Here is a 72,089-nt window from a genome sequence, read left to right as displayed (position 1 = left end):
AATTGAACATCACTGGTTCAGAGATTACTAGAGTTGGACCCGAGTTTTCTCGTTCGGATGAACTGGAGAAAAATATCATAATTGAACATCACGGGTTCAAGATTACTAGAGTTGGACCCGAGTTTCTCGTTCGGATGAACTGGAGACGAAATATGTATCAGAATTGAACATCATGTGTTCAAAGATTACTAGAGTTGGACCCGAGTTTCTCGTTCGGATGAACTGGAGACGAAATATATATAGAATTGAACATCACGGGTTCAAAGATTACTAGAGTTGGACCGATTTCTCGTTCGGATGAACTGGAGACGAAATATATATAAGAATTGAACATCACTGGTTCAGAGATTACTAGAGTTGGACCCGAGTTTCTCGTTCGGATGAACTGGAGACGAAATATATATTAGAATTGAACATAACGGGTTCACAGATTACTAGAGTTGGACCCGAGTTTCTTATTCGGATGAACTGGAGACGAAATATATATTAGAATTGAACATCACGGGTTCACAGATTACTAGAGTTGGACCCGAGTTTCTCGTTCGGATGAACTGGAGAGAAATATATCATAATTGAACATCACGGGTTCAAGATTACTAGAGTTGGACCCGAGTTTCTCGTTCGGATGAACTGGAGACGAAATATATATAAGAATTGAACATCACGGGTTCAAAGATTACTAGAGTTGGACCGAGTTTCTCGTTCGGATGAACTGGAGACGAAATATATATAAGAATTGAACTTCACTGGTTCAGAGATTACTGAGTGGACCCGAGTTTCTCGTTCGGATGAACTGGGACGAAATATATATTATAATTGAACATCACGGTTCATAGATTACTAGAGTGGACCCGAGTTTCTCGTTCGGATGACTGGAGACGAAATATATATATAGAATTGAACATCACGGGTTTAGAGATTACTAGAGTTGGACCCGAGTTTCTCGTTCGGATGAACTGGAGACGATATATATAAGAATTGAACATCACTGGTTCAGCGATTACTAGAGCTGGACCCGAGTTTCTTGTTCGGATGAACTGGAGAAGAATATTTCATAATTGAACATCAGGGTTCAAATATTACTAGAGTTGGACCCGATTTCTCGTTCGGATGAACTGGAGACGAAATATATATAGAATTGAATATCACGGGTTCAAAGATTACTAGAGTTGGACCCGAGTTTCTCGTTCGGATGAACTGAGACGATATATAAGAATTGAACATCACGGGTTCAGAGATTACTAGAGTTGGACCCGAGTTTTTCGTTTGGATGAACTGGAGACGAAATATATAAGAATTGAACATCACGGGTTCAGAGATTACTAGAGTTGGACCCGACATTTCTCGTTCGGATGAACTTGAGACGAAATATATCATAATTGAACATCACGAGTTCAAGATTACTAGAGTTGGACCCGATTTCTCGTTCGGATGAATTGGAGACGAAATATATAGTAGAATTGAACATTATGGGTTCAGAGATTACTAGAATTGAACCCGAGTTTCTCGTTCGGATGAACTGAAGACGGTATATATAAGAATTGAACATCACTGGTTTTCGAGATTACTAGAGTTGCACCCGAGTTTCTCGTTCGGATGAACTGGAGAAGAAATATATCAGAATTGAACATCATGTATTCAAAGATTACTAGAGTTTGACCCGAGTTTCTCGTTCGGATGAACTGGAGACGAAATATATATTAGAATTGAACATCACGGGTTCAAAGATTACTAGAGTTGGACCTGATTTCTCGTTTGGATGATTGGATACGAAATATATATAAGAATTGAACATCACGGTTTTAGAGATTACTAGAGTTAGACCCGAGTTTCTCGTTAGGATGAACTGGAGACGATATATATAAGAATTGAACATCACTAGTTCAGAGATTACTAGAGTTGGATCCGAGTTTCTCTTTCGGATGTACTGGAGACGATATTATAAGAATTGAACATCACTGGTTCAGAGATTACTAGAGTGGGACCCGAGTTTCTCGTTCGGATGAACTGGAGAAGAAATATATCATAATTGAACATCACGGGTTCAAAGATTACTAGAGTTGGACCAGTTTCTCGTTCGGATGAATTGGAGACGAAATATATATCAGAATTGAACATCATGGGTTCAAAGATTACTAGAGTTGGACCCGAGTTTCTCGTTCAAATGAACCGGAGACGAAATATATATTAGAATTGAACATCACGGGTTCAAAGATTACTAGAGTTGGACCCGATTTCTCGTTCGGATGAACTGGATACGAAATATATATAAGAATTGAACATCACGGGTTAGAGATTACTAGAGTTAGACCCGAGTTTCTCGTTCGGATGAACTGGAGACGATATATATGATAATTGAACATCACTAGTTCAGAGATTACTAGAGTTGGACCCGAGTTTCTCGTTCGGATGAACTGGAGACGATATATATAAGAATTGAACATCACTGGGTCAGAGATTACTAGAGTTGGACCCGAGTTTCTCGTTCGGATGAACTGGAGAAGAAATATATCATAATTGAACATCACGGGTTCAAAAATTACTAGAATTGGACCCGAGTTTCTCGTTCGGATGAATTGGAGACGAAATATATATCAGAATTGAACATCATGTGTTCAAAGATTACTAGAGTTGGACCCGAGTTTCTCGTTCGGATGAATTGGAGACGAAATATATAGTAGAATTAAACAACACGGGTTCAAAGATTACTAGAGTTGGACCCGAGTTTCTTGTTCGGATGAACTGGAGACGAAATATATATTAGAATTGAACATCACGGGTTCACAGATTACTAGAGTTGGACCCGAGTTTCTCGTTCGGATGAACTGGAGAAGAAATATATCATAATTGAACATCACGGGTTCAAAGATTACTAGATTGGACCCGAGTTTCTCGTTCGGATGAACTGGAGACGAAATATATATAAGAAGTGAACATCACGGGTTCAAAGATTACTAGAGTTGGACTCGAGTTTCTCGTTCGGATGAACTGGAGACGAAATATATATAAGAATTGAACTTCACTGGTTCAGAGATTACTTGAGTTGGACCCGAGTTTCTCGTTCGGATGAACTGGAGACGAAATATATATTATAATTGAACCTCACGGTTTCATAGATTACTAGAGTCGGACCCGAGTTTCTCGTTCGGATTGACTGGAGACGAAATATATATATAAGAATTGAACATCACGGGTTTAGAGATTACTAGAGTTGGACCCGAGTTTCTCGTTCGGATGAACTGGAGACGATATAATAAGAATTGAACATCACTGGTTCAGCGATTACTAGAGCTGGACCCGAGTTTCTTGTTCGGATGAACTGAAGAAGAAAATTTCATAATTGAACATCAAGGGTTCAAATATTACTAGAGTTGGACCCGAATTTCTCGTTCGGATGAACTGGAGACGAATATATATAAGAATTGAATATCACGGGTTCAAAGATTACTAGAGTTGGACCCGAGTTTCTCGTTCGGATGAACTGGAGACGATATATATAAGAATTGAACATCACGGGTTCAGAGATTACTAGAGTTGGACCCGAGTTTTTCGTTTGGATGAACTGGAGACGAAATATATAAGAATTGAACATCACGGGTTCAGAGATTACTAGTGTTGGACCCGACATTTCTCGTTCGGATGAACTTGAGACGAAATATATCATAATTGAACATCACGAGTTCAAGATTACTAGAGTTGGACCCGATTTCTCGTTCGGATGAATTGGAGACGAAATATATAGTAGAATTGAACATTATGGGTTCAGAGATTACTAGAATTGAACCCGAGTTTCTCGTTCGGATGAACTGAAGACGGTATATATAAGAATTGAACATCACTGGTTTTCGAGATTACTAGAGTTGCACCCGAGTTTCTCGTTCGGATGAACTGGAGAAGAAATATCAGAATTGAACATCATGTATTCAAAGATTACTAGAGTTTGACCCGAGTTTTCTCGTTCGGATGACTGGAGACGAAATATATAGAATTGAACATCACGGTGTTCAAAGATTACTAGAGTTGGACCTGATTTCTCTCGTTTGGATGATTGGATCGAAATATATATAGAAATTGAAACCTCACGGTTTTAGAGATTACTAGAGTTAACCCGAGTTTCTCGTTAGGATGAACTGGAGACGATATATATAAGAATTGAACATCACTAGTTCAGAGATTACTAAGAGTTGGATCCGAGTTTCTCGTTCGGATGTACTGGAACGATATATATAGAATGAACATCACTGGTTCAGAGATTACTAGAGTGGACCCGAGTTTCTCGTTCGGATGAACTGGAGAAGAAATATATCATAATTGAACATCACGGGTTCAAAGTTACTAGAGTTGGACCAGTTTCTCGTTCGGATGAATTGGAGACGAAATATATCAGAATTGAACATCATGGGTTCAAAGATTACTAGAGTTGGACCCGAGTTTCTCGTTCAAATGAAACCGGAACGAAATATTATTAGAATTGAACATCACGGGTTCAAAGATTACTAGAGTTGGACCCGATTTCTCGTTCGGATGAACTGGATACGAAATATATTAAGAATTGAACATCACGGGTTTAGAGATTACTAGAGTTAGACCCGAGTTTCTCGTTCGGATGAACTGGAGACTATATATGATAATTGAACATCACTAGTTCAGAGATTACTAGAGTTGGACCCGAGTTTCTCGTTCGGATGAACTGGAGACGATATATATAAGAATTGAACTCACTGGGTCAAGATTACTAGAGTTGGACCCGAGTTTCTCGTTCGGATGAACTGGAGAAGAAATATATCATAATTGAACATCACGGGTTCAAAAATTACTAGAATTGGACCCGAGTTTCTCGTTCGGATGAATTGGAGACGAAATATATATCAGAATTGAACATCATGTGTTCAAAGATTACTAGAGTTGGACCCGAGTTTCTCGTTCGGATGAATTGGAGACGAAATATATAGTAGAATTAAACAACACGGGTTCAAAGATTACTAGAGTTGGACCCGATTTCTCGTTCGGATGAACTGGAGACGAAATATATATAAGAATTGAACATCACTGGTTTAGAGATTACTAGAGTTGGACCCGAGTTTCTCGTTCGGATAAACTGACTACGATATATATCAAAATTGAACATGACCATACTACCCTTATTGGAATAAGTGCAATAAAAATTCCGGAGACTGTGAAATGACCAGACTACCCTTATCGGAAATAAGTAAAGTAAATATTACTGATTGTAAAAATGACCATATTACCCTTAATGGAGTTTAGGGCAATAAATGTTACGGAGACTATGAAAATGAACAGATTACCCTTATCGGAATAAGTAAGGTAAATATGATAGACTGTTAAAATGACCATATTACCCTTATTGGAAATAAATGCAATAAATACCCTTATCAAGGCGAAACAGATTATGCCTCGAGTCGATTCCAATTTACCAGAATATCTATATCGATTCATTGTATAAAAGGTAACTTCTTTAAAATAATTTTCGGTGATATAATTATCTCTCCTTCGACAGCAGCAGTCATCTCCAATAATGTTTGTCATTTCCCCTTTAGGAATATCCATGGCTGCTCTGATGGAGTCCATGGAAGAGGTTACGTCAAGGGGTCTTTCATAAAGCACCTGCACGACAAACACATGTTTTCAGAAGCTAGCAAACACACTGTTAGAGACCTGATTGCTAGGGACTTGAATGTATATCGTGATCTGGTGGTGGAGCTCTGCAACTTGCGTATGTGGTTGTGTAGCAGATGCTTGTATTTACACGCTTGGACAAAGTCATGCAAGGGACGAGTTGGTACTATACACGACTGTATTCCAGGGCCTTTCAATGGGGAGGGAGCTGACTTCTTAATATATGGTTTGGACAAGCCGGGTGAAGTGCAAACTATGTCTTTGGTGGATGTATCGCCTGCTGATAGTGCTTCTTCAGTAGAGGATGATAGTGGAGTTGTAGAGCTCTCTACTGACTTGTCGAATGCCGTCTTTCAGCGTCAAGTACCTACTGTTTCCTGCATCCCCCACAAGTGCAGGCTCGCTTTTTCGAGGGCTCTCAAAGCCTACCTTGAATGGATTATAGCGAATCCCTCCATGTTGTAAGGGTGGCTTCGCCTGCTACTCCTTCATATTTGTACGTTGTCATTATATCGTCCTAAATGTTCAGCTGAGAGGAAGTCAAGTAACCGTAAGCGTCTACAGGTGACTGCAATCCTTCAGGCACTTAATGAGTGGAAGGAACCCAACGGTTGCTTCATTATGGTTAACAAACTTCTCCAGCTGCCAGTTCGGTGGGGATCTAATGACGAGAAGAAGTTTGCTGAGAAGCAGAAGGCAGCAAACATTACATCTTGTCAACGGAAGATTAATGCATGGCACTTTGCAGCTGCAATAAGAGTTTTGTCTTCGTCAGGTGTCGGGCCGTATGAAGAAAAGACTTATGATGACTTGCTAGATAAACATCCCTTAGCCTTCGCCCCTGAGGTTCCCTTGGATGATATCACCGCTGACCCAATTTTTGTTGATCCCAAGGCTGTTTTGGGAGCTATAAAAAGCTTTCCTAAAGGCACGTCGTGTGGTCGTGATGGTCTACGAGCGCAGCACTTAGTCGATATCCTTAGTGGAGCGGCGGCAGCAGTGGCAGATGACTTGCTTTTGTCTATTTCCTGGGTTGTCAACCTTTGGTTGTCTGGTAAATTCCCTAGTGAATTAGGCGAATATATTGCTAGTGCACCTTTGACACCTTTGATTAAGCCGAGAGGAGGTCTCAGGACCATTGATGTTGGTACGGTTTGGCGTAGATTGGTTTCCAAGGTGGCTGCTTTCGCCGTTGGAAAGGACATGACCTCTTATTTAGGCGACTACCAATTCGGGGTTGGTGTTCCTGTAGGAGGGGAAGGTATTTTACATGATTTAAATCTCCTTTTAGAGATGAAGAGTCATTCAGACAATATGTCAATGTTGTTAATTGACTTTTCTAATTCCTTCAATATGGTGAGCAGATCTCAGCTCATCAAGGAAGTTCGTCTTCATTGCCCAGGTATTTCTCGGTGGGTAGAATTTTGCTACCTTCGCCCGGCTAAGCTTTATTATGCCCAATATATTTTGTCTTTTGCACTTGGGGTGCAACAAGGTGACCCCCTCGGTACCTTGCTTTTTGCATTGACTCTTCACCCCTTAGTGAAGTCTATTGTATCTCGTTGCACTCTCGATTTACATGCATGGTACCTGGATGATGGTACAATTATTGGTGATACTTTATAGGTAGCTAAGGCTTTGCGTATAATTGAAACTGAAGGACCAAGCAGGGGGTTACACCTTAATATAAAGAAAACGGAAGTATTTTGGCCTTCCGTCGATCCCAGAAGAACAACAGATGGTGTTTTCCCCTCAGATATTGGTAGACCTTCTAAGGGTGTTAAAATTTTGGGTGGTCCGGTGAGTTTGGATATGAATTTCATTAGCGATATGTTGTTGAAAAAGGTGCACAAAACTGTTCAATTAATGGAGGCGATCAAAAAACTCAAAGACCCACAAAGTGAGATGTTCTTACTTCGCAACTGTACTAGTGTGTCTAGACTTTATTTTGCAACGCGTACTACCAATCCTGCTGCTCTGCAACCTGCCACCGATCTTTATGATGACAAGTTATATCAGTATTTGAGGCTTTTAATTACTGGAGACGGTGCGGGATTTGGTCCTCTACAGAAGATATTAGCTACCTTGCCTATTAAAGATGGTGGACTTGGCATCTACACCATGGCTGACACTCGTGCTTACTGTTTTCTTGCTTCTCAGAGCCAGAATACTTCAGTGCAGAAAGTGATCCTTAATGATTTATTCTCAACAAACAGAGGTTCAGCTTATCAGTTGGCTCTTCAGACCTTTACCCAGGTATGTGGATTACCGTATACTTACTGTATCGATGATTCTGCCACCCTTCCATGCATTCCCTGGCAGTAGTTTATTTTGATGCAGTCAAGAAGCAAATCCCAGACCAATTTCATTTGTCTGCAAGAGATTCCGCACTATGACAATGCAACCGTGTCAAGCATGCCCAATATTACCTCTTGGCGGTTCCCATTAGTGGGATTAATCAATGGCTTGGACCTCGACAATTTAGAGTTGTGCTTTGTTATCGTCTTGGTATTCCTCTGTTTGTTGCCAATAGTTTATGCCCAAGTTGCAACAAATCTATGGACATTTTTGGAGATCATGCGCTTCATTGTGCTAAAGATATTGGATATAAGTTTCGTCATGACGTTGTTCGTGATGTTGTCTTTGATATTTGCTACAAATCCAATGTACCTGCGCGCAAGGAGGTTTCTCTCGGTCTTCGGTCAGATGATGTCAAAGATCTAAAGCCCGCTGATATTCTTGTTCTCAACTGGCATAATAGGAAAGATGTTTGTATGGATGTTACAGATGTCTCTCCTTTCACTGGTGATGGTGTCCGCTCCTTTGTCCCCGGTAAGGCTATTTCTGGTGTTGTTTCACGTAAACATACCAAATACTCGGACAAGCGTGCTGCACATGGATATGGATTGTGTGTTCTTGCCTTTACTACCTTAGGAGAACTGGGTGAGGATACTTTAATTTTTTTCAAGCGTCTGAAGAATTGTTTATTTAGCATTGACGCTAGTAGTGGCGTAGGTAGGTTCATTTTTTATAGATTAGGCGTTGCTATTCAAAGAGGAGTTGGAGCCCAGCTTGTCGCTAGGTTTCCAACCAAAAGCTTTGTATGATTTTTCTTGTAAACTTTTTAATGTAATCCCTAATTATCTCTTTAGTATAATAACATCAATTATCCGGTATTCTTGGCTTACATGATCGCTAGATATAAATGTTCCCAACAACTGCATTGACATTATTTTTGTTTTAGCTTGTTAGTTTTCCTTTGATGAAAGTTTGGAATTTCTTGTATGAAAATAAGGGGGGGGGGGGGACTTTATTTATCAGTCGGTTTTATTTTCATGCCTTTATGGCTTGATAGTTACCTAGCTCATTTCTTCAGCGACATTATTTCGACAAGTCAAATCTGCACCCTTTTACTAGGAGGTAAAAAGCATTTTCGCCTAGATACATGTGAAATGTGGTTTGTAAATAGCAGTTAGATATGCTTCAGCCAAAAACAAAAAACAAAAGGTATATATAGTACATGGTGATACGGAAAGACCATAATAGCCTTATAGTTGTAGATATTCCCTGGTTTCTAGCTGCGGATATTCCCTGCACAGGTTTGAGTGGATATTTCCTTTACAACCCCTTTTGAGAAAAGAAAAAACTTTATTTTCTAATTTCTGTTTCTCAGAAAAATAAATAAAAGACAAATCACATCACATGCAGGGTCAGCAAACGAAGTTGCTTGTGAAAAGGATTGATGATTAGGGTTTATATCCATTCCAGTGGGCAAAGAAGTGAGCTAGTTTTTGGACCCATTGAAGACCCCAATAAACAGATCATCAGAGGCTTGACTGTTTGATCAAATCTTTAAATATTGATGATGGTTGATTTTGTACTCTTCAATTACTGACTAAACACAGATTTATATGATTCAAACAGAAATGATAGTATTAATTTGACAAAGCACAATCCCTTCAAAAATAAAATAAAAATAGCATTTACAAAGATTAGTGCAAGTTCAAAGAAATAGAGAGTGTTGAATTTAAATCAACTGATTAAATGACATAGGAAAAAAGATTGGTTTCTTTAATTACCTAGACTAGAAGAGGATAGTCCTAATTCTTGTCCTTCAAAAGGCATATTACTTTGCTTCCTTATAACTTAACTATATAGGTGTTGACTGATGTAAAGGGTTTGAAGAAGCTTACAGGGGAAAGAAGCTTTAATTTGAAAATTGGTCACGGGACTGATAGGAATCATAGGATAGCTTTGTTCGAAATTTGTGCACTGCACTATTAGTTGTTTGATGGAGCAGCAGCAGGTGAGAGGGACGATGGAGACCTAGCTCTTTGATAGCTTTGTTCCAAAACAGATAAAACAAAACAGAGAGAAAAGTTTTCACTTTTCACACCGCGGGACCCAAAGACAGACACCTGTTAATTCACGTTCACTAATAATGCGGAAACTATCCTTGTAAACAGGATTGTTCAGGTGAAGAGAAATGGCTGCATCGAAATATGTTGTTGGGGCCAAGACTTCTGAACAACCCTTGTTTACAATTATTCTTAGAGTGCAGCTATTATCCACGGTGATACGGAAAGACCATAATAGCCTTATAGTTGTAGATATTCCCTGGTTTCTAGCTGCGGATATATCCTGCACAGGTTTGAGTGGATATTTCCTGTACGACCCCTTCCGACAAAAGATAAAAATTCATCTTCTTGTAATCTTTGAACATGTGAAGTTTAATTCTGATATATTTCGTCTCAAGGTCATCCGAACGAGAAACTCAGGTCTAACTCTAGTAATATTTGAAGCTGTGATATTCAATTCTGATATATTTTGTCTCAAATTCATCCGAACGAGAAACTCAGGTCCAACTCTAGTAATCTTTGAACCTGTGATGTTTAATTCTGATATATTTCGTTTCAAATTCATCCGAACGAGAAACTCAGGTCTAACTCTAGTAATCTTTGAAGCTGCGATGTTCAATCCTGATATATTTCGTCTCAAATTCATCCTAACGAGAAACTCAGGCCTCGTTTTGCATATGATTATGTGTTTGACCAACTTGACTACATATTTGACCAACTTGACCACAAATTTGACCAACTTTACCTCGATCCGGACGCCTTGGACTTAGATATTTTGAGAGAAAAAGCAAATCTCTCCTTAATTATTATGCTCTTTTATCTTGTCCGAAATTTTTGGCTCTCAAATTTCGTTTCCCTCTCACTTTCCCAATCTAATAACTGTTTTTGATATCCATTCCCTCACAAATTTGAAACCCCATCTGATTTCCCTCTCAAATTTCATTTCCCTCCTCTGACTCAATAATTGCAGCTCTCCTCCTGTTTTATTAAAAGAGAGATACGAAGAAGTCGGACCTTTTTCCCATCTTTCAATGTATCTCATTTAATCTCAAGGAGTTTTCTTTGTGCCTTTTAGATACGAATCTCAACCCTCTTGTTGTTGTTGTTGTTGTTGTTGTTGTTGTTTACTGCTTAACATCCATACTGGTTACTGCTTAGCATCCATTTGTAACGTCTTTCAATAGATTTCTGCTTCACATTTAAGGTTTACTGATTTTTAGTGGTTTGCATTATCTTTCAATAGTTTTATCTAATCTGTATTCTTTTTATGCTGATGTTTACTGCTTTATATTCTTTTTTCCTTGGATGTTGTAATCTCTTTCAGTAGATTACAACCCAAATAAGGTTTATTCAACTGTAATCTCGTTCATCAGATTGCTGCTCTAGATTTGTGGTTGTTTGGTTGTATTCTATTTCCCTCTTGTTCTGTATGCGGTTTGTTGTCACGTTTCATATATGGACAATATTGATCCTGTAAATCTGTTTAAGCGTTTGAATAAATTCATTAACTTTGTCAAAATGAGTTTATTCCAGCCGTTGGAGAGCCTTGCAGGATTAGTATACCCCTACATTTATATGAGTTGTATCCTTCATGTAGGATTCTAGCCATTCCCATGAACACGATGCTGCTGCAGGTTTACAACAACAAAAGAATAAGATATGCATTTTTATGCCAGAATAAACAACTCACCACAAAGAGTTCTCGTAGAGAAAACATATTAATATATATCTTAATTTTCCGTGAACTTTGTGTAGGTGCGTTGTTTATTTTGGCACAAATCAAGCTCACCTTATTGAGATCCATACTGCAAACCTGACAAGTAACCTCTTTAAATCAAGTTGGTGAGTAAAGTCTTAACACATTAGAGTTTCTTGCATTACTCATCATTATTATGGTCTCTTTTCATTGATGAAAATTGGTTGATTCTTACTACCCTGCACTTTGTTTTGCCAGGATCCATTGATGCGACTTAAAGCTGTGTAAGTGTGGAAAAAATTCATAGTTAACAAGGGAAAACTCTAGAACTAGGACATATCTTGTAATGTATTTTTTCCACCACTTACATAGCCTTGCAGTACCAGTGTACACCAAGATAAGAGATGTGGTAGTTTTGAGGTACCTAGAGATGTGCTCGCCTAGCCGTTATATGAGACACTGTTGATGTGAAGGTGCATGTTTCCTTTTCTATCTCAGGTTTGTTTACTTACCTATTTTGATCTCTTAAAATATATGTTTTATATGACTCCTTCCAACAGGTGCAACTTACCACCATAGATTTTTCAGAATGGATACGTATTAGTCGTTAGGTTTGCTGTAAATGAAGGAGATCGATGCAACTAGCCTAATTGACCACTGGGCCAATATTGGGTACCTGCAATCCAACTTCTTCGGATAACAGTACGGATGCAGGTCTGGTAATATGTGGACAATAAAGATCCAAGATTGTAAAGACAAGACCACTTTCAGGAGCTCTGGGTCTCAATGCAAGCATACAGATAAGTGATCTTATATCGGAAGTAAACTGTTGTCTCAAATTCCACCTGCACTCCACCGGAGACCAAAAATAGATCATCCATAAGAGCAACACCTTCAAGCACGGGAATAGTTCCAAATCGGGGGTGGGTCACATTTATAATCCATCCATTACCACAACCCCCATCTATCTCCAATCCTGTTGCAAGCATACATATGTGTGATCTTGTCTCGGAGGACAACACTATCGTCTGAAAACCCATCTGCCTTCCACCAGCGACCAAAAAACGATCACCCACAAGTGCAACACCTTCAAGCGCAGTAAGAGTTCCAAATCGGGGGTTGGTTGCAGTTATAATCCATCCATTACCAGAACCCCCATCTGTCTCACTTGGTTTGGGAGTTTCCTATGGGGATTTACCTTTATCACCATCATCACCACCAACACAAATTTCATTTCCACTAACACCACCAGAACTGCTACTCCCAACTTCGTAACTGCTATTCATAAATAGAGAATGAGATTGAAATTGAGGTGCGGAGAGTTGAGATTGAAATTGAGATTGGTTCTCCAAGGCTGGTGAATTTGATATTGAAATTGAGGATGGTGGAATCCCGTTGAAACCTTCCTCAACAATATATCTTTCATTTACCATGGCTGTTTTGAGATGAGAATGAAATTGAGTCTCTGAGTTAATATTCTTGTTTCACTCTAAGATTGCAGAGGCGAGATGAAAAAAACATCTAGTTTCCCTTCCTTTTAAAGAAAACTCTATGGTTGAAGAGATGTCTAACTAACACCCTTTTCTATTATGGTCTTTCCGTATCACCGTGGATAACAGCTGCACGCTAAGAATATTTGTAAACAAGGGTTGTTCAGATGGTTTGGTACCAACAACCTATTTCGATGTAGCCATTTTTATTCACCTAAACAACCTTGTTTATAAGCACAGGTTTTCGCGTGTGCCATTCACATGCGTGACAGATGCTTTGTCTACTTATAAATTTCATAAATTTGACCTTCAGTTTATACTTGTTGTACATCATGCCTGTCTTTTCTTACCCGCAGTTTGCATGTTACTTTGCTTATAAGATAGTGCTGTAAATGGTTGCAGTTGCATTTGAAGCTGAATGAAAGTCGTGGTCCTTGAAGACGTCAATGTAAATGGTTAATCTGTTTTGCACCATCATGCTGCAAGCCTGCAATTTTCTCTCTAGGGTCCTTTGTTTTCTTTTAGTATAGTTTCTTACTCATATGTAAGAAATAATTTAACTTTTGCTTTTGAATTTGCTCATTATATTCAAACCTAACAGTGTACCATTCTTGTTAAAGAAACCCACCGAAAAAAATTCAACTTCACATGGGAGCCTGGGTTTTTTTCATTTCTTGTTATTGTGTACTTGTGTTCAAGAAATTGGTTTTTGATCTCTAATGCTAGCATTTTTTATTTCCAATCAAAAACTGCTTACCCGCAGATTATGATTTTCATACAGTTCAGTTAGCATTTAACCAATCCGGTTTTTTATTTCCAATGCCAACTTCAAATAACATGTGATTGTCAGTTGTGAATCTTAGGCTGGCCATATATCTGGATGGGCCTGAAAGTGATATCAAGGATATGGGTGCCTGCACTTTAAATGGATATTGTAGTGATCTCTATTTATAGATGGATGATGGTTGTTGATTTTCAAATGTTTGTTTCTGATGAATTAGATTATTGAGTTAGGATCAATAAATAATTGTTTCTGGTACGATTTTTTGTGTGGATATTTCCTGCACAGGTTTTAGGGACCATAATAAGTTGTAGATATTTCCTGCACAACATATTATTCTTGTTGCGGATAATAGTTGCACACTAGAAGAACACCGTGGATATTGTAGTGATCTCTCTTTATAGATGGTTCATGGTTGTTGATTTTCAAATGTTTGTTTCTGATGAATTAGATTATTGAGTTAGGATCAATAGATAATTGTTTCGAAGAGAGATTTGGTAAGATTTTTTTTGTGGATATTTCCTGCACAGGTTTTAGGGACCATAATAAGTTGTAGATATTTCCTGCATAACATATTATTCTTGTTGCGGATAATAACTGCACACTAGAAGAACATCGTGGATAATAGCTGCACACAAATGGAACCTATTATTATGTCAGTTTACAAATGACTTATCTTGTTGATAAGCCTTGGGAAAGCAAGACGACCTTTAGTTTGCTTGTTCTTCTAATATAACGATATAGATAAATTTTCCAAGACGCTGAATTTTAAAACATAGTTAACATTGATAAAGTTCATTGCCTTATAAGGCTTAACAACATAACCAGAAGAGTTTTACTTTGCAAGGGTACTTGAAGGTTAAAGCGCATGACAATGTTTTGGTTCAAAATAAAAATGTACATTCTAAACAAGAGAGTCGGAAATCATCCAGAAAGTTCTGATCTATGCTTTGGCTGGGGCTGGGGCTGGCGCTGTTGCAGTTGGATGATTGACCACCGCGCCAACATTGGGTACCTGCAATCCAACTTCTCCAGATAACACTACGGCTGCAAGCCTGCAATCCAACCCTCCCATAAGCTCTGTTCGAATGAAATCCACTAAATGGGTTATAGGGAGATCTCTAGCCTTCAAAAGTAGGTTATTCCAACTCTCACAGATGTTTGTTGTCATGAGAGTATAACGGGCTCTCTTGGCTTTCACCCTAGCCCAATGCCTTGGATAAAGTTCCTGCACATAGGAAAAAACTGCCTTATCCTTTTTGACTTGTAACATAGCCCTCTGATAACCATCTATAGTGTACGCTTGTGCATCTCTCATAAATGCCTTAGCAGCGGCGAAATTGTGGTACCTCCTGATGATATTCTCTGCATTGTGAAAAATGACAATTGAATATGCCCTCAATATTATATGTAAACTACATCGGCAAAGATAACTAGGAGTTGTCCCGCTCTACATAGATCAAGGGTTAAACTTTAAAAGAGATGGGTTTCTAACAAATGTAACACGACTATAAAGTGTTGTTGTTAGATACCTTTAATATGGTATGTGCAGTACACATAGCATGCTTCAGGAAACACTTCCGCAATCGCTGATTCGAAGCCTGCCGATCTGTCTGAACACACAACTAGATCCTTTCTCACCAAATACTCGTGACCAAGCGCATTGAATAACTTTTGCATGAACCATAAAAAGGAATCACCGTTCTCAAAATCAACGATGGCAAACGCAATAGGGTACATTTTTCCATTGGCATCATGCCCAATTGCCGAAAGTAGAGTTCCTCTGCGTTCCCCACTTAGATGCATACCATACACAGCAAATGCGGGTCTACACCAAGACTTGAATCCTTGTAATGATACGCCCAGCGCAAAAAAAATAATACAAAAAACCACCATTTGTATCGGGTTCAATTGTTGTTTGCGTTCCTGGGTTGTGTTCTACAAGCATGTTACTGTGACTGACCAGGTGTTGGTATGACTATTCAGGAGAACCTCTAACCGCTTCAATTCCCCGTTTACAACCAGTGAGACCCTGCTTGTCAGTGATGGCGATGCCTAGTCCTCTCTTCATGTCTTCACACAATTATTGCTTATCACCCTAGAATGAACAAACAAGAGTCACCATGTCAGTTTGTTGCCAAGACCAGAGAGTTCTATATACAAAAAGAAATTGATAAGTGTGATGTATCCTAGAGTATTCTAGGGCTGTGGTGCTAGTCAAATACGGTTGTAATGAGTGACCGACAAAGGAAAACTCTAGACAAAACTAGAGAGTCCATTGTATCCTATAAATAGGCATTTCTATCATCAGTTGTAACCTGAGCAAGAAAATTAATAACAGTGATTTTATAGTTTAAGAGAGTCTTGCTTCACCAACACTACTAGAGAGACAGGAACTCTGTATGAGCAACACTAAACCAGCTCATACATCTCCAGAAATTGTTCTATCAAAAATGAGTGTTCATCGAACACCAAAAATTCAATATAGTAACAACAAAATATTAAAAATTCAACACAGTTACACAGTATGAGAAGTACCCTAGTATATATAAACATGCTAGTTTGTTATTGATATGTACAATCATATCAGATGTTTGCTTTAATTCCTCTTTAAAATCCGAACAACCAAAATCAAACAGTGGCATAATTTCGTAACCAAAATTCGAATCTAACACTAAGAAATTGCCTATTAAACCCATGAAATCAAAATCAAAATTTATATCCAGTTTAACATTATCATCAAAGATGAAATTGAACCCAAAAAGAAAACATCAAAGATGCATAAACATATAAAACATCAAAACCCTAGCCTAATTTTCAATCTATATCCAGACGTAGAAGTCAAAATGGGAAAAAAGATTAGAAATCCAATTTCTAGGTTTTACGTCGAGATTTTAGGAAGACGAATTTTTCATACCTGAGATTACAGATCAGTGGAACTGATAAGAGGACAATATGAACATGACCAGAAAAGGAAATAATAAGAACCAGGAACAGGAAGAAGAAGAAGAAGAAGATGGGTGTGGTGTGTGTTCCGTAGAAAAACAAAAATGGAAGAAATAGAAGTGAAGAGTAAGACGAGAAATAAAAGATTTAAGTAACAACATCTAGACATCGAGGCCGATTAATGATAACTATTTCACTAATGATTGTATAATTTTTGATAATCACGTTTAGCAAACGTATAATGAGATCCAAATATCCAGTGTCGGCACTCCACAAAAGTTGATGTTGGGACTCTGATAGCATCCCTTATGCCTATCCTCTCGACATTTATACGGTGTCTGGATGTGCTATCCCAACACCCACATAAGCCACAGTTAAATAATAACCGGTAAAATTAATAAAAAAATCGGATGTTGGGTACGACCATGGAAAAACAGGTCATAAAATAAAAAGATAAAGACATAAACGTCCAAATACCAAAATACATTTAGTTTTGGTCACGTTGGCCAACACCACCTAGTTTTCACCCTATTATTGAAATCACACACAGTTTCTGCCAAACACCCAATTCATTCATCGTCTGTATTATTATATCTATCGATGTGTTCAACAAAATGAAACCACAATGTATTGGATGTCTGCACTTCTACCATAATTAGGAAGAGGATCGAGTATTATTCTTTCAACTACCGTGAAACCTTCTTGTTTCTGCTAGAAACGGGCCTAAAACTTAAAACTGAGGGTCTGTCAAAAAGTAAGATGGGGTTCTGTCAAGTGTCAGTTTACATCTTCAAAAGGTTTTGCGAATTGGTCCCTTATGCAATCAGCATTTCGATAACAAAACACAAGAAAACATGAGTTTCTGTCCCTGAATTTCTCTCTTCTCTTTTGTTTGCCATCTGCAAACATCTACCAATCACACTTCTCCAATCCTTCGCTTAAACTAAGATACGACAAACAAAACCGACACATCTGGTCCCTTCTCATTTTATACTCGGTAACAAAATACAATGATCAGCTGAGGCAAAAACCATTGATAGTTAAGCTTCCGTTTTATGGTTGCCAGATGTAGATTCCTACAACCACTATCAAAAAGCCAATTAACTAGTATTTGATATTACCAAACTCATGAATATGATCATCAAGACAATCGGTCTTTAAATTTTCAGATAAATGCCCACTCTGTGTCAGGCATACTGCCCCAATCCTAGGATAAAAAAAATCCTTTCAATGTAAAACAACACAGCGACAGAAGCTATATTTTCCAATTCCTAGGCGAAAAATTCAACATATTTATTACCTACATCCTTGTCTATAAATTTGATATACTGCAAATTCAAGTCGAAATGAAAAAGGGAAAATGCCCCCAATGGCCATACCTTAAGTATCTGCGACAGAACAATGAAAATTTGCCATCTTTCCTCCTTACGCTAAGCATAAAGCTTCCAGCCAATTGAGAAAAAGTCCCCAAAATCACTAGCATCAACAATTGTCCTCGTCTTTCTTCTGCAACCCCAAACCCCTTATAACCCTTTTACGAACCATAATAAATCATCTTCATTTTCTAATCCAATTGTTCTCTTCTTCAATTCAGAATCAAACGGATCTCTCAAATTAGGCCTCTGGGGCTAATTTCATGTGAAGATTATTTTCTCAAAGATCGATTAGATGGAGATCAGATTGAGATAAGAGTCTTAGATAAATTGTTGGGATTGAATCAAGATTCAAGTGATTGTTTGGTGATGAATCTATTACAGTCGCCATTAGAGAGAAACCAGACAGGATAATTTGAGGGCGATGTTCCTGAATTTTAGACCCTCGCTTATATAGACAGAAAAAAACTTTATGGGTGTAAAATGAGTGTAAGAAACAGTGTCTAGTCTCGAGATGAGTTTACGGGCCTTGGATACTAATTTGAAAGTGCTTCTGCTTCGAGGAACATACGTCACAAGCTGTTTTTGCATAAAAAATTTCTTTTTTTACTTCTACTAGTCATATTGACTTCTAGACTTTTTGTTTCCTGAAGTTGAAAAGTAAGTTTACCACTTTAGAGCAGTTCCAATGGAATGAACAAACTCAGAGTTTTTTCATTTTGCTCACACTATGGAATGAACAAACATGAAAAATGGATGTTCAAATCATCAAAATTGTTGCTTTGAACATTGAGTCGGAACATCCAGCGCGCGTCTGTGTTAAAGACGGGCGATATTGTTATCAACGCTGGTGTCAGAAGGAAAAACGCCAGCGTATGTACTTCCAACGCGCTTTTTTACTTATAACGCTCGCGGTCGTATTAAAAACGCCAGCGTCTGACCCAATGGCACCAACCGCTCAATCTGAACGATTGCAAAAACCTTTGATCCAACGGCTACATTTTTTGAAATCTATAAATACTCCTCATTTCAATTCTAAATTCACACATTTTACACATTCTTCCCTCTCAAATCATCTACAAAAATGCCTCCCAGAGTTCGTTCTGTTAGATTCACTCAACAAGAAAATTTAGCTATTTGCAGAGGCTACATTTTTTAAACACAAGATGTTGCCGCTGATGTTTCTACCGGTAGGAATTATCACAATCGACGTTCTGGCAGAATTTTTTTGAAATGTTCGCATCTGCAACTATGAACATTAATAGGCGTAATTGTGACGGATTGGCGCATCGTTTTAGTGTAATTAGTTGTAATGTATCGGAGTTCATCGCTCAACTAATTGAGAATCTCAAAAATAAGCTCAACGGTGAATCCGAACATGAAGTGGAACCCAGAACTCTAGCGATGTGGCCAGCATCTCACCGCGGTCGTCAATTCGAATTCCATGCTTATTTCAACATTCTTAGGGTGCTCATCAAATACGATCCCTACATCTCCCTAGGAATTCCACCACCCGCCGAGAACTGACGCCTCCTATGTAATAGTTGTTTTAATCTGATGTATTTTTTTTTATTCTCATGTATGGTGTGGTTGTTCAATGCAGTATGTTTTTATTTATGAAATTAATGGTGGATCCTACACTTGGTCCAACAATCATGTTATTCCTTTGTTGTGTAGGTTGGATCGTTTTTTGTTCAGTCACGACTTCTAAGAGGCTTTCAGCCTAATGCACTTCAGGTAGTGTTGACAAGAACTATTTCGGATCATAACCCGATATTAATTATTACTGAGCCTACAGTACTGCCATCTAAACCCTATTTTAAGCTGGATAGAGTATGGACGGAGCACAAGGATTTTGTAACTAAAGTGCAGCAATGGTGGACCATAATGGAGTTCAACGGTAGTGCAAGTTCAAAATTTTTCCTCAAGTTACAAAATCTCAAGCATTTTATCAAACCATGAAGGAAGCAAGAGTTTGGGTCTGTTGCTAGAGATAAAACGGAATTGAATGGAAGGATTCACCAGTTGAACATATTTGGAGGAATCGATTGCTTTGCATCATCAACAACTTGAGGAACGAATGAATTGTAAAATGAAACTTATGATGATTGAATCAATTGAAGCAAGAAAATGGCATTTGAGGGAAAAACAAAATGATTTCCGTTGGGGAGATACTAACACAAGGTATTTCCACTGTATTGCAAGTGCAAGGAAGAAGCGTAACACAATATCTAAGCTCCAGGTTGGAAGAAGTGATTGTTTTGATCAGAACATTATAAAAGAAGAAATACGAAGCTTCTACGTTAATATTTTCACACAGCAGGATAAAGTTAATTCTTCGATAGAAGATCTTTCTTTTCCTAAGATTATTGAGATAGACAAGATATAGCTAGAGCGTGAATTTTCGGAAGAGGAGGTTTAGTATGTTATAAAGAAGTTAGGTTCTAATAGGGCACCGGGACCAGATGGGTTCAATGCAGAATTCTTCAAAAGTTGTTGGGGCATACTAGAAGAGGATTTCATGGATCTTGTTAAAGATTTTCATCGGTTTGGTTCAATAGATTGGAGATTTAATTGCTCTTTCCTTACTTTAATTCGAAAAAAAGGAGGACTCATATACGCTTAAAGACTTCCTACCGTTAAGTCTCATAGGAATTGTGTACAAGATATTATCAAAGTTACTTGCAGTAAGGTTGAAGAAGGTAATGCCGGCTCTTGTCTCAGACTTCCAAGGTGCATTTATTCATGATAAACAAATCCTTGATGGTGTACTCATTGAAAATGAATGTGTGGACAGTAGATTAAAGTCCAAGAAACCAGGAATTCTTTGCAAGATTGATATGGAGAAAGCTTTCGATAATGTTAATTGGCATTCTCTGTTTATTATTTTACAAAGACATGATTTTGGTGAGAAATGGATTTCGTGGATCAGGTGGTGTGTTACTTCTTCTCACCTGTCTATCTTAGTGAATGGTAGCTTCACGGAGAAATTCAAGCCAACTAAAGACTTGCGACAATGTGATTCTTTATCACCATACTTATTCTTACTGGTGGTGGAGATTCTCTCTAAATTGATTAATGATGCAGTTGAAAGGGGTCAGCTCTCAGGTTTCCAAGTAGCGGAAAATGGATCTATTATTTCTCACCTTCAATTCACAGATGATACGTTGGTATTCATTGATGCTAGTGTCTGAAGAAGTGAAGAGATTACTTATCATTTTGGAAGTCTTTGAAACCTTAACAGGTTTGAAGCTCAATTTTAATAAAAGTACGATGGTAAGCATGGGTGCTGACGAGGTAATTGATGTATTATCTAGGGAGCTTGGATGTAAAACAGAAAAAATTTCGTTTGCTAATTGGTTCACACTGGCTCAGTTTTTCTGTCTGGGAGCATGTATTGGTTAGAATGGAACAGAGGCCGGCGACTTGGAAGAAAAGAAAATTGAACAAAGCTGGTAGATTGGTACTTATTAAGAGTTGTCTTGCGAGCTTACCAATTTATTACTTATCCTTTTTTCATCTTACAGTAAATGTGGAAAAGAAAATGGTTAGAATCATGCCAAACTTTCTTTGGGGATCTGTAGAAGGAGGACGAAAGATGGTGTGTGTAGGATGGTTGAAGATCTGTAAACCTAAGGAGAGTGGAGGATTGGGGGTGAAAAATTAAGGAATATAAATCGTTCGATGCGTATCAAGTGGATTTGGAGATTTGCAAGAAACAAAAATTTTCTTTGGAGGAGGATAGTGAATCAAAAATTCAAAAGAAATAACGATTTGTTAATTCCAGACGTTGATTCTCAACCTCAATGCAGAAGTTTATGGAACAATATTGTGAAGATGGTTCCTATTGTTCAAAACATGGCGCAATTCAAAATTAGAAATGGTAAAGGAATACGATTCCGGAAGGATATGCGGCTTGACGGAGGGAGATTGCAAGATATTTTCCCTGAAGTGTTCAAAGTTGTTAGGGCGAAGGACGCTACTATTGCAGACATGGTTGGAACTAATGGTTGGAAATGTGATTTTAAAAGAGCTTTAAACATGAATGAGCAGATGGAATGAGACTTGATTAGGCGTGACATTCCTCACGTACCTGATTTAGTAGAGTGGGAAGATGAACTGGATATTATGGATCATTTCAGCACATGAAGATGTTATGAAATTTTAGAAGGTGACCACGGTTCTTGCAACTTCGAAAACACCTTTGGAAGGCGTATAGTCCTAACAAAGTAAGTTTCATTATCTGGGCCAGTTTTCACGACTCTCTACCAGCGAGGGATATGTTGAGCCATAGGGGCATTAGTATTGACAACGATTTGTGCGTTATGTGTAATGTTGAAAGAGAATCCTCCGACCATATGTTTATGCACTGTCCGTTTTCTTTCGAGGTTTGGGATTGCTTCAAGATCTCATGGCAATTTTATTACAGTTGTTTGATGCTTGGGCTGTTAATGTTCTAAATGGGAGGGCAAAAGAAATCCCTTATGCAATTTGCTGGGTGCTATGGAAGGAGCGGAACGCAAGGGTGTTCGGAGGTCGACAGAAATGCACAGCTGAACTTGCAAAAAACCTCGTTGTCCTTTGATCTTGTGAAGCTGACACATTCAAATTCGTTCCTTCCAACCTGATTTGGAGCAGTTGGGATGTTATTATGTGCGGACCTTGATGATCTGTAACTTGATGCAGTGGTTTCAGTTTATGCAGACGTTGACAATCTGACAGCGAGGGGAGTATAGCATCAGGTCACTCCCTACCGTTGCTTTCTTTGCTTTTGTTTACTGCATACTCAGCAGTGCATCCTTTCCGGCTTGGTAGTCTGTTCGGCATGTATTGTACTTTTTGTGTTTTATGTTGGCTAGTCCAACTGCTTTTCTTAATACATAACCTTTGCTTTCGGAAAAAAAATCTTTTACCAATAAAAAAAAACTATCAGAAATCATTAGTACGAGCCCAAACTAGTTTTTTTGTCAATCGACCTGCAAGATTGACAAAAATGTCAGCCCAAAGTTTGTCCTAAAAAGGTTTAACGTCAATCTCATAGGAAAAAGATATTCTTCACCCACTTCATAAGTTGCCAAAATTTCATCTCATCCAAACATAATAATTTGAACGGCTCACATGTAACAGTGTTAATCACTCTCCGAGAAAGTAAAGTCCACAAAACAGAAACAGTTGACGACCGTTTTTTCGCGTTGTCACGTCAGCAATTTCATTATCCGAACAATTAAAAAACAAGAGCTCCCGTATTTATCACTCTCCCTGTTATATCTTCACCATCACCACCTTCAGAGAGAGCTCCACAGGCTAAAATGCGCCAGTTTCTTCTTACACCTCATATCCAATAACCCCTCTTTCTTGGATTTCTGATTTCTTTAATAAAAATCCAATCTTTATTTATTTTTCTCTGTATTCCTTTATTTGTCAATGGCGATTATTAGGGCATCGAGATTAGGGGTTTTTATATTCCTAGTATTTGGAAGGTTGTTTGCTAGGGTTTCTTCTTCTTCACCATCATCTTTTTGTTCACCAATTTCTATTACGGATTCGATCTTAAGGAGTAGGGATTTCTGTTCAAATTTTGATTCTGCTGCTGGTGCATTTGTTGGTGTTACTGAGGTAAATTGAGATTCTTCATGGTATTTTTGTTGTTATTTGATTTGGGTTTTGGGTTTTCTTAATAAATTTCATAGAAATTTTGGAAATTTTAGTTATTGGATAAACTGGATGAACAGAAATTTATAAAATTGGGAAAATGAATTCAAAATTTAGTTATTGGATATAGGTTGGGTTGTTTTTAGACAGTGAAAAATATTGATCTTATCATAGTATTGTTGTACATAGGATAGGAGGGGGAGGCTAGTATATGATGATATGCATTTGATAGGGGATTGTTGTGTAAATGAATGGCCGGGGTGGGTGAGGGGGAGTATGTGAACCTGCCACAAAGAGTGGGCATTTGTCTGAAATATTGAAAACTGATTATCTTGATTATCAGCGTGTTGAGGGTTTGTAAAATGATTAGAGTTAGCTGGTTATTTGATGGTGGTTGAGAACAACAACATTCGGCAACTACACCACAGAAACTTAACTACAGATGGTTTACCTCAGCTGATCATGGTATTTTTTTACCGAGTATAATAATATGAGAAGGGATCAGGTGTTTTAGTTTCTTTATCATATCTTGGTTTAAGCGAATGATTGGAGACGTGTGATTGATGGTTTTTCAGATAACAAACTAAAGAGAAGAGAGAAATAAAGGGTTTGAAAATCATGTTTCCTAGTATTTTTGTTACGGAAATGCTTATTGCAAAAGAGACCAATTTGCAAAACCTTTGGAAGGTGTGAACTGACACTTAACCGAACCTCGGGATCTTATTTTTTAACAAACCCACTTTTGGGTTTCAATACTTTTTCCCGTCGGGTTTAGGTTTTCGGCCTCTAGCAGAAACGATGAAGGTTTCACGTTAGTTGAGAAAAATCTTCCATCCTAATTATGGTAGAACTACTGACATCCTATATGTCGTGTTTTCATTTGGTTAAACTCTTACAGATGATGAATGAATTTCTGTAGCTGATTATGTACTAAGAGTGCTATGTACGAATCAAGTTTACATGTTTGACATGTTGAATACTATTTCTTATTTGCTTTTGTCCCAAATAGAGATCTGATGGTTGGCATTTTCGATCTTTGCAGGGTGATGATGTTTCGTTGCAGAAGGTGCTTAATCTTGTTCACAAGAACAGTCACGACTATGTAGCTGTTCTCTTTTATGCATCTTGGTGTTCTTTCTCCAGAACTTGTAGACCGACCTTTGGTGCGATGTCTTCCTTGTATCCTTCCATCATCCACTTTGCATTTGAAGAATCTGTTGTCAAACCAAGGTTTGGAGTTTATTGAATATTCTTTTAGCTGCCCTGTATGTAGTTAAAAGTTAGTTCCTGCGAATCTGAATAACATTTATTACGTTGTTACAGCATACTCTCGAGGTATGGAGTTCATGGGTTCCCTACTCTTTTTCTTTTTAATTCCACCATGCGGGTGCGATATCATGGTTCACGTAACCTCACTTCCCTTGTTGATTTTTATTCCGATGTCACTGGTAAGCCTTGTAGAATGCTCTCTTGTAGATTTGCAATGCAATTTTTCTCTTTTATCTGTATTTGCATCCGTGAACCATATTTTTTAGTAGGAAATTCTGCTCACCTGTGAAATCTGCCAGCTACTGTCTATTTGGCAACATGGGAGTAACCAAATAAGATAATCCCAATTTGAAGTTTGAAATTTACATTGTAGTCTAGGATAACACCACATCATTTGTGAAAAAAAGGCTTGTAGCATTTTTCTCATTTTCTGGTACTCTATTTGATTTGCTCTCTGGTAGATTTGCAAAGCAATTTTTTTCTTTTAGTATTTGCATCCATGAACCATCTTTTTAGGTAGGAAGTTCTCCTCACTTGTGAAGATAGTCGTGGTTTGAAGTCTGAAATGTACATTTTAGTCTAGGATAACACCACATGTGAAAAAAGGTTTATAGACTTCCTTGGGCTCGATAGTGATTCCTTTGCCTTACCATATAACTCCTTCAAGCAGGACTGCATGTTCTTTTGTTTCATCAATTCATGGATGTTATTTTGATCGGCTACAAATCCTGAATTTTTACTCTTGTCTAGGAATGAAGCCCGTGTCGCTGGATCGAACTTCTTTGGAGAGAATTGGGAGCCAGACAAATCTTGCAAATTACGAAGACACCGAGGAAGAAAATTGCCCATTCTCATGGGCTAGGTCCCCAGGAAAGTTGCTTCAGCAAGAGACATACCTGGCACTAGCAACTGCATTTGTGATTCTTAGATTGCTTTATTTTTTCCTTCCATCACTGCTTGAATGTGCTTCTGCTGCTTGGAGGAGGCTTATACGGAACACAAGAATAGTAAGCTTGTGGGAATATCCTTCTACGTTGTTCAATCAAGCAATGCAGATTTTCAGAACTTTCAACGAACCTTGCAAGAGGAGAAGCAATTTGCAGGAGAGGGCAATACATGCCAGGACGTGGGCACATAAATCATTTGCTCCTGTTTCCATTAGTGATGCTGCAAGCTCGAGTCGCGTCTGTGCAGGAAGTGAGGTTCGATAGTACTTTCATGTGCTTTTCCTCATCTGGCAACAACACGACTGATCTGTGTTATCACATGAAAGAAGTGGCAACGAGGAGAAAGTCTTTCCCCAACAAAAAGCTTTCATGCAGACAGAAATGAAAAACCAGTAAGTTGCCCTAACTTTGAGCAGTTCACAATACCGTATCCTTTCTTCCAAGTAGTGTTGTTCATATATTAAAAAGAAGTTGTGAACTCAGATGTTGTTGATTATGCTGCTGTTCATATTGTTAAGTCAAATGTATCTCATATATTTTCAGAAATGAATTTTGCTGTTTAATTTTTACAAATGAGTTGTGAATGTCTTGAAATGTAGAGTTGACAAATTTTCTGATACAGTTCCAAGTCACCGTGTTAGCCCTGTGGTTTCTTTACTGTTCTTTTCGGGTTATACTCTTTGTAAAGTTTGCTTTGCAGAATTTGTGGGTTATACTCTTTGTAAAGAAACAAACCCTATTAGCTTTTTAGGATAGCACTGACAAGTGCAAAGTGAAGCATATACAGCTTAGTAAGCAAGTTCCCACCTAAGTTCATGAAAGTGGAAGCGTATCTTCTGTTCTCTCCACACCGATCATTGGATCACAACCACCACCACCTCCATGTCTATATCTGCTGGGCTGATGGGGCACAAGCCAAAAGTTAAGCGCCTCCCTTTGGTGCAGGTGTGGGGTATTTCTTGCTCATCATCATCCAAGTCATCCAGCACCACCACCCCTCGGGAGTCAAGACCGTGAACAAAAATGAAAATTTTCCAACATTTTCAGTACAAAAATGGGTTTCCCAAATAAGCTCGGAAGGCCAGTCCATTCTTGACAATAAAGTTAGATTGTACCCTGTTTAGTTGGTATCTAGTTGCTTGTTCCTCCCTGCAAAAAATAAAATAAAATAAAATTGCTTGTTCCCTGTTTAATTTTGCTGCGACTTCTGTCAGTGTTCCAAACTGCATATAGTGCCATAAGAAGAAGAAAAAAAATGTTCAACTGAACTTCAAATTGGACATAGGGATGACATTTGAATCATCTGATTCCTGTCGTCTCTAAAACTAGCAAGGCAACTTATTTCCAACAAATACTTGATTTTTTTTCGACGAGGGAACCTTGAACTCATGGCTCAGCTGAAAGAGAGAGCAGAGCCACTTCCACAAGCTGGCCTCTTTTTCCCACCCAAAGCAGCTCAGCTGCAACTTGTCCCAAAGGTTTGGTATCTCCTGTCTGATCAAATCGTTTAATTTTATTCCGCCTAGATCTAGTTTTAATATTTTGTCACGCAAGATAACCGCTGGACAATACCATTGGGCATGTGCTCACCGCCGCCTAGATATGTCCTAATTCAGTTTAAGAAAAATCCCAAGCAGTTTCCCTGAGCTGACCCTAGGTGTTGTGGTCAAGTTCAACATACAATGCGCAGTTTCTAAAATTAATACACCACAAGAGGATTACGCTTGAAGTTGTTAGGTCACGCACAAAAATCTCTCCTCTCGAGTCTTGTCTACAGAATCCCACAACCAAACCAATTTTCTTTCCAGGTAACTGTAGTAACTTGTGTCTCAAAGAATTTATAACTAGCTATGGACATAGACCGCAGCATCAGATCATCAATTGGCACCACAAGCATCCTCTAGTTTTGCTGAAGGCGTCCGTCATATCCTCTCTCACTGGGTTACACTTGTGATTGAAGTCGCAGAGCAAATAGGTGTACCTTCTACTCAAATAAGCAAATATCTTACACGAAGTCGGGGGAAGTTTATGTCCGAAAAGGTGAAACAATTAGCAGCTGACATCTTTATTTGGTTCGCACAATCAAAAGGTATGTTTCAAGGATTTATTAGAAAGTTAACGTCCTAAGACATTGTTAACTGTGGTTGCGATGCTAACTTGGCTTATCTTTTCTTTTGTTTTTGTTAGATGAACGCAAGGTTAAATCCGTAGGGTATCTGAATGTTCTGTAGGGGATGGATGTAAGTGTATAATGTTAACGACAATATGTCAGCTTAATTCTCTAGCTTATTTTGTTTTGCAACTAATTAGGTTTTTAGTTCTTTTTCTTGTGAAAGTAACTTTCCTACTAGAAGTAAGTTTAGGTTATCTGACATGCCCCAAGCTTATTATGAGCGGTCAATGCTATTGTAGATACTCATGCATACACTCTGTCTCTAATTTCATGAAGGTATCAACCAAATTGAACAAGTTGCAACAAGACCTTGTGGAAAGAAATCTCGAATCAATTGAAGACTTGAGGCAGTCCACAAGTTGGATTGGACAAGGTACTTTTGATAGGTTGAAGAAAGACGAACGAAAAGAGCGTTGTTTACAGAAGAGAATGCCTCATCTAAAGATCACAAAACACGTCATCTACTGTGAGAGACATAAAGAAGACTAATAAACGACATCACCAAAAATATTACTACAACTACTACTTTCAGCTCTACATATTTCGGATCGCTAATCAGGATTCTCTAATGAGGTTCCTATCTATATACTGATCAATGCTCTTTCCAGAACAAGCAAAGAGCATTGCAAGTAAAGTGGATAGTGATTTGGAATTCAGCTCACACCTCAACTTGTTGTATCTGTTGAACTTGTCGAAAACAATATAATGCGGTTCTCGACCACATGTAATATGTCAAGATATACTATGTATCATTTAAACCCATATTTTTCATCTTTCACTTCTTGCCTGCATGTGTTGGATATCTTTCACTTCCTAATGACTTTGATACACAAGGTCATTGTACTGGCATTTCTTCAAAAGTTCAACCTTCTTATCAGCCACGTGAGAAACGAACTTTGTTACAGATAGAGATAGCCCATTAATTTTAGATCTTGTTTTAGAATTAGCCCCATCACCACCAACAAATTTTATAGATGAAGGAATAAAGTACATGAATTATGTTCTCTAAACCAAGAAACCAACCAAAAAAGAAAGGGCAAAAACAGAGATAACCCCCAAACACAAACCAAAGCTTGAAAGCTAAAGGTCGCAAGAGAAACACCAAAGAACAAAGACACATCACACAAGAACACCCAACTGAACAGACAAAAACCTTACAAAGCCTCCTCTTGATTCACTGACAAGAAAATCAATGAGGTTGAAAAATCACCTCTTCCCAGCTAATTGTAAATTGCGGGATGGTGATACTTGCCAAGACACCTCGGCTATGCAACCATTTCGCCACTGTTAACTTCACTTGCTCTATAATCCTTTTCACCTCCTTACTCTTGTCTTGAAACGCTCTCAAATTCGGCTCCTTCCAAATAGACCAAGCAATTGCAGCTGGCAAGACTTTAAGAACAAGAGCTTTGCGCGAAGAATTGTTAATCCTAGGCCAAGAATTAACCAAACTAATTAAATCTGGAGGCGTCGCCCATATCACCTTGAATGTTTTCGCAAAATAGCATCATATTTCCCAAGACTTTTTACAATGGATAAATAAGTGATTCACTGATTCATCATCTTGAACACAGAGATAACAATGATTAACCCATTCTCTACTCCAGCCCCGTCTTCTCAAAACATCTTGGGCGGCGATCTTGCCAAAACCTGCAGCCCATAAGAAAAAGCTCACTTGGCCAATGTTTAGACCACACTCTTCCACGTACGATAAATCTAGTAGGACGCGGCTCGGCAACTTGTAACCACTGGTAACAACACTTAACTGAAAAAGACCCATTAGATTTGTCGCCATTCCAAATCCTGTCATCCTTTGTGTTCACATCTCCAACTGGACAATTCTCCAACATAAACAATAAGGAGGAGAGTTCAGCAATAACCGGGTCTTGTACTCTTCTCGTGATGCCTAAGTTCCATTCTACTACATCGTTACTCACATACCTTAATTGAGCAACGGTTGCGTTTTTTTCTTCTGTAGCTGCATAAGACAAAGGGAAAAGGTCTTTCAAACACACAGTAGATAGCGCTTTATCGTTCCAAAAGCTTGTAGTGACCCCATCACCCACCTGCATACTGCAGTTGGTTTTGAAAATGTCAGTAAACCTTGCAATCCCTTTCCAAATACTAGTCCCATAAGCTCCTTTAGGTTTATTAGTGTACCACCCTAAAGAGTCTTCCACGTACTTCTATGCAACGATAGTCCTCCATAGTGCTGTTTGTTCACACCCAAACCTCCACAACCATTTCATAATTAAAGCTGTATTAAGAGACTTTATCTTCTTAATTCCTAGCCCACCACAATCCTTAGTACACATCGCCACCTCCCATCTAACAAGATGAAATTTGTGATCATCTTCTTTATCATTCCATAAGAAATTTCTGAAAAGCTTTTCCATCTTCTTGATGACGGACATAGGAGCAATGAATAACGACATAAAGTACACCGGCAAAGCTTGCAGAACCACATGGATAAGGATTAATTTGCCTCCTCTAGACAGAAATATAGCCGAATAATTAAACAACCTTGCCTCTATTCTCTACAAAACTATATCCCACTTTGCCTTGGACATATACTTATCCCCTAAAGGAAACCCTACATAAGAAATAGGAAGTTTCTCAACTTTACAACCAAAAGTCAAGGCATGAGAACCAATCTGCGGAACCTCCCCAACAGGGATCAAAGCTGTCTTCTTGAAGTTTACCTTTAAACCTGATATAATTTCAAACCATAACAAGATGTTCCTTAAATGTGTAACTTGACTAGATTTATTTTGAAGAAACACTAAAGTGTCATCGGCAAATTGAAGATGACTTATAACAGTTCCATTTTGGATAGCTTCGAAACCCTGCAACCAAATAATATCACTAGCTTTATGAAAAAGGAGATTTAATGATTCAGCCACCAATACGAGAGAAAGGGAGACAAAGGATCACCTTGTCTCAACCCCTTTGAGCTTTCAAACCTACCATTCGAAGACCCGTTGATTAAGACAGAGAAATTGACAAGTCGAGTACAAGCTTTAATCCATTTTCTCCATTTATCACCAAATCCCATTCTCAATAGTGTATAGTCGAGAAACTCCCACGACACATTATCATAAGCCTTTTGGAAGTCAATTTTACATAGAACTCCAGATTTCTTCATTTTGTTGTAAGAATCAATAACCTCGTTAGCGATTAAAGAGCTATCAATAATTTGCCTTCCACTAACAAAAGCACTCTGATGGTCACTCACTAGATCATTCATCACCCCTTTCAATCTAGTTGCCAGAATTCCCATAAGACTGATGGGCCTAAAATCAGTAACATTTACCACTTCATTATGCTTGGGAAGCAGAAAAAGAAAAGTTGATTCGAGTCTCCAGTCTATCTGCGCATTCGCCATTAAATCATTCACCACAGCAAGGATGTCATCTTTCATAAAGTGCCAACATTTACTGAACACCATTATAGGGAAACCGTCAGGACCTGGGGATCTGTCACTCCCTAGATCTTGTATAGCACCCACAACTTCCTCCACCGTACAAGGTTTCTCTAGCTCCTCAGCTGCACCACTCTCTAACATTGGATACTGAAGACCATCCAACTGCGGTCTCGAATGACTCTTTTCCTCAAACAAATCAGTGTAGTAATCAACAATTGCCTTCTTTATTACAGATTTATCGGACGTGGGAGAACCGTTGACATTCAGCTGGGAGAAAGAGTTGCATCTTTGTCTTGAAGAGGCCCTCTTATGAAAGAACTTGGTATTTCTCTCATTTTCTTCGTCCCACTGGATTCTAGCTCGTTGCCTCCAAAAAATAGCCTTCATCTTAGAAAGCTTATGAAACTCAGCCTTGGCTCTCAACTGCTCACCAGAAAGACTATCAGACATACCGACAAGTTGCTCTAGTCTATCCTGCCTTTGAATATCAAATAAATTTTCTTCAACTTTTCTATCTAAATGCCCCAAAACATTTTTATTTCCATAATTTCAGCTCAGCCTTTAATAATTGTAGCTTTTTCGCCATAATAAAGCCAGGATTACCATGAAAATTACCCGACTCCCACCAGATCTTCATAAGTCCCAAAATATGAGGGTCTTCAAACCAAACAGCCTCAAATTTGAAAGGAGTAGCACCCCATCCTTCACCCTCGGAAGTAAGAGATAAAGGCCAATGATCCGAGAAAGGGCGAGCTAAAGCTTGTTGCTCTAATCTAAGGAAGTGCTCTTCCCACTCATCCGAAAAAAGAAATCTGTCAATTCGACTTCTACTCCCATTCCTACTCCAAGTGCAATTTGACCCAATTAATGGAGGATCAATAAGATTAAAATTGTGAATGAAATGCCCAAAATCTCTCATTGCCACAGTCACAACTGGATCACCATTTCTTTCATGACTGTATCTCACTACATTAAAGTCACCACATAAGCACCCCCCCAAAACAACCCAGCATCATTGAGTTCCAGCCAGAATTGCTCACGAAACAACTCAATAGAAGGGCCATACACAGTAGTTAACACCCACCAAAAAAATTTCAGCTTTCATCCTAACCTTAATTGACACTGAAAAAGCACCAATAAGGGAGTCTTCCACCTCAATTGTCCTAGTGTTCCAGATAACCAAGATACCACCAGACCTTCCAATTGAACCTAGAGCAACCCAATCAAAACAGTTGGTCCCCCAAATTTCTTTTACCTTCTCCCGATCCCAATCACTAATTTTAGTCTCTTGAAAACAGGCAATATCAGGCTTCCAAATTCTAAGAAGAGATTGAAGTTCTTGTCTTCTCTCGGGATGAGAAAGACCTCGAATGTTCCACGAAATAAGTTTTATCTTCATTCACAACTAATAAACCTTCAAACAAAACACACTAGGACTAAGAAACTTACTGCACCGTCGAGGTTAGAAAAGTTTAACTCTTTATCCCTAATTGCATTATCAGCCACCACTTCTGGTTCAACATCACTGTTCTCATAAGATTCCCCATCCTCGTCTTCTGCATCATTTCCATGAGCTTTGTCAAAAGAATCAGAAATATGTGAGATTTGATCACTCACCTGGGCAAACTCTATCTGAAAGACTAGGGTCTTTATTTATCGGCCCAGGCCCCAGACAGTTCCGTGCCCCCATTAGATAAGTTGTCATCTGTTTTACGTCAAGCAGAGCGATTTGAATTTTGAAACGTTCCGCGAGTTATAATACCAAATGTATCATTATCCGTCCACAAAAAACTCATCAAAACAAAAATAACATAAAAATTCCAACAAAATAAAGATAACTTGCGGTTAATGAAATCAATTTTAAAATTTGGGATTTATGTATAAGTTTTAAAAATTTGGGATTTTTATATCAATTTTGTTTAAGATGGAATTTTAATTGATCCCAACATTTGAGTGAGGTTTTAGTACCACAAATTTGATCCCCTTGAATTTGTACGACTAGTTTTGATTTCGAAATACAAAAACACGTCTACTCTTCTCCACCCCGGATCCACTCTGCTCTGCCACCTCACACTCCTTATCCAGTCCTACCGTTGAGATCTGCAAGATCTTTGTCACTGCTTCAAACTCCACCGTTAGCCACCCCAGAGCCAAAGCTTCTTCTATGTCTTCAAGTTCACGACCAACAACCATGAAATTCCTTCCATCCATTGAAACAGACCGGAATTCCTCTTTCTCCTGTAACTTTCTTGAGACTTGAATAAATGCTTCCGAGTAATCTTTTCCGGAGAGTGAGTTCTCATGAACTTTAACAAATCCTCCCAACAGATTTCCAATAAGAGTGAAAGTCTTAAGATTCCATAAATGAAAAGGAATCCCATTAATTGCCAACCATACAGGATCTGGAGGATTGATATTCAGAGATTTGAGACTGTTACAACTTGGATTCCACCTGGAAAATTGAATTCTCAAGTCATTAAAACACCACCGGTTCTTTTTGACAAGAAGATTGGCGCATTCAATTAATTCAGCGAAGTAAAGGGATCTGGATCTATCAAAAGGAGAAAGAGAAAACGCATGCTTCAACTGTAATTTCCTTCTCATAAAATCCCCAATTTTCTTTCCAACACAGAACTGGTTTATCCACCTCACAAATCATAGCTCTATTCCATCGATTTGATTCCTTGTCTTCAAGGCATGGAAAATCATCCTCACACAAAGTGGTACCATCATTTACACTTGATGTAGAAGCAGACTCTTCTCCCTTCAAAAAGTCTCTCAAAAACTTTTGCAACTTCTCTCCAACATTGTCTGTTTTCACCTGCCGGAAAAAAGCAAACCTTGGAGGGTTTACCCCTTTTCCTAAAAAACTCAATCTCATAAATTCACCCTCTTTATTCCATAATCGATCCACACAAATCCAATTTGATCTTGTGCGAAACCTCCAAAAAAAACTTCTCTTGGAACCTACCCACTTTGATTCTCTTTCTAATGCCTTCACAACCCAAACTGCTGATTCCCGACAAATAGTGATGTCAAGATAACTTTTGCTCTTTTGTTTAATCTTAACTTTAACTACTTTGTCTTCCATTACTCGCGAAAATGCAAACCCCACTCCTTCAACAATAATTCCCTTGTTCTTTCTCCTTTTGTCGTTGCCCCGATCAACTACCGTCCACTCCGTTGAGGTATTCATCGATGTTGCTAGAAAATTCATCTCCTGTTAGAAAATCCTCTCTCCTACACACGAGAGGATTTATCATGATTAACCCCATGCACTTGTTTAAAGGACCTGACCCCCACATGGCTAACCAGGGAGATTTTGCTTCTCCGGCAAGGTTTATGAATATTGATCCGATTGTTCTTTAGAAATTGAGATGAGAATCGAGAAAGGCATAGGCTTGAACTTTATAATTGTTATCTTAGATTGAACCTCCATTGGACTTCGAACTAAACAAAAGTACATAGAAAGGGTTATGCTTCCATCCCTATCTTAAATTAAGAGCAAAGGGCTGGTCAGATATCACAAACACCAATTAGGCAGGATTCTAGTTGCATGCACGACTTTTGGGAGTTTTGTTTTAGTCGTAGGAAGGAATTAGTCTGTTTATGTTTAGGACTAGGTAGCTAGGTTTCATAATCTGCATATGACTCTATTTTTATATATGTTCTCTGTAAATACACTGTAGGTGTAAATAATCCACGGATCCGGATCCAGGTGGAGCAATCCTAGGTAGAGGGGCATCGACAGCAGATGAGGCGTGAAGCACCAAACCATTCTACCTAACCTAGGCATGAGAAAAGAAACACCAAGGAAACCCGTGCAGACAATACGTGTAAAGATTGGAGGTGACAGGAGAGACGGCCATCGATTACAAGAGCAATAAATGCATTGACGAAGTAGTTGAGAAGATAAGGAGAATCTGGTCAAAGTAAGACTCGGCTAAGAATATCAAGGGCGACATCGTATATACTCACTAACTGATCGATATCGGATGAATGGATGTCGGGAGAAGATATCACCAGACCTAGCCCTACATCTCGGAAAGCACATCGCCTGCTACCCGAGAAGGACATCAAGGAAGATACGCCGCGACTCACACTGTAACTTGGATGTATCATCACTTGTAGTTATAAATAGAGAGCTAAATGGCAAGTAATCAGTAAGGGTGATCGTGTTTGAGTTATGATCGATCGTGTTTTCTTATATGACTAAGACGAGTTGTTTGAAAGATTCGAAGCTAGAATGAAACTTCTTCTCACTGGTCATATTTCGTCGTGGGTTAATTAAACACAATTGTAGCAGCGGCAAAACCAACTCAAAATTATTGAGTTAGGATTTTCCAAAGCTATGGCTAGAAAGATTACGATGAGCACTTCGACGACAGTTTATCCTAATCCTATAACAAGAGCCTTACAGCGTCATCACAAAGCCAAAAGGAAGAGAAAACTTGTTTTGGAAACCTGTGCAGTTGAGACACCGACAAAATGATTGACGGAAGTCATCAATGCAAACCTTAGCCAAGAAAGAAATTTTACGACCAAACGTGCGGATGATTAATGATTTCTGGCACAAAGAATGTTAGGACAAATAATGATTAATGCATGGTAAAAGTACCGAAAGCGACGTAGCAAAACAACATTTCAAAAAGTCGTCTTATTAGTCAAAACCACCTCTTTTGCTGAGTTTAGCATGTTGAAGTAAAAAGGAATCGTACTTGGTTGAACTTTTTCCTTTTCTGAAATTCAGAACTGTTGTACTTCGTCCTTAACTTTTTCGAAAACAGTCTATTTTTCTGACATAGGTAGTGAAGGGAGAGCCGAAGAGTATCAATCATAACCGAGCCGATGGCAAGTACTTCCGGGACGGGCAGGATCCTGAGGAATCGAACTGTAGAAGGAACCACTACAACAAAACACACGTTTAGTGACAAAATTTTATGTGACCCATAAAATTTTGTCTACAAATATAGTGTTTAGGGAGGAATATTTTTCTGGTCACCATATATATTCTTTTCGCGACAAACAGTAAATTTTGTCTTTAAAGTTGTCACTGAAATTTTTTGTGACCAAATATAGAGACCAATCCTGGCTTCGTCTCTAAATTCTTTTTTTGTGACCAAATATAGTGACCAATCCTGTCTCCGTCTCCAAATATTTCTTTGTGACAAATTATTTCGGTCGCGGAATTGGCTTCTAGCGTCAAAGGTAAAATACAGTCTCCAAATATCTTATTGCCAACAATTCGAAATTTTGGTCCCTGAATGTATCTTATGCTGACAAAACTAGTTTGTTGTCGCAATGATTGCATGTCAAATGAGGATTTTGCCGTTAGAACTATTAGTTTCCGAACAAATTGTAATCACAAAATGATTGTTTTTTAATGACGAAAAAAAATTGGTCCCTGAAATTATTATCGCTGACAACGTATAACTTTTGTCCCAATATTTATTTATGCTGACAAAAAAAGATTCATCACCTAAATGAATACGAAACAAATCTGAAATTTTGCCGTTAAAACATTGTTAGCGGCAAAACATTGTTGTCTGCAAATTCGAATATTCGGCGACTGAAAGTGAATTCAAAATCAAATTCAAATCGGAGTCTGAAACTAAAATTAAAATTAGGAATGATGCCAAACGACACAGACAAATAAGAATTTCTGATGACAAAGCTCAAAAAGAATTTTTAGTGTGCTTGTTCAATTCACAAATGCTAACTGAACTCAATCGTATGACAAACTTTTTTTTTCTCAATTCTGCACAGATCAGTAAAATGAGCATAATGCCAGATACAGAAGCCAGAAAACTAATTATACTAGTTATACAATATTACAAATCACAAAGACTAGAGAAGAATGAGGGAGAGATAACTATCATGTTTCTGGTGCTTCTAGTTCAACTATATGAGAAGATTTGGAGCCTCTTAAGAAAGACCGACGCCACCAAATTTGAAAGGCCGAGCTCATATTAGACACTCTGCTTCATGCTTAAAATAATATTCAAACCATTCCATGAAGAACATGTGTTGATGTTTCATTGATAGCATAAGAAGTGCCTTCCCCATGGAATCCTCCAAAACTTTTACATCTAGGCCGTTATTGAATCCCTGTTACCAACCATAGTCTGGCAACATTGGCCTAAACCACGACTGGAAAACACCACATCTAGACTCTGATGGGCAAAGTGGAATACCTTTCCCAAGCACAATAAACACTGATGCTGAAATCCGACTAACTTCATACCCGACCATCGATGAAACAATTTTATGCATTGCCAGTAAAGCTTCCTGTTCTGCCCAAAGATTGACGAACTCTTCGGCCATTTGTTGTCCTACCAAAATCTCAAATAGACACTTTATGTTATCAACTTGCACAGAGATTCGCTCTATGAAAGGTTGTTTAGAAGTTCCCACTTTACTTGACGAACCTCCTTCCTCATGTACAACAGAATCATCGGCCTCCTTAAAGATTCCAACCAGTGAATGCAGACAAGACAGAGAAAATTGATAAAGATCCTCCTTTTTGAGAGAAGTTAGGTCTTTTTCATAAACTGGGCTCTTCGATAAGAGACATTTTACCAGGGACTTGAGCTCTCTCCTTGATGAACTGAAATTGGTACAACATGTAACTGAATTAATGAGTTGCAGGGCTATACAAGGTTGGGATTTGGTGGACTCTTGTCAAATGTATATCTGGTAAAGAGGCTCTTCAGCCTCTCCTCTTCATCCTCACTCCAGGGAACAGCTTCAAGGTACTTCAAACATGATAATACACCCCTAGTAAACATGATTCCTGCTGCAACCTAAAGGGCATTAACATAGCCAAATCCAATTAGTTACTCAGATGAAAGAATGAGCAACAACAAATCAAGAATTAACCAAATTAATGGATTGTTTTCAATATGATTGAGAAACCTTAGGTTGTGATACATAATGAAAAAACAAAGAATTACATAACTAGACTCTCGACTACAAGAAAGAACAGAAACCACATCTCACAGGAAGGAGTAACGGACTCTCGACTACAAAACAGTCGACAGCACCAGCAGGAAGAATCCCGGGCACCGGGTGGAGGCATGGCAACTGTCAATGAGGAAGTCGACCTAAGACGACGATGACCTCTCTCCGAGAGGACTAAGGATCAACCCGAGCCAAATGAGACTAGGGGAGATGATAGATGGAATGACTGCGTCGGACACAGAGGACGACGAGGATGCGCAAATGATGCGAGAAGACCATAGACGAGCAAGGCAACGTGCGGAATATCGATTTGCTTTGGAACAAGAAGGCGAGAGGCTTAGGCAAGTGCATCTATAATTGGGAAACACCACCAGACACTTCCCACCAGTCGCAACCGCTCCCCCCGTAACTTCTCGTGTAGCACCACCAGTTCCACCACCCAACATGGTAGGGAACCATGCAAATGGTCATTCCAGTCACGAAAGCACCTACCCGACATTACTAACAATTCTGGCCAATCAGAGAAGACATTAAGACATGATGAGGGAATTACAGAGAAGGAACCTGGCACTAGAGCATGAAAACTTTTAACTTCGGAACCAGAGATCTGGGTCATGAAGGTCATCGAGCCGAGGATATTCCAGCAGCCACACCCGATCAGGACGAACCCGAACTCCACCCCTTGTCCGAGGGCGCATACCCGACCCTAACCGAACAAGAAGCGGGTATGGCCCTCCCGAGAACTCCTCGACCGACGAAGAAGTGCATAATGGGAGACCCGAGGCGGCGACGGAGGCTAAACTCAATCAACTTGAGGAGATGGTTAATAAATTGGCTGGAGATGGTGAGGACGATAAGCTGGCAGAGGTGATTAGCGAAGCGCAGAAAACTCTTCACCAAGGAGCTGGATCGAGCCTTGTTCCCTCCAAAGTGTACACTCCCAACTTTCCCTTCCAGGTTTGATGGCACCGGCGACGTAGGAGAGCACGTCAAGATGTATAACATGTCCCAATTACAATGGAAGAACTATGACGTGGTTATGTGCAAGTTTTTTCTGGCAAGTCTAGAAGGCGAGGCGAAGAACTGGTTCTATACTTTGCACGATGAGTCTATTGGCAATTATGGCGTCCTAGTGGAAAAATTTCTTGAAACCTATATGCATAACAACATTGCTCGCCCAAGGGTAAATAAGTTGTTCACACTAGCAGAAGGTTTAGGGAACCCTTAAGGTCTCTAACGGACAGGTGGAGGAAGTTGTGTACCGATATCGGGAAGGTACCTGTCGACCAACAGATCTTCGGGTTTGAAAATTCACTAGGAAAGTTTGACCCTATTTGGATAGCAATGTACACTGAAAAACCACAAAAGTTAAGGGAGATGAGGAAGATGCAAGAGCATTACATCGCATTGGAGGAGATACAAGAGGGTGCGCATGATAGAGGAGTACAAGAAGCCAGCGCGGCGTTGGAGATTGTCCCACAACAAGACCCAAAGCGATCAGAAAAGAGGCCGATGGCACCACAGCAAGGCTCGGGCAAGAAGGAATGGGTCGAGAAAGGAAAAAAGCCTCCTCATGAACCAAGAACATACACACCTCTGAATGCACCATTGGAAGAAATATTCAAGCAAGTAGAAAAGCGAAATGACATCATATACCCAAAGACTAGGGGGATCCAGTTTGACGAGACAAGAAACCATCCCGAGTTTTGTCATTACCATCAGTACTGAGGTCACACGACTAAAAATTGCCAAGAGGTAAAATACATTGTCCAGCATTTGATCCGAGATGGGTACTTACGACACTTTGTTAAGATAACGCCGACATCTACCCAACCCGATGCTCCCGTGCATCAAGTGAGGATCGACCGAGGAACTAAATTCACCTGCAATACCATCTCACACTCGACAACTCAATGGTTCGACTTGGGGACCAGCATTACTTCTAGAATCCACAAGAGAGATTGGGATGGAAAAGAGATCTTTAGTGTAGCAAAATCTTTGCCTATGGAACCCTAGATGATGCAACCGATCACCTTCTCAGCAAAAGACGTCCCATCGAATGTCCAAGCACATGGAGATCCCCTAGTAATCACCCTACTCATCGAGGAATGGGGGTGAAAAGAATAATGATGGACAGTGGGAGTTCAGTCGAGGTCCTATTTTACGACACGTTTAAAAGAATGGAGTTATCTGATGAAATTTTAATCCATTCAAATTATCGGATCTACGGCTTCAAGGGTACAGTAACTGTGCCAAAGGGAGAAGTCACTCTCCGAGTCTCAGACAGACAAGGATATCTTGACAAACTTACCACCTTTTGTGTATCGGATGGCGTATCGCCCTATGAAGAAATTCTCGGCAGGCCTTGGATCGCGGGCATCAAAGGGGTGGTGTCAGCATACCATCATAAATTAAGGTTCCCATCTTACCGGGCGGTTGTGGAAGTATTAGGCGATCCCCAGGCTGCAAGACAATGTGTGCAACTGGATATTCTACAAAATGAAAAAACGCGATCAAGACAGCGCCGAGAAAAGAACAAAGCTAAGGAAGCTAAAACAACGGAAAAATTGGAGAAGGTACTCTAACAAGCCATTACAGCCTACGAAACAGGCGAGCAAGAGATCTTATAGAAATTAAAGGAGGCGACGTCGGTCGAAGAATCAAATCCCAACTTATCGGCCTTAGAACTACCCGACAGATCAACTTAGGGACCTAGGAGGAACCTAAGTTAGTGAAAATTGGAACCCAACTATCGGACGAGCAAACAGAACATCTAGTAACCATGTTAAAGGAACACCAAGATGTATTTGCTTGGCAAATGCATGATATGTAGGGGATTGATCCGGAGGTATGCTCACATTACCTAAGGATAGATCCTAAATTCAAACCAATCCAACAGAAATGCGGAGAATTGCACCCGAACTGCAAGCAGCGGTAGAGGCCGAGTTAAAGAAATTACAAGTAGCTGGGCTCAATATCCGCAATGGATATCTAATATGGTGATAGTCCATAAAAGGAATGGAGTGGTCAGAATCTGCATCGACTCTAGCGACTTGAATAAAGCTTGCCCAAAGGACAACTTTACACTCCCCAGCATCGATCAACTAGTAGAATCCATAGTTTGATACAAGGCGATAACACTGATGGATGGTAACTCGGGATATAATCAGATTCCCCTGGCTCCCAAGGATCAAGAACATATGCATTTCTTTACGCCCAGAGGGTTATATTTCTACACTAAAATGCCATTCGGGTTGAGGAACGCCGGCGCCACTTATCAAAGGTTGGTGGAGGACATGTTCGAGGACAAAATACACAACACCATCGAGGTTTATGTGGACGATATGTTAGTTAAAAGCAAAGTGGCATCTAACCATATTGACGACCTTAGTGAAATATTTCAAACCATGAGAAAATATAAGATGCAAGTAAACCCGACCAAATGCACTTTTTGAGTTACCTTAAGTAAGTTCCTGGGATAAATAATCACTGATAAAGGTATAGAATCCGACCCGGAAAAGATTAGAGCTGTATTGGAAATGTCGTCCCGGGTGACAATAAAAGATGTAAAGTGGTTAAATGGAAACTTGGCAGCATTAGGGCGATTCATTTCACGGTCCTCGGATAAATGTAAAGACTTCTTCGGGACGTTAAGAAAAGGAGAAAAATTCAAATGGAGGAGTGTGAGGATGCATTCCAAAAGATTAAGCAACATCTCGCGATCCTACCAGTGTTGCAAAGACCCGAGCCGGGTGAAGTGCTTACCCTATATCTCGGGGCAACGAGTTATGCCATAAGTGCGGTATTAGTCAAAAATGTCGGGGCAGAAGAGAAGCCTGAGTACTTCATAAGAAAAACCATGAACCCAATGGAGAAGAACTACACCAGAATTGAGCAATTGATACTAGCCTTAGCATTTGCAACACAAAAAATTCAAACGTACTTCCAAACTCACAGAATTCGAGTGCTTACGAAGTCTTCCATGGAATCAGTGCTCGACAATGCAGCGAGGTCGGGACGAATCTCTAAATGGAGTGATCAAATCAAACAGTTTGATATCTTCTATGAGATGAGAACGACAATAAAGGCACAGGCAGTGGCCGACTTTCTGGCAGATTTTCCTTTAGACGATGAGGACAAAATTGAAGATATTTCGGGCATGGAAGAAGACCGGGAAGATCCCTCCGACCTCCTTGAAACTTGCAGTCTGACGCGATGGGAAGTCTTCATCGACGTGTCGTCCAATAAAGACGGGTTTGTCCTAGGGCTAGTTGATGGTTTTCCAAAAGTTGTTGTAATAGTGGTAAATAATATGTTCTTTTCAGACTTGTGAAGGAAAGAATTTTTAGATTTAAATAGATATTGAAAATTTGATTCAAAAAGTGATGTCAAGATTTTAGAGAAACTGGGGCTAAGGGTTCCACTATTCTATCAATTCCAAAGTGATATTATTATTATTATTATGCAATTTCCCATTTGAGTGATTCTAATTATTGCAAAAATAGATTTTATAAAAGAGCAGTTGTAAGTTGAAAGCATGGAATATCAAGAACTCAAAGTTAAGCATATACCATCAATTAAAATTACAATTGCTTAATAGAAATCACTGGAAAAACTCTTTTGTTCTAGGAAAAAAATCATAATTTAAATTGCATAAATTATTTAAAATAGAAATTACCACTTTTTCATTGTCATAATAGCTTCCTCCGTCGCCCCAGAGGATGGGTTTAGCTCCTCATATCAATCATGGTCTCAAAAGATTGGTCTATGGCTCAAAAGATGATCAAAAGAGTGAAAAGGTATGAAACTGTGAGTTTGTAACAGTTATAATTGTTACAAAACTCGCTGTAACGGAAGAACGAAAGTGAACTGTTGCAAACTTTATTAATTGTTGGAATAATTGTTACAAAACTGTTACAAAGAGTTTGGATTTGAAAGTTTAGGCCACGGTTTCTGGGACTGTTTTCAACTATCGAGTTCATTATTCACCTTCTTCCCCGACTGCAACTCGGCAGTTTCTCTGTAAATTTTTTTCTTTGTTTCTGAGCTTCTCTAAACCTCCCTAAGTCTCGATAGACCCTCTCTGAGTTCCCAACACCCTATATATACTCCACAGGGCCAAAATATCTCGCCATAACTTCATATAATCTTCCATTATTCTTCACTGTCTGTTTAGGAAATAATTTAGATATTTGATTTCTCTACGAGTTCTGAAGCTGCCAAATTACTATATTTATCTCCTTCACACTCCAGATGGTCGTTAGAGTCATCCTAGCATACGCAAACTCATTCCAACTCATGCAAATCCCGTGACAGTCTCCACACAATGACGTGCTCCCTGTTTTGCTCCACAATTGGATTCAGCCAATTCTGGCCCGAGATAACACCTGAAATAGCTTAATATGGTTATATCACATCTTTCCACAAAGTTTCAGCGATTGAATCGCACAAAATCACGTCCAAAAATTGATCGAAACATCTGCCAGTTGAAGAAGACATTTTCCCGCCAAAATGAAAATTCAAATTTTTGAAGATGGTGTCCCCCTATCCGATCCCGGGGTGCGAATAGCATCTTCCTTTTTGGGGTGACCTGGGTTGCCCCTTAGTAATTGAGTGCCCCTTAACCAATGATGAGAGTCTGAATAACAATTGTCCTCCGGGGGTTCCCCGTGCAACTTTTCGAGCCGAATTTTCCAACAATAATCCAAAAATACCTACAAACACACGAAACACCATAACAAGGACGAAAACAAGTGCTAAAAATACGAAACATTGAGGACAAATTAGACACATAAATGCGTCTATCACTAGTCTTCACCATACCAAAGGGGAAGAAGATGGTCCACTCCTTTAGGCTTGAATTTAAGGCAACAAACAATGTCACCGAGTACGAGGCCGTGATACATGCTTTACGGATGATAGTTGAAATGGAGGATTCACGATGTGAGACTGACTAGTGACTCTCAGCTAGTCATTAGGCAGATCAATGGGCAGTATGCTATACATGACCCAGTATTGCAGAAGTATTGGGAGCTCGCCCAATTTTATATCGGCCAGATACCAAACATCAAGTTCCGACACTGCAGAAAAGATAATCGACATTCATATGCACTGGCATACATCGCCTTCATGCTAACAGACTCGAGCATTGAAGGCATCCGAGTCATGAGAATCCTGACACCATTTGTACCTGAGCCAGTAGACACGAAAGCATATGTAGCGGTAACTACATATGATAAATACGAAGACGGCGATTGGCAAAAATCCATTCACCAATATCTGAAGACGGGAGAGTTGCCTAAAGGACGGCCCGAGATCAACAAAATTAAAAGCAAAGCAGCAGCATACGAACTACGAGACGGTGTTATGTATAGGAATTCCTACCTAGGGCCACTGTTAAGGTGCCTAAGCAAAGAAGAAGGGCACTCAATACTGAATGAGCTACATTATGGGACCGCGGGCAATCACAACTCGGGTCGAAGCCTGACAACCCGAGCTAAGACCATGGGATATTTTTGGCTCTACATGAACGAAGATGCAAAGCACATGGCATTAATTTGCGATGAATGCCAAAAGTTTGGAAAAAAGATACATGCGCCTGCAGTAACTCTGAAATCAGTGATCAGTCCCTGGCCCTTTTCCAAGTGGGGGATAGATATCGCAGGACCCTTACATGTCGGGTCGGGTCAGAGAAAATATTTGATCGTGGCTACTGACTACTTCACCAAATGGGTGGAAGCTGCACCACTAAGGCACATTCGGGATAAGGACGTTTTTCGCTTCATCTGGGAACACATTATCTGTCGTTTTGGCGTGCCAGCGGCAATCGTCTCGTACAATGGAAAACAACTCCATGACAAGAACATTGGCCTATTGTTTAACACCTACAACATCCGCAAAAGCAAGGCAACTCCCATCTATCTGCAAAGTAATGAGCAGGCCGAGATCATAAACAAAACCATAGCCGCAAACCTAAAGAAGAAGTTGGATGGAGAATATGGCGAGTGGTGTGAGGAGCTCTACAATGTTCTGTGGGGCATATAGGACCACCCGCAGGTACGCGACAGGCTTATCACCTTTTATGCTAACATATGAGACTGAAGCCATCCTTCCAACTGAGGCGATGATACCTACTACAAGTACCGAGGCATGGAGAAGGAACATCTCAGCAGACCTTATTTTGGCTAAGATCGATGATTTGGAAGAAACTAGAGAAATGGCCCAACAAAAAATGGAAAACTACCAAAGGAAATTCAACGTGAATACAACAAACGAGTTCGACCGAGAGAATTTCAACCTAGGCAATTGGTATTGAAGGAGCTACCCAGCTACGAGCGTGACAACAAAGGCGGGAAACTAGCGGCACGATGGGGCGGACCATATACCATTGTGGAAAAAGTTGGAGAAGGGGCGTGTAAGATACTGAAACCAGATGGAACACACGAACCGCGACCGTGGAACATCCAACGCCTAAAGCTATATCACCCATGAGAGGTGTGTAAACATGTATGATATTCTGTCATTTATTTCCTTAAAAATCCACGTGGGGTAGGGAATGTGACAATTGCGTCTAATGGTCATTCGTACTCGGGGCGACGACAGTGTGCAAATGCCGAGGTGACTTACACTCGAATGAACATTCGTACTCGGGGCGATGGCAGTGTGCAAGTGCCGAGGTGTCTTACACTCGACAGGATATTCGAACTCGGGGCAGTGGCAGTGTGCAAGTGTCGAGGTAGTCTAAGGGCCTTGGTGGTTGGAAACCAGTGGTCGATTGTCGGGGCACGAGTACCCGACAGTCGAGCATACAACATTGCTCCCATCGCAAGTGGCCGAAATCACTTTCCCAAGCTATTTAATTGATAACTTCTTGGGGATATCGATCCAATAAAACCTAGGAATGACCGAATACCTTACCACTAGATCAAAAATGACGGTGATGAGATACCTCAATCGGGACATGGCATTGGGCCCGATGAACCTCCATGTTGAGTGTGTTCGACAGAAATGCCATTTATATTAACACATTAAAAACGTTTTGTTGCAGGAAACAATAAATTCACCATAGACATAAAGCCAAAGTACGACCATAACAACACAAGTTAAAAATATTGAGCAACAAGAAAACAACTGATTGGCGACACAGCACCCCATCAAAGAAAATTGCCAAAAAAGATGAAGATGTTCAAGCGAATTACAGCCCAACATAAGGAGCACAATAGTGGCGCAGCACTACAAAAGACCTACCTATGCCTTTGGCGGAACTGATCCCGAACCAGCCTTCTTGGCAGCAGCATCGGCCCGTTTCTTTTCCATGACCGCCTTCACACCTTCTTTCACCTTGGAGACAAGCTCAGTATTGAAACTCTCCTTCTCGGAAGCAAGATCCCGGGTCAGTTGAGTCGATGCCGCCTCAGCAGTAGCTACCTGCCCGAGAAGTTGGGTCTCCCTCGCCTTCAGTCGAACAGTCTCTTCCTCCAAGACTTCACTTTTCCTTGTTCAACTGCAGATGAGAAAAAACTATTAGTAATAGGGGCACTAACATCATAACATCAACATAGAAACAAACATAACACAACGCATCCAACAACACCTTCAAGCAAGGGAAAAACTACTTTAACGGTTTCCTCGGACTTAAGTAAACTACACTCGAGGGTTGAGATCTTAGCAGTTAAATCGTTATAGTGTTGTTCGTTGAAATCATTGGTGGAATGTTTTTTTTGGTCGCTCCATCTAGCCTTCTGCCGATCATGAGCCAACTGCAGACCCGACAACTGAGCCTGAACCCACTCCAAATTTTGGGATACCTGATCAAACTGTCGAAGTTTCTCCCTTAATTCTTGGTTAGACCTTTTAGCAGTATATTTATCTTTCAATATCCTTTTACGATCAACATGCAAATCCCTAATCTGAAGTCTCAACCTACCACACTGACTTTCCAAGTTGTCTGCCAACAACATTTTATCGGTATCAATCCCCTGGGCCCGATAAAAATTCATCCGAAGATTGTCCATCTCTTCCGGCACATACTCAAATCTCTGATATCGAAGTAGCTCATCTCGAAGTTGCTCGAGCTCGTCCTCTTGTCGATATATCTTATCGTCCTTATCCACAATTCTTTGGAGGAGATTTTCAACATGGCTCAGCTCAATATCCAGTTTTCTCTTTAACAAACGATATTCAGAAGCTGCATCGGCATTTATACTAGACATCTCGGCTAACAAGATAATACTAAATTCAGGATATTGGCACTACGGAATCAATGATATCTACTTAAGTTTTGAATAAATATCTTGGGTCTCGGCTAGCCGTTTTTCTAGTCCTCGGGCTCGCTCCTGCTCTTGTTGCAATTGAAGGCGAAGGTTCTCCATTTCTGCTAACTCCTTCCGTCGTATGGATGGGTCTATCAACTTATTATTGGCATCCTGACAACATCACACTCCATAGCATGAGGAACTGACCACATTACAACAATACGATTAAGAAAGTTTGATCACACTTCGTAACATGAGAAAGTTCACTCACCATCTGATCAAAGGTTCCCTTTAGACCAATAGAACACGTGGAGACGTCCTGGATCATCTCCTCATCGGTCAAGGAGCCAAAATTAGGAGAAGTCAGAGCCCCCAAAGAATCACACATCAGGCCCGAGAAAGTAAAGAAGGTAGTCGGGGAAGGAGACACATGAGGCACAGTTTCCAAAAACTCTCCATCATGAGTGGATCCCTTTCCACCTACAGACCCTTCCTTTGACATCGGCTCCTCTTCCCCATCCCCGACGAAACCCTCAGCTTCATCGAACAGATCCTCATCATCTTCATCATCATCAGAAAATAAAAGTACAACGCCGTCGGCAAGAGTGACACCTCTACCAGCAGACTGCTAGGGCACAACCTTCCGTGGGGCAGACTCATCCTCCTTCGAATCCTTACCCTTTCCACTGGTCTTACCACCTACAACGTCAGACGAAACATCAAAATTTTTCTGAGGCGATCTCCTCAGGAAATGAGATAAAGGTAGCCGATCCTCGGGATCCTCACCATCTTTCGCTCCTCCAGCTCCTCCTTTATCAGCTTTCGACCGCTGCACATGAGTCTTTGTTAGATCCATTCAAGGCAACAAATAGGGGAAAGTACATGTACTGTGAATAAAACAGTATATTTGTTACCTTCCTTGTCTCTTCCTCGACTCCTGCACTAGGACCTCTATCCCTCTTTCGAAGGTTGGGTGATAGACGCATTTATGTGTCTAATATTTCCTTAATTTTCTGTATTGTTGGTACTCCATTTTGTACTTATTATGATGTTTTTGGGTTTGTGTAGGTGTTTTTGGAGAAATACACTTGTGTGGAAAAAATTTCTCAAAAAGTGCTCTTTGAAACCCCGAAGGAGTTTTGCTATTCGGACTCTCAGTTTGGATAAGGGGCACCTCAATTACTAAGGGGCACCTTATTGGCTATTCGCACCCCCACAGCTGGTTATCGGGCATCCCCTTCTTCTTCACTGTTATACAGATTTTGGCGGGAAATATGGTTTTGAAAATGCAGTTAACTCGTTATTCCCTGTGTCGATTTTTGACGAGTTCTGTTGAGAATTTTTAGGAGGAATGGGTTGGAATAATCCTGTTTAGTCAAAACAAGATTTGTATGAGGCTTAGAAACGTAAAAAAAGGGACTGTGTACGTGGACTTTGCAAAACAGAGGAGGAAGATACTTGGGATTATGCTGATGCTGATATGGAAAGATTGCATGCGTTTTGAACGTATTGACCCGTTCCTTGATGAACTGGGAGCATGTTTGGAGCGTGTAGACACTGATTGACAGCGTAAGATGGAAAGAAAGGAAAGAATATATCCCGAGTTTATTCTTATTTACTGTCGAATGATGGAAAGATTTCTGGAAGTAATGAGGAGATATTCTTGTACCTGTTGAGTATAAATTGGAGGCTTAGACTCAGAGAGAGGGGATGGAGAGTTAGGGGAAGAAAAGAGAGGAGTTTGATCGAGTTGCAGAGTTGGTTCTGCTGCTGCATAAACCCTAGAAGACGAAGAACATTGACCCACACAATCAGTCGTTTATGCTACAGTGAATACGACAGTCGCAAGACAGTCTTTTATGCTACAGCGGTAACGACCCACAGCCGAGGGTCGTAGTTCTCTGGTTTGTAACAAATATAATTGTTACAAACCCGTTTTTGAATTATTTATCCCTTTTCATCATTTGTAAACATCCTTTGAGCAATAATAATGATTTTTGAGCGTGTTTCCAACAACATGACGAGCTAGACCCCATCATTGGGACAACGGAGGAAGCAACTTTTCATGATTGTGGTAAATGAATTAATTTTTTTATTGACTTTTTGCATAGATTTAATTGCTTTATGATTTCTATTAATTATTTGTTATTTTGTTAGATGTCGCATGCTTAGTTCTAAATACTTTAGATGCGTCATGCTTTTAACTTACAAATAATATTTTACAAAATCTATTTTTGGCAAAGAACTAGAGTCACAACTTCTTTTGTTTGAGCTATATTGTCTAGAGTTAATGACTGAACCATAACAATATGAAAAGTATTGGAATCCTGCGTCTCAGCATCTCTTCATCTTGTGACATAATTTGTATATTTTTAGTGTTTTTCCTTTATTAATCCTAAAAAAAATTTCAACAAGTCTGAGTGAACGAATCATCTTACCACAACATCATTGAAAAATACCATCAATTTTTGGCGCCGCCGACGCGGATTTGTTTATAAATTTGTTTTTAGTTTTTTTTATTTGTTCTTTTTACGCCTTTTGGTATTTCTTGTTTGCTTTCAGATTTGGAACTGAGCTAAAGAAAAGGGGAGAAAGTGCTGAAAACAAAAGCGAAGCCAAAGAAAAAAACAAGGAGGAATCCAAAAGGAGTGAAGAAGAAATTTTTTGTATATAGATATTCTTTTATTTTATTTTTTTTAGAAACTGTAATTAAGGTTTTTATTTTTGTAATCTTTTATTTTTGGACATTTTTTTTTATTTTCGGACATTGAACTTTGGGACTTTATTTTTTTTTTAAACCCTACGGAAGGGTAGTTTTAAATATAAACTGTGTGCAGAGAAGGACGGCGATTACGATATCATCTCGGCCCCTCGGGTTCGTACATGACATAAGAGTCGTGGCCCGAGTCGACTTCAACGGTTCATCCCCCGTCTGGAACGGGAGGTAAGAATTCTAAACACCCGAGAATCCCCTGTCAGCGGGTTTACTGGATGATTTTGTATGCTTATATGTTGAGGACCTGAAATCGGATTTAATTTTCTAATAAAGGGCAAGGCCTGGCCAAATCAAGATAAGGACTCGTATTTCATCACCATTTCCTTCTTTCCCGCCTTAGGAACACGTAACCTACGAGGAACTAAGCCTTAAAATTTGGAATAGAACGAGACCGATAGGGTAACGAGCTTAATAGGAAAGTCATTCGAAAAATATTGGTTATTCTTTTAAGCATACTTCGAAGTTCATGATGGTTTTTGTGAGTTGAATGCGTGACTGCGCCGCCTTGTATGCGGTGAAGCCTTGGGTATCAAAGCTCTACGCAGCTTCCCTCGCCTCTATTCAACTTACTTTGACTCGGATTGATTCCATAGGGGTTTGCTCAAATTGTAACGAACTCCCTTTCGAAGTATTAGAAGTTAGTCTAGAAACAATCTAAGTGGAGCCATCATGCTTTTTGTTTGCTAGATAAAATAGGCTTGTTGTGGTCGAGTCAGCCTTCTTTGTGTTTGTTTAGAATTCCCTTGAAGTTAGGATGTCGAACTGGTATTATAATAGCCGATACAATGAGTATCCGACTGAGCAGCTTAGACATTATCCTTTTTATGACCATAGTGTGAATAGTGATTGGGAACGCGAAACCTTTGAAGGTTATGGTCCATACCATTTTGAGATCAATTACTATCCACATACCCACAGGTCATACGAGAAAAACAATCCTTTTATTTCTCTAGAAGAGTCTCTCAAGAGTTTCAATGAGTCAGCACGGAAGTTATTTATGAAAGATATTTATAATATTCTTCTCCCAGAAGAGTCCGTAGAGCGGTCAACTAAGTTATCTCTAGAAGAGACCCTCAAGCAATTTACTGAGAATACAAATAGGATCGTGGAAAAACTTGCTCAGGATAGTCTTAATTTCCAGTGTATTTTTCCCAATACCACCCTCGAAAATAAGGATAGTTTTTATTCACATAATCAAGATGACGAGGTTAGAATTGGTAACACTACTTGTTTTGATAAGGTTCGATCATTTTTATGTTATTATAGTGATGATTATGATGTGGATAGTATTGATGAAGAACATGAAATATGTAGGCATAGTGATCAGGAATTTGTTACTCCGATTGAGGTTTATAATGATAGTGTTGTTTCTAGTACAAATCCAAATAATTTTAATAATTATTCACCTATTCAAAAGGATGAGTATTTGACTAGAGATACCACCGTTTTAGACGATGTAGTTCATGATCCTTTAGCCTGCAGTATGTTGGATAATCCATTATTTGATGTGCCTATCAGTGAATCGGATGAGGTAACTATGATTAAAACCTTAGTTGATGATCCTTTATATGAAACTTTCTCTGATAATCCTTTATATGATTGTGATGATGGTTTAGAGGAAAGAGTTTACCCTGAGTATACTGTTTTAGAATCTAGCGATTTAGAAACACTAGTCTTAGAAGATGATAAACTCGTAGAAATGAGTGAGGATGAACCCAACTTAGAAGAATCTATTGACCATTTCCAGGAATCTGATGACCTAGAAAATAGGGAAGTTGTGACTAGTCTTTCTAGAGATACAGAAAACTCTAAGTTTAGGGGTGATTATCATTCTCCGTGTGCTTTAACTCTTAGAAAGTACCCTCCTGTAGGAATTGACATTTGTGCCTCAACCATCTTACAAGATTATCTTCGTACACGTTTTCCCGAACCTAATGATGTCCAGAAAGAAGCTCAGTTGTTAGAAACCCATCCTCTGGTTGATGTGGTTAACTCAGGTTATGATACCAAGATTGACTTTGTTTTCCCACCAAAAACTTTTCTTCCAATTGTGGGAACTTTTGATTTTAAGATGTGTCGGTTATTAAGTTTTGAGACTAAACCTAATCACTTTAGGATATTAGGGTCGACACATTTTCTTAAGGAAGACCACCTCTTTCATTATGGTCAGTTGTGTGAGTCAAATCTAATTGACTTAGAGGATCCCCAATTATTCAGGTTGTTTTTATGTGCTTCTAAGTTCTTAGTTGAGTTCTTCCAGACTCTAATACCTGAACCGGATCTTAGCTTTGAGGAAATCCAACCGATGAAAACCTGTTATCTAGACCCAGTTATAGAACCTGAACCTGAGCCACAACTAGATGTAGTTGTCTTAAACAAGGGTATGTTCGGTATCTTTTTGGTCTGTTGCAGTTTCCTCTTCTTGTGGGTAATACTTTTTGATCCAGATGACCCACAATTATTCCGTCTACTTCTATATGATTATATGAGGTGACTAATTCTTCCAATGTCTGGCTGAAGACTTTAAACTTAGCACTTCTTGGGAGGTAACCCAATATTCTTGCGACACGGTAATATGTTTCCTTATCTCTTTTGCTTCAAGTGGTAACAGTTTCTCCTTGTTCATGCTTTTAATTTTATCTTTAGAACATTGAGGACAATGTTAGATTTAAGTTTGGGGGTATTTTAGTCGCATTTTTGAAACTTCTAGCGTCACATGGTATCCGGTTAGCTAAGTTTACATACTGTTTCTCACCGAAAATATAGAAATTGGAATGCTAGAGATAACAATCTTTTGAGACATTAAGAAAAATACATTGAGATCCTTCAAAATTCAGGAGAGAACTTGTTCCTTTTAGAGGGTAACCGTGATGGACCTAACCATCCATGATGGAAAGGCAAGTAGGTCAGAAAATGCCAGAAAGACAAAGCAACCTCACAATGTAGTCTTAGTTACTGGATTACGACTCTCTCTCAGTAGAAACTTATCATCATCAACAAGCAGAGCGACATCAAAATTTATGAAGAAAGTTGAAGACGTTTAAGGTTTAGAAGCAACAATAGAAAAGAATTATTCAAAAAAAAAAAAGTTATAAGAGCAAAATGATATAAGTTGTTGAAGTTCATGATACCAAGACATCACAAGTTGCGAAAATCCAAGTTCTAAAGTCCTTATATCATGGCCATTTAAATTTTTGTCTTGTTATTTTTCTGTTGAAAAAAAAAATGAAAAATAAAAAAAATCATCGTTACGTTTTGATCAATAAGGCCAAAGGGAAGTAGAAATTTATAAATCAAACAAGAAATCGAAGAGAAGAGTTAATTGTCAAGGTTCTATGAGGTTCGATAGTTTATCATCAACAGTTGAAGACCGAAGAAGACGTTGTTTCTATTGAGCACTATGAGAGAGTCGAAGAAAGATACATTTGGTTGCTTTGTTAGTCCGCTTTCAATCTGGCACAAGATATTTCTAGCACTGGTTTAACTCATCACACGTAATTAGTCCAACTTTGTAGCAGATGTCCCTCTCATCTTTATCTCTCTTCTAATCTTATCCAGCTGTAAATCAGCGGACGCATCTTACAATGTTTATCTAACTGTGTAGCGGATATCTCTTTATCTAGCAGTGTTGCGGATGTGTCTCCCATTTTCTTTAGTCAACTTTAGAGATGACACCTTTAATTTCTTTAGAATTCTAGTTACTTGGAGATAGGTTGAGAATATGTATGTCCTCATAGCTCTTTGGATACTTGTGACCAAGTAGAAGTCATGGTTTTGTGGGTACACCTCTGGTAAACCCTCCCGAGATTAACTCGGTTTTATTTTTATTAGTTTTGCTCGAGGACTAGAAAATAATAAGTTTGGGGGTATTTGATAGACGCATTTATGTGTCTAATTTGTCCTTAATTTTCTGTATTGTTGGTAATCCATTTTGTACTTATTATGATGTTTTTATGTTTGTGTAGGTGTTTTTGGAGAAATACACTTGTGTGGAAAAAGTTGCTCAAAAAGTGCTCTTTGAAACCCCAGAGGAGTTTTGCTATTCGGACTCTCAGTTTGGATAAGGGGCACCTCAATTACTAAGGGGCACCTTCTTAGCTATTCGCACCCCACAGCTGGTTAGCGGGAAGCCCCTTCTTCTTCACGGTTATACAGATTTTGCCGGGAAATATGGTTTTGAAAATGCAGTTAACTCGTTATTACCTGTGTCGATTTTTGACGAGTTCTGTTGAGAATTTTTAGGAGGAATGGGTTGGAATAATCCTGTTTAGTCAAAACAGGATTTGTATAAGGCTTAGAAACGTAAAAAAAAAGGACTGTGTACGTGGACTTTGCAAAACAGATGAGGAAGATACACAGGACTATGCTGATGCTGATATGGAAAGATTGCTGATAGGCACATTTTTGTGTCTTATATAATCTCAATTGTATATATTATTAGTGCTCGGTTTTATATTTATTATGGCTTTTTATGTCCCTGTAGGTATTTTTGGAGAAATAAGCTTTTGCGGCGAAATTGGCTAAAAAAGTGGTTTTTGCGCTCGTGGGAGAAAATTACTATACGGACTCTCACTTTGGATAAGGGGTAACCTAATTACTAAGGGGTGACCCATTTTCAGGCATGTGCTAATGGGAGACCAGCACAGGATAGGGGGAGGTCACTTTCTTCTCAAATTCGAATGAAATTTTGGCGGGAAAAATATCCAGCAAAGAACAAAACTTTGGGTTGGATTTCGAATGTGTTTTAGAGAGATTCAATCACTGAAATTTGTTGGGCTGGACGTGATTGAGCATAACAGGCTTGGTATGTGCGCTGGAATCAATCAAATTGGGATGGATAATCCAGAAAAAGGAAACAGAGTTTGAGTTTTGCACGAAAACTTTGTGGAATTATTTTAGGAATTTCAGGGAGACTAAAGGCGTGATATTGTTTCCTAAGGTGAGATTCTATCTAATGAAGAGTTTCGGATGATTTGGAAGTCTTAGAAACGCGTAAGGAAGTTGGCAGAGAAGATTATTGCCGTGGCTTGCACGAAAAGAAAAAGAGAGAATTAATCGCTATTTTTAGGTTTCTGAGCAGTATAAAAGGTGTGTTAGAGTCCCAGGGAAGGTTACGAAGTTATTGGAGCAGTCGCAGAGGAGTTTGTAGCCCTACAGAGAAGAATTGATCAAGTTGCAGGAAAACCCGAGTTTCTGCTGCTGCTGCTGAAGAACAAACGTTGCAAATAAGAACTGCGTCTCAAATTTGTAACGCTGCTACAGTAACTTCTTTGTAACAGTCAGTCCTCTGTTTTGCAACACCGTTACACAGTTGCAAACAATCAGTTTTATAGTTTTTCATTCTTTTAATCAACTTTTGGGCTAAGAACAAATATTTTGAGCAAGTGATTAATATGAGGAGCTAAACCCCATTGCTGAGGCGACGGAGGAAGCCATTTTTCCAAATATTATGTGGTAAATTCTCTTTAGTTTAATTTTTGTAATTCTTTTATGATTATTTGCACTGAACTGAAATTGAATTTATGATTCTGATTAAGTGGTTGTGTTCTCAATTGATGGGTCATGCTTAGGTTAAGTCTTTTGATGGTCCATGCTTTCGATTTACATCTATTGTTTTGAGAATCTACTTGTCTAGGCGAATATTAGAATCACTTCAAACGTAAAGAGTTGCATAATTATTGACTAGATTAAATCACATAAAAATTGGAGATTGGTGGAATCCTGAGTCTCAGTGCTATTTATAATCTTGATAACAATTTCTTTTTAAGTTTTCTATTTTAATTTGAGTCTAAAATCGAGTCTACACAATCCGAGTTGAACGAACTTTACTACCACTTAAAAACTACATCAATTTTTGGCGCCGCCAACGCGGACTTGTATTTAGATTTGTTTTAGGTTTATTTTTATTTTTTGTTCTTTTTTACGCGTTTTGGTATTTTTCGATTCTTTTCAGATTTGGAGCGAAGCTACAAGGGAAGAAAAAGTGATATAAAAGAAAAGCATCGCCAAAGAAGGAAAGCAAAGAGGAATCCAAAAGGAGTGAAGAAGAAGATTTTGTATATAGTTATTTTGTTTTATTTTTAGAAACTGTAAATAGGGTTTTATTTTTTGTAATTTTTCTTTTTATTTTTGGAAACTTTTTGGACTTTATTTTTGGACTGGGACATTATTATTTTTAAACCCTACATAAGGGTTGGTTTAAATAAAAACTGTGTGCAGAGAAGGACGGTGATTACGGTATCGCCTCGGCCCCTCGGGTTCGTACATGACATAGGAGTCGTGGTCCGAGTCGACTTCAGCGGTTCTTCGCCCGTCTGGTACGGGAGGTAAGTTTTTCGAAACACCCGTGAATCCCCTGTCAGCGGGTTTACTGTATTCCTTCGTTTGCATATATGTTGAGGACTTGAAAACGGCTGCTTTAATTTCCTAGTAAAGGGCAAGGACTGTCCATACAAGATAAGGGTTCGTATTTCATCACCGTTCTCTGCTTGCCCGCCTTAGGAAAACAAAACCAAACGCGAACCTAGGCCTAAAATTTTTACTAGAGCGAGACCTATAGGGTAACGATCTTAATAGGAAAGTCGTTCGAAAAATATTGGTTACTCTTTTGAGCATACTTCGAAGTTCATGATGGTTTTTGTGAGTTGAATGCGTGACTGCGCCGCTTTGTAACCGGTGAGGCCTTGGGTATCAAAGCTCCACTGAGCTTCCCTCGCCTCGATTCAACTTAATTTGACTCGGATTGATTCCAGAGGGGTTTTCTCAGATTGTAACGAGTTCCTTTTCGAAAGAATATAAGCTGGTCTAGAAACAATCTAAGTGGAACCATCATGCTTTTTGTTTGCTAGAAAATTAGGTTTGATTTGGTTGAGTCAGCCTTGTTTTGTGATTGCGTAGAATCTCAAATATCCCGATAGATCCAAAAATGGCAACTTTAAAAGCTTTGTTGAATCCTACTAGGACTACTTGTCCCTCTTGTATCAGGTTAACTGAAACTGAAGCAAATTATGAACTTAGGCCTGGAACCCTACAGATGCTCCCAATCTTTTTAGGGAAAGAAAATGAAAACCCATACTTCCATGTTAGGGACTTTGAGGAAATTTGTAGTACCCTAAAGATTACAGACCTTGATGATGATGCTTTGAAACTTAGGTTATTTCCTTTTTCACTGAAAGATAAATCCAAATCATGGCTATATAGTTTGGCTTCCGGTTCAATAGAAACCTATGAACAACTTACATCTGCCTTTTTGAACAAGTTTTTTCCTAGGCACAAAACATCGTCTATTAGGACGCAAATCCTCACATTTTCTCAACAGGAGGGAGAATCGTTATATAGGTATTTGGAAAGGTTCCCAATGTCCTCATCATGGTTTAGAAAAGGTTAGGCTAGTTCAAATCCTTTATGAGGGTTTAGATTATTCGACAACAATTATGGTTGAGTCTCTATGCACTGGTGGTTTTGAAAACCAAACTGTTGATGCGGCGATGGAATTTTTGAATGAAATCGCCGAAAAACCCAGTAATGGGAATATTATAGGGACCCGAAGAGAACAATTCTTCTAGGTAGAGTAAACGTTAATAGGGTAGAAGGAGGCTATGAATCAGATGCCAAAATTGATGTTATAGCAAAAAGGTTAGAAGCCTTAGAATTGGGTCACACTAGTGGTAGAGTAGAGCCTTTTTGGGAAGGCCAGACTATTGAAGAGCGAGCCAATGCTCTTTATAATAATGACACTAGACTTGATCACCGTCAAAAGTTTGACCCATATTCAGAAACCTATAATCCTGGTTGGAGAAACTATCCGAACCTTTCATGGTCTAAGGACCAAGGTCAGTTTAGTAATTATAATGTTCCCCCAGGTTTTGGTTATACTAAGAATACTTCAGGATCAGCTCAGTTTCAGAATCAGTCTGATAAGAAAATCTTAAGTCTAGAGGAAACTCTCACCTCGTTTATTCAAAATACTGAAAATATGCGTCAATTGCTTTCACAAAGCATAGAAGCTAGTAATAGGATAGGACAAGAACATAGTCAGGCCATTTCTGAATTGAAAGACCAGGTTAGTCTGATCAATGAGTCTCTAATAGAAAAAGTTAAATTCCCTAGTCAACCGATACCTAATCCTAGAGGAGATAAAACATTTAATCAAGTGAATTCTGTCACAACCCTTAGGAGTGGTAAAACGGTAGACAATAAGGTAGCCAAGCCTAATAGTGGACATACTGTAGATCCACCTTCTAGTTCCAAAGATGAGCCCTAGAAGGAGCCACTAACTGAAGAAACCGATAAAATTTCTAGTGATGCCAGTTTGGTTCCCGACAGGTCTCATTTTGTACCCAAAGCCCCATATCCACAGTTGTTAGCTCCAACAAAGAGAGAGTCGACTTTCAACGAAATACTAGATATATTTAAGCAGGTAAACATTAACATACCTTTATTAGAAGCAATTAGGCAAATTCCTGCTTATGCCAAGTTCCTTAAGGACCTTTGTACACGAAAGCGTAAGCTTAATGTCCATAAGAAAGCCTTTTTAGTTGGTCAGGTAAGTTCAATCCTTCTGAACCAAACATCCCCTAAGTATAAATATCCTGGATGCCCCACCATATCTTGTGTGATCGTTAATTATTCAGTAGATAAGGCATTACTTGACTTAGGAGCTAGTGTGAACTTACTCCCTTATCATGTATACAACCAGCTAGGTCTTGGTAAGTTGAAACCGACTAAAATGACATTGTAATTAGCTGATAGGTCTGTCAAAGTACCTCTTGGTGTCATAGAGGATGTTCTGATTGAGGTTGATAAATTTATTTATCCAGTGGATTTCGTTTTTCTAGATACTCAGTCTGTTCAGGATCCTAGTGCTCAAATACCGGTGATTTTAGGTCGCCTATTTTTAGCCACAGCTAACGCTGTCATCAACTGTAGGACCGGACTTATGAACATCTCCTTTGGTAATATTACCACTGAACTAAATGTCTTTAATGTTAATAGACAACCTTCTGACGATTTAGAGGAAGTGAATATGATTAGCACTTTAGTTCAGGAACTAACTCAAGATAATTGGACGACACTTTATTTGGTGATTCCTTAGATGAACTTGATGAGGAAATTCTCTTAAGTCAGTTAGGTGACCAAACTTTTGAACTAGAAGAAGCTCTTGAGTACTTTAAAGACTCTACGGACCCTGAGATTCAAGCCATAGTGCTAGGCCTTACGGAGAGTAGTGTTGACCCTAAGTTTGGGGGTAATGAACTAGAAGAAGCTCTTGAGTATTTTAAAGACTCTGAGGATCCAGAAATTCGAGCAATAGTTAAAGGTTTGTCCGAGAATACTGATTACCCTAAGTTTGGGGGTAGTAATGGTCAATTATCCCCATTAGAAGTCCCTAACTTGGGATTCGAGCCTAGTGTACCTGAGGTATTACTTGAGTCACTTCCGACTCCGCAACCGGATCCTCCTGATATTGTCCAGGAGGAAATTCTAAAAACTTGTTGTTCGAATGATTCAATTTGTCAAGACACTCATATGAAGCCCAAATGGGCACAACAGAAAAACCCAGTTGTCTTGCAGGAAACCTTGGATGAGGATTGCTATGTCTGTTCATTTTTCTGATTTGGTGCAGTTGTCTGATAATTGTGGCAATTTTATTTGCTTTTGTTGACCCACAGTTGTTTCGACTATTGATATATGATTTGAAAGGTAATTAGCCATTTTGTGGTATTTGACGTCTGGCTGAAGACTTTAAATTTAGCACTTCTTGGGAGGTAACCCAATCTCATGCAACACGGTAATATCTTTCCTTATCTCTTTTTCTTCAAATGGTAACAGTTTCTCCTTGTTCATGCTTTTAATTTTATCTTTAGAACATTGAGGACAATGTTAGATTTAAGTATGGGGGTATGGGAGAAACTTTTTGGTTGCAATAAATAAACTCCAGAGCCTAGAAATTTATGCCTATTAAGGATTGCACTAACCAATCTAAGTGGATGGAAGCATTTTGGTTGTAGGAGTTGAGGAACCAATCTGATTAGATGGCAACATCTAAAGAGTCTATTCATAAAATCACAGAGCTCAGTTGTTAGAAATAACATGATAGTTTCACCATATCTCGTTGAATTCTTTTCACTTTTATTATTATTTTATTTTATTTTAAACTTTGTTTCTCTAAGTGATAGGTGGGGCCCACGATTCAAGTTGTTACTAATGCTAGGGTGAATTAGAGTGATTGAGTTACAAAAAAAAAATGAATGAAATGAAAAAGCTGGAAAAAAAAATGTTCAGTGAATAAAGTCGACCACTGGTACCCTTGTATATGCCAGTTGTGTTGAACTAGAATTAGGATTATCGATCACTGGTTCCCTTGTATATGCCAGTGTGTTGATATTAGTCAGACTAGTATCTCAATCCATTAGGATAGGTTCATTTTGGCGGAGGCCTTCAGACAGATATGGGAAACTCCGTTCACTTAGTAAACATCAAAACCATCTATGTTTTTCCATATCCATCTTGTTGATCTATCCATGTGATTAGTTTTTGACTCCGGATATTGATGTCCATAGTGCAACTATCTGAGTAGAGCTCTGTCACTTTATATGAATTTTAGTATGCTTGAATGCAAACTCGTGTACAACAATTGGAATTTCTCATCAGGGTACTTCCTCCTGTAATCAATAAGTATGCCAACCAAGGAGATTCTTTAGTGCCTTCCAAGGTTCTGCGTAGATAGTTAGGGTCTGGAGTATAGGTTTTGTGGGTATATCTCTTGTAAGCCCTCCCGAGACTATAACTCGGCCACTAGGGCCACATAGAGGTTTAAAGGCTTATTGCATACGCTAAATGCAATCGACGATGCCTGCGACAGTGAGTTAGGATTTTATTTTCTATTTGATTTGCTCGAGGACTAGCAAATAATAAGTTTGGGGGTATTTGATAGGCACATTTTTGTGTCTTATATAATCTCAATTGTATATATTATTAGTACTCGGTTTTATATTTATTATGGATTTTTATGTCCCTGTAGGTATTTTTGGAGAAATAAGCTTTTGCGGCGAAATTGGCTAAAAAAGTGGTTTTTGCGCTCGTGGGAGAAAATTACTATACAGGCTCTCACTTTGGATAAGGGGTAACCTAATTACTAAGGGATGACCCATTTCCATACATGTGCTAAAGGGAGACCAGCACAGGATAGGGGGAGCTCACTTTCTTCTCAAATTTGAATGAAATTTTGGCGAGAAAAATAAAGAACCAAACTTTGGGTTGGATTTCGAAGGTGTTTTAGAGAGATTCAATCGCTGAAATTTGTTGGGCTGGACGTGATTGAGCATAACAGGCTTGGTATGTACGCTGGAACCGATCAAATTGGGATGGATAATCCAGAAAAAGGAAACAGAGTTTGAGTTTTGCACGGAAACTTTGTGGAATTATTTTAAGAATTTCAGGGAGACTAAAGGCGTGATATTGTTTCCTAAGGTGAGATTCTATCTAAGGAAGAGTTTCGGATGATTTGGAAGTATTAGAAACAGGTAAGGAAGTTGGCAGAGAAGATTATTGCCGTGGCTTGCACGAAAAGAAAAAGAGAGAATTAATCGCTATTTTTAGGTTTCTGAGCAGTATAAAAGGTGTGTTCGATTCCCAGGGAAGGTTACGAAGTTATTGGAGCAGTCGCAGAGGATTTTGTAGCACTACAGAGCTGAATTGATCAAGTTGCAGGAAACCCCAAGTTTCTGCTGCTGCCGCTGAAGAACAAACGTTGCAAATAAGAACTGCGTCTCAAATTTGTAACGCGCTACAGTAACTTCTTTGTAACAGTCAGTCCTCTGTTTTGCAACGCCATTACACCGTTGCAAACAATCAGTTTTATAGTTTTTCATTCTTTTAATCAACTTTTGGGCTAAGAACAAATATTTTGAGCAAGTGATTAATATGAGGAGCTAAACCCTATTGCTGAGGCGACGGAGGAAGCCATTTTTCCAAATATTATGTGGTAATTTCTATTTAATTTAATTTTTGTAATTCTTTTATGATTATTTGCACTGAACTGAAATTGAATTTATGATTCTGATTAAGTGGTTGTGTTCTCAATTGATGGGTCATGCTTAGGTTAAGTCTTTTGATGGTCCGTGCTTTCGATTTACAGCTATTGTTTTGAGAATCTACTTGTCTAGGCGAATATTAGAATCACTTCAAACGTAAAGAGTTGCATAATTATTGACTAGATTAAATCACATAAAAATTGGAGATTGGTGGAATCCTGAGTCTCAGTGTTATTTATAATCTTGATAACAATTTCTTTTTAAGTTTTTTATTTTAATTTGAGTCTAAAATCGAGTCTACACAATCCGAGTTGAACGAACTTTACTACCACTTAAAAACTACATCAATTGCATGTGTTTTCAACGTATTGACCCATTCCTTGATGATCTGGGAGCATGTTTGGAGCGTGTAGACACTGATTGACAGCGTAAGAAGGCAAGAAAGGAAAGAATATATCCCGAGTTTATTCTTATTTACTGCCGAATGATGGAAAGATTTCTGGAAGTAATGAGGCGATATTCTTGTACCTGTTGAGTATAAATTGGAGGCTTAGACTCAGAGAGAGGGAATAGAGAGTTAGGGGAAGAAAAGAGAGGAGTTTGATCGAGTTGCAGAGTTGGTTCTGCTGCTGCAGAAACCCTAGAAGACGAAGAACATTGACCCACACAAGCAGTCGTTTATGCTACAGTGAATACGACAGTCGCAAGATAGTCTTATATGCTACAGTGGTAACGACCCACAGCCGAGGGTCGTAGTTCTCTGGTTTGTAACAAATATAATTGTTACAAGCCCGGTTTTGAATTATTTCTCCTTTTTCATCATTTGTAAACACTCTTTGAGAAATAATAATGATTTTTGAGCGTGTTTCCAACAACATGATGAGCTAGACCCCATCACTGGGACAACAGAGGAAGGAACTTTTCATGATTGTGGTATATGAATTAATTCTTTTATTGACTTTTTGCATAGATTTAATTTCTTTATGATTTCTATTAATTATTTGTTATTTTGTTAGATGCCGCATGCTTAGTTCTAAATACTTTAGATGCGTCATGTTTTTAACTTACAAATAATATTTTACGAAATCTATTTTTGGCAAAGAACTAGAGTCACAACTTCTTTTGTTTGAGATATATTGTCTAGAGTTAATGACTGAACCATAACAATATGAAAAGTAGTGGAATCCCGCCTCTCAGCGTATCTTCATCTTGTGACATAATTTATATATTTTTAGTGTTTTTGCTTTATTAATCCTAAAAACAATTTCAACAAGTCTGAGTGAACGAATCATCTTACTACAACATCATTGAAAAATACCATCATTGGGAGCCTCAGGCTGGCTACTCTGGGACTTGAACTACAAAATACAAACAAATTAAAACATCATCCCACTGATCACTCGGGACGAGATCGACCAAGATTGAAATACTTACTCGATCAACATTGACCACCCAGAACTGATAGGGGTCGGTCGGAGGAGGAAACTTGCCACTAAGAAGATGACCATAAATAGCAAGAGGAACCCGATCCCAAGCTACATCACTAGTATGGTGGTCATGCTTATTAGTTGTCTTCCCATCAGGGTCCTCGTCCAAGAGAAGCTTATTAAAACCCTCAGGGAGAGTCTTGTTGCGATGAAGACTAGCAATAAAGCCAGCAAGATCACCATTAATAGAAGTTCCACTCCGGTAGTTGGCAGCAAATCTGGCAAGAGTATAGTCGCCTGCTTGAGAAGGATCATAGGTCGACCAGGTAGTGGGAGTGCCCTCGCCTCGCCCTCGCCTCTCCCACTCGTTTATGAGACGAAAGGTGCTTCCATTCCATTGAGCTAAAGCACGAGATGGACGAATCTTTGAAAGAGCTTCATACTTGAAGGGAAGACTAGGATCGTACAATGGAAAACGCATCCCTAGTTCCAACTGACCCTTGGTGATGACGGTCGCCTCGGCCGAGTGAGGGAAATTCATGACGTCGCCTTTTTTCAAAACACCCTTTTGTCCCGATAGGATTCTGATGTCACAACCATGGAGACCAAAATCATCTTTTAACTGCTGGATGAACTGTTCATCAGTCAAGTCCTTGGAAACTCTCTTGTCATTTCTACATGAAAACGAAGGAGAACCATTAGAAAGGATAGAGTTAAGGGAATGATGATCATGATGCGAAGGGTTGTCAACAATAAACAAAGAATCAATTGGGATACCATCATCCTCAGAAAAGGTATAACTAACACACCTCTTCTCTGTCATGGAAGGAGTCGAAGAAGCCATGAAAGAACTTTTAGGAAGAAACTTTGACCAAAGAATTGCACAAGCAGCAAGGGGAAAGCAACGGAAGGATCAAAGGATGATTGAAACTTTCATAGAATCACAAGATAAAGGGATATCAGGGCATCAGTTGAAAGAAGAAACTAAGGAGAGAGAGTGTAAATTTTCGGAGAAAGTAAAAGTGAAAAGCCAAGGGTTTAAGGCTTGATTTTATAGTCCCAACAATTGTAACCGGCGAAGAGGGTAAACAGGTCATAAAGACAAGTGTAGTGGGGAACAGGGTGGCATGAAATACGGCATGGCAGCGGACGTGGAAGGCGAAGCGGTTTCGTCCCCTCGTTTCGATCACACGAGTGAAAGAAGGGGCATAAATGTAGGTGTAAATAATCCACAGATCCAGGTGGATCAATCCTAGGTAGAGGGGCATCGACGGAAGATGAGGAGTGAAGCACCAAATCATTCTACCTGGCCTAGGCGTGAGAAAAGAGACACCAAGGGAACCCGTGCAGACAATACGTGTAAAGGTCGGAGGTGACAGAAGAGACATCCATCGAGTACAAGATCAATAAATGTATTGACGAAGTAGTTCAGAAGATAAGGAGAATCTGGTCAAAGTAAAACTCGGCTAAGAATATCAAGGGAGACATCGTCTATACTCACTAACTGATCGATATCGGATGAATGGATGTCGGGAGAAGATATCACCAGGCCTAGCCCTACATCTCGGAAAGGACATCACCTGCTACCCGAGAAGGACATCAAGGAAGATACGCCGCGACTCGCACTGTAACTTGGATGTATCATCATTTGTAGTTATAAATAGAGAGCCATGTAGAGAGCTAAAGGGAAAGTAATCAGTAAGGGTGGAGAGAATATCAAGAGCTTGAGAGAGTAAAGAGAGTTCTTGTTAGTGAGATACATGCTTTGTAACCTTGAATCGAGTAATAAGATCATCCTTTTACTTCCGTGGACGTAGATAATCATACTGAACCACGTATATATTGGGCTCTTGTGCATCTCTTGCTTGTTTACTTCATTAGGTGTGTGTATGTGCTTCTTTGGATGTAGTTGTAGGATTTTCCACATCTACATACATAGTGTTTGTCCTAGGGTTTTAATCAATCATTATTACTATAATAATTATTTATTTATTAAGTGTTTGCGGGCTAATCATCTATCTTACAAAAACAAATGTGTTTTGCTCAATCTAACGGCTCTCTATTGACATTTTATAACGATCCACGGCTGCCATTCCTCTCAAAATGCAGAAGATAATTCCTGGCTGAAAATGCTCCCTCCTTCTACGCCCAATCCAACGTCCCAGATCTTTTCTTCCTTAATTTCAAGGGAATTTCCTTAGATTAGCTGCCATTATTTAGGTTTTTCTTCATCTTATTATTTTGCTCCAGCTTTTCATCCGTAAAGAAAACGGAACAAGGTCAAGAAAAACTGAAAAAAATAATTAAGACTCCATTCTTTCAACCATTACCAGTTGTTCATCCGTTACAAAAATTAAAACAATCATTAACAACACCATTATCTCTCCTTACAAATCCTTTGAAATGTTCGACTACACAAACCCCCAAAATAGTTATCTAGCACGGGTTCTTAGTGCTTATTAAACCCCCTTTTCTTTATGGAGATTCATTCATGTAAGTTTATGTGATTTTAATACCTCTCTAAGGAAAATTTTCTGATCTTGATAGTGTTTGTTTTGTGGCTTTGTTGTGTGTTTGGTACTTTCCCAGAAGCTTTTGGGGGAATCATTTGGTTGTTGCGGGTTTTTGTGATTTCAATATCAGAAAAGTAACAATCTCAGGTAAATGCCAATTGAACTTTGATTTAAATTAATTGTTATTCCGGTTATATGCAGTCACAAACTGTTTGTTATAATGCCAATGTGGCAACTGTTTTTATTCTTTAAAAACTTACAAATTGTGATTTCTCACTCATGCTATGATGTATATTTAGTTAGTTATTCTTCGAATATGATGGTTGCAACCTGAGATGGATGCTAATTTTTGCATATACTCATGTAGGTTATTTAAATGAGTTCCTAGATTTGCACAATCCCTTCCAGACTCTCCCATGACCAACTACAAAACTTTCAGTTAAATATGGCTAGCTGAATAAGGAAAACCCTGACACCCGTTCTAATATTTTGAAAGCGGGATGAAGGATGACAATGTAAGGAGCACCCACCCCTCTAAGAATTATCTAAAGGCGAAATCGCGCTTCACTTCAGTAACAAGATCAAAAACAGGACTAGCTTTTGATTAGTCCGAAATATTCGGTTTGTGAAGCCTTTGGTGCATGATTATTAGTGTTATCGATTAGTATAAAACATTTCTAGATTGACTATGTAGTGATTTCATAGATATGTTATGACTTCTCCCAAGACCTAGATAGCGCAAAGTGGATTTATGTTATGACTAATGGTCAGCCTTGCATATTGATAAAAGATACAACATCCACCTCCAATGTAAATGTCAATATATAAGGATATAATAAGGTGGTTATCTTTTCCAAATAGGCTATTACCATTGTTTTAACTACCTTAGCATCAACCCATGCTCCAGGTTCTAGCATTCTCAACCATAGTACACCACATGGATTGGTTTCTCTAGACTACCAATCTTCTATTGTTGTGTTTTTCAGTACATAAAACTACGATTCCAGTTATATACTTAAGAAAAACTATTAAATGATAATGTTGCTGAAGATAAACACAATTTGTTGTTCTTGGATGGTTTCACCATAAAATTTCATGTTTGTTGGATAAATATATTGTTACAGTTCAGATTAATAAAAAAACTTAATTTTATTTGTGTTTTTTTGGTGGAATACTTGATTTAATTACTGTAATGATTTGCATCAAGCCTTTGTCTTGAAAGAGGAGAAATGGAAATCTAAAATTCCTCTTAACAGGTGACTGGAAAGGCACTATGATATAATCAATTGTGTTCCGCTCCTACAGAACCAAGTAAAGGTAGTGCCAACTCTTCAGCTACATACGTTCTGTTTTGCAAGACCGTTTCAAACATAACTTAACAAATTTGTTTGATTTTCTTATCAGTTTCTGTCAATGAGGCTTACTTCTGTGTATCCAATTTTTTATGACTATGGTGTGGACAATTCAACTAACCTATTATGACATGTCCAATATGAAATTCCAAGCTGGAGAACTAATCAAAACGTGACCATTGATCACTTATTAAACAAGTCCTTTCGTGTAGTTATGGTATTCAATTTTAACTAACTGGATTCATGGCCCATAACAGGCAGAGAGAGTTCATCTTTGCACTATCCAAGATGCACCCATCATGTAGGTAATGTTCATTTAGCTTATTAAAGAGAAATTTTGAACTGCTTGACTTGGGTTTGGTTCTTCTTAGTTATGTCATTGAGTATATTAAGCTGAACAATTTGAATTAATGTTTTATAATTTGTTAAATCTCTATGCAGGTAATTTATGGAGGTATTTTCAACTATCAGTCGGTCTTGGTTCTCATTGAAGAATGAAAGTTATCCTTCTTTGGTGAGCTTATTTTGATTATGTTTTGATTTTGATTATTTTCTTCTGATTAAACTTTGGCTACCGGAGTACATTACTTTAAGAATTCCAATTCCCTCACTTTGCGCTTTTCTATTAGTGGCACACTTAACTTAATGATTCGAGACTTCACCTACTTCTTCCAAGTCGATGCAAACATCTCCAAGAACCTCATCAGTAAAAATATTAGCACACTACTCTCTTGCAGTGCCCGTGTTTCTTTTGCTCTTTGTTTTGGATTTGTTTTCTTTAGCTATGATATTTTGAACTATTTGCGTGTTTACGGGTGCGAGTTCCTCATGTGTTCTCATTTATTTGCTTACAACTGTCGGCTTTTACTGCATCACGAGCAATACCTTCATCCTAAGTTGGGGAAGCTACACATTCTTCATCGTCAATGCACTCATTTGGGTTTCAGTTAAAAGCGTAAAAATAAAAAAATTGGGGCTTACTACTTGAATCCTGAATGAGAAATTGTAATTAAAATATAGCACCTTAGCGGTTAGCACTATGTTTTCTAGAATTTTGGGAATGACTTAGTTCTGAATCCCTTGTGGGAGTGAATTTCCAAATCATTTCATCTTTCCCTCATCTAGGAATGTTTATTTATTTCGTTGCTGTCAGGTCGCAATACAAAGAGCCAATGGTGTCAGAATTCCTATTATAACTGTTATGCACCAGCTCATTAGTTTGTGTGAGGTTAAAATCCCTTGAGCATCCGGTCCTTCTCTAATATAAAAGATTCAATGGATGGGATCCCTCCGTATGTTGAACACTCTTGCCTTCGCCTCTTCAGCTCATCTCCAACTACTGCCAGTAATGCATTCCTGGAACTGGATGAGTTTGCATCCTGGTAAAGTCTTGCAAATTTTTAAAAATTCGAATTGGTTTGGAAACGAGAGTACGAGGATTAGAGACTACAAATATTTTGGGAAAGACTAAAAACTAATTTTAGGACGCAATAAAGTACTCCCTCCGTACCTATCATATAGGCGGAGTATGACATTTTCTTTGTACCACTAGATAGGCGGAGTGACAATTTCAAAATGATTTTTATATATTTTACCCTTATTCATGTTGCTTGGTTATCCTCACATTTAAATTTATGTTTCTAACATAGGGAATATAATAAGAAGTAAAACAGGAAAAGTCATGGATATTTATGAAATCAAAAAATAATTCTTAATTTAAGATATTTGGTCCGTCCACCTATATGTGGTACGGAGGGAGTAATCTAGATGGCATTAATTTCAGTAATTACTCTCTTGATTACTTCCAAATTAATATTAATTTCTAATTCTTTGATTTCATAATGTATCAAAAAAAAGATATTGACCGACAGCACCTTCATAATATAGTGCTACATGGACATATTGTATAACCAACATTTTTTTTTAATTCCCATCTAAGAAAGCACCAAATGCCAACAAGAAGAAACAATAAAGGAGGTGTAATCTATGCACAACACAAGAAGGAGATTACCCGATCAATTATTATTGAAAACGAACAAACACCCAGGTAGTTACGTCACGGGTCATATCCTAGTCCACATAGAAAAAGAGAAGCCGATCTGATAGATAAATAAGAAGAGGAGAAGAAGAAGAAGAACAAGATCATACTAACGTCTAGGTTCGTTGTTGTGGTTTTAGGACGATTCATGGACACTCATTTTCTGTCGGAATATGTAGTTTTCAAATTTTAACATGGCTCCCTGTACGATCTCTGTTGCGGTTAAAATCTGTGTGTAGATCATGGCATGCCCTCATTAAATCATCTCACTTCATACATTTCCATGCCACTACTACTACTACGGTGGACGACAGCAACTCCAAGCTAGGAGGCACCTTCATCTGTCATTACAGACGAAAACCTGAGTTTTATTTGCTTTCTGATAAAGGCCTCAAGGAGGTGGAGGATCTATTCGAACGACTATGTTTTAAGGATGAGTTGGGATATCGTCGTCCCCATGCCGTGCGTATGGTGGGTTCTGTTCATGGAATAATTTGCATGTACAACGATATAACCAGGGAAATTGGTCTTTGGAATCCTGCATCGTCTGAAATTGGTCTTTGGAATCCTGCTACGAGACGATGCAGACTTATTACAAAGTCGTTGGACGTAAAGCCCTAGGATTGGTTTCAGTATCGTGATTTTGTTGGTCTATGTTTTGATTTTGCAACAAAGGAATATAAGGTGATACAAGTTTCTTCCTTTGAGGCCCGGCCGCTTACAGGCGTTAACAACTTGCGCAAAGTCCAGATATACTGCCTAAGTACCGATTCTTGGAGGTTGGTAGACTCAGATTTCCATATTCATTGTTTTATACCAGAAGGAGGAGTAGGACAGAGTTTGAATGGTACTTATTTCCATCAAGGTGAGGACTACACTACAGTTGCTGTGGTAAAGCCTGTGATTTTGTCATTTGACTTGAGGAAAGAAAAATACCAAAGAGTATTACAGTATCCAGAGCAGAATACGGATAACCGGCTTGTACCTTGTGTACACATATATCTCACTATCGGACACGTATATACAGAAAGGTACGTGGAGAGCATGCAAGCCAAAACATCAAAACACGATGCGTCACGAAGCACCAAATAAACCCCTAGGAGTTGCTTTATCTCATCCCCAGAAGAGGAGCTAAGATCAACGGTGGAGAGAAAGTCAGCTGACACGGACTGACAGGGGCAGAAGACACTTGTCTGACACGAGCAGACCCCTCAACCACCCGCATTAAACACTCTGAGCAGTGCACGTGTCGACCAACCTATGGAACGAGCGAATGCCTCCGCGGGATCGAGGGGAAACGCAGACCTCCGCGTGATGGACGCAAGGACACAGAGAAGATAAGGTTCCAACGGTCTTCAGAGATGGGTCCCACGTTCCAACCTTATAAATACCCAATCTCCACAAAGAGGAAGGGGGATCGAAAAAACATCAGAGAGAGAGAGAGAGAGAGAGAGATAGCAAAGGTAAGTTAATCCCTAGAGGAGAGAAACATGTAAACCCAAAAGTCATTCAACTATTCGTGTAACCGTGAAAATAGTAGAACAACAAACCCCGTGGATGTAGGCCTTAGTGCTGAACCACGTAAACCTTGGTCTTATTTACATTTCAGCACTTTACATTCATTTAGCTCCGCACGTGTTGCTTATATGTTTGTTTTCCTTATATTATATCCCATGCACAACGCCACGCACGGAGTTGGAGGAGGCCATGATAAACCCGAAGGTTTTGAGCCAATGAATCAACACAGGGACATCATCATCGTAATCTCTTTAGATTTAATGATTGATTGTGAGCGTTCGGACCCCGTGTTCGTGTGTCCAATTTGGCGCTAGAAACAGGGACTTCGTCCCGGTAAAAGATTTATCTTGTCCTGTGATTTCATTTAATTTGGCATATGATTGCTCTGATTTTATCAGCTCGGACCGTATAGATCATTCGTCAACTGTATTATTCAAAAACCCACCTTTTCTTCGATAAGAGTTATTGTT

At 39.0% G+C, this 72,089-nt stretch overlaps 3 protein-coding genes, 1 long non-coding RNA gene and 1 pseudogene across 4 annotated transcripts; 3 read left to right on the top strand and 2 right to left on the bottom strand.

Moving 5' to 3' along the window:
- Positions 1-14,724: 14,724 nt before the first annotated feature.
- Positions 14,725-18,700, bottom strand: LOC113336143. Its single transcript, XM_026582134.1, has 3 exons — positions 18,288-18,700; positions 15,495-16,060; positions 14,725-15,327 (listed from the first exon to the last, which is right to left on the bottom strand). Exons 2-3 carry the CDS (start codon positions 15,856-15,858, stop codon positions 14,906-14,908), a joined length of 786 nt encoding a protein of 261 aa, XP_026437919.1. The 5' UTR covers positions 15,859-16,060; positions 18,288-18,700; the 3' UTR covers positions 14,725-14,905.
- A 2,286-nt stretch (positions 18,701-20,986) lies between these two features.
- On the top strand, positions 20,987-21,475 carry LOC113336038. The gene has a single exon (XM_026582034.1). It carries the CDS (start codon positions 20,987-20,989, stop codon positions 21,473-21,475), a length of 489 nt encoding a protein of 162 aa, XP_026437819.1.
- Positions 21,476-23,530: 2,055 nt separating this feature from the next.
- Positions 23,531-26,777, top strand: LOC113336196 (5'-adenylylsulfate reductase-like 4). The gene is made up of 4 exons (XM_026582182.1): positions 23,531-23,897; positions 24,976-25,163; positions 25,257-25,381; positions 25,953-26,777. Exons 1-4 carry the CDS (start codon positions 23,706-23,708, stop codon positions 26,411-26,413), a joined length of 966 nt encoding a protein of 321 aa, XP_026437967.1. The 5' UTR covers positions 23,531-23,705; the 3' UTR covers positions 26,414-26,777.
- Positions 26,778-37,503: 10,726 nt separating this feature from the next.
- LOC113336037 lies at positions 37,504-39,152 on the bottom strand (annotated as a pseudogene).
- Positions 39,153-67,973: 28,821 nt separating this feature from the next.
- On the top strand, positions 67,974-68,547 carry LOC113336024. The gene is made up of 3 exons (XR_003353597.1): positions 67,974-68,028; positions 68,321-68,368; positions 68,505-68,547. It is a non-coding gene; the product is annotated as an uncharacterized LOC113336024 (long non-coding RNA).
- The last annotated feature ends 3,542 nt before the right edge of the window (positions 68,548-72,089 follow it).

The sequence above is a fragment of the Papaver somniferum genome, unplaced genomic scaffold (assembly GCF_003573695.1).
Source record: "Papaver somniferum cultivar HN1 unplaced genomic scaffold, ASM357369v1 unplaced-scaffold_150, whole genome shotgun sequence".
Taxonomy (NCBI): domain Eukaryota; kingdom Viridiplantae; phylum Streptophyta; class Magnoliopsida; order Ranunculales; family Papaveraceae; genus Papaver; species Papaver somniferum.
The sequence above is the reverse complement of the archived record's forward strand: the minus strand, read 5'-3'. Positions and strand labels throughout refer to the sequence as shown.

Bases quoted from the DNA above. Each gene is read 5' to 3' on its own strand.
- LOC113336143 (XM_026582134.1), bottom strand. From the start codon at position 15,858: ATGGTGGTTTTTTGTATTATTTTTTTTGCGCTGGGCGTATCATTACAA. The intron at 15,328-15,494 runs GTATCTAACAAC...TTCACAATGCAG, and splicing joins CTGCACATACCATATTAAAG to AGAATATCATCAGGAGGTAC.
- LOC113336038 (XM_026582034.1), top strand. From the start codon at position 20,987: ATGCCGGCTCTTGTCTCAGACTTCCAAGGTGCATTTATTCATGATAAA.
- LOC113336196 (XM_026582182.1), top strand. From the start codon at position 23,706: ATGGCGATTATTAGGGCATCGAGATTAGGGGTTTTTATATTCCTAGTA. The intron at 25,164-25,256 runs GTTTGGAGTTTA...ACGTTGTTACAG, and splicing joins GAATCTGTTGTCAAACCAAG to CATACTCTCGAGGTATGGAG. The intron at 25,382-25,952 runs GTAAGCCTTGTA...ACTCTTGTCTAG, and splicing joins TTTTTATTCCGATGTCACTG to GAATGAAGCCCGTGTCGCTG.